Raw genomic sequence first — 72,089 nt, forward strand, 5'->3', positions numbered from 1 at the left:
TAAAAAAGGTCATGGAGAAGAATGTGGACTGCCCTTTCAAAATATCTAAGAGTAGAAGAAAAGAAAATGTGCTTAGCTCACCTATCTCATCTTTAGATGCAGCAACTCTGTCTTAAAGTTTTCTGCTGGCCCCCCAGATGGGACTTAGTAATTCCTGGTAGTAAGTACAATGTGAAATGGAGGAGTACATAAATTTGTCAGTGTATCTTGCGTTAAAAGAATTCAACAGACTTGTCACCAAAATCACACATGCTATTAGCTCTTTTTGTATGTTAAAATTTTTAACTGAAAACAGAAGATGAGTTCACAGTTGTTCCTTGTCTCAAAAAGGAACCCACTCACAAACAAAACTACAGGTATGTGTATGCTATGAAATTATAGCAGGAGCTAAAAATATTGGTGGGACTTTCTCTATGCTCTCTCTTAACAAAGAAAGCCCCCCTGGAAGTGTGTACTAAGACCTCTCTTATAGTCCGTTCTACACCCATGACTGCACAGCTAGAAACAAGTCCAACATCTTTTGTCAGATTTGCTGATGACACAATGGTGATGGGTCTTATTTTCAAGGACGATGAGACTAAAAACTGAGAGCTAATCAAAGCCCTGACAAACTGCTGCCAGGAAATCTGTCTTTCTCTCAATCTGGCTAAGACCATAGAGATAACAGAGGACTTCAGGAAGCAAGGAGGTATACACTCCCCCTTCAGCATCAAGGTTTCAAATTCCTCAGTGTGTGTATCACTGAGGATGTTACATTGTAGCGGTGCTACTAGAATTTGAAACTGCAACTCCCAGCAGTCCCTGCAGTGGCTCTGATTCATCTGCTGAGGGTGCAGGGGGTGTTGGGGTCAAAGGAGGTCAGTGCAGCTTTTAAAAAGGGGGCCTGTGACCAAAAGGAAGAGGAAGTTTGTAATTTGTGTTTCAAGTTCCTGTCTGCCTGCCTTCTGTTGGGTTACCTGTACTTATTCATTTTGTCCTGGATCATTTCGTGGTTGGAGTCTGGATTGTCTGCTGTCTGCATGTGTACATGAGGACTGTAAGTGGACTCATGGCCACCCTGCGAGGAAAGGAGTGCTCCTGAATCCGTCCACCCATCTTCACCCATTCAAGAACTACTGGTAGGACTATCTTTACATTCCCTTTCAACATGCAGATCTCTGGACTATCTATCTTCATCATTACATTTCATCCGTTGCCATTTTTCATGCCGTTTTTGCTGTGTGTGTTTTGTTTGTGCTTTGTGCATTTAATGTATAGTCACCATAAGGGGAACAGGGGTGGTATTGTTGTTTTCATTTATTTCATTTGTTTTCATTACATCCTTTAATTGTTGTTTGATTACCGGTTTTCTTTGTTTTTATCTCTGTTTGTGAGTGCGTGCAGGTAGGGCCAAGGCTGGGTGCGTCCCGGGAATCTCCACCATAAAAATAAATAAATCACCGTCCTCTCAACGGTGTGAATCTTAGCAGCACTGGACCGCTACAACATGAACTATTCACACTGGAAAAGGGGTGAAGAAGGTGCAACACCACCTTTGTTATCCCAGACAAATTAAGAGGTTGGGCTGCACCCTTGGATTATTTTACACCTGCACTACTGAAATCATCCTAACTGGATGTATCATTGCCTGGTAAGGGAACTGCACTGCCCTCAATCTGAATGTCTTTCAGAAAGCAGTACATTCTACTCAAACAACCATAAAAGATGAACTTCTTTACCTACAACACATTTATGTGAGGTGGTTTCCAGGGATAGCCAGAAAAATCATCAATGATCCCAGTCATCCAAGTCATGAACTGTTCACATTATTATCTTCAGATGATACAACAGCATCAGGTCCCAGGCCAGTAGGTTTTTCCATCCAGCTGTTAGAATGCTGAACTGTGTATAGTCCATGATGTAACTTCCTCCATCCTGTCCAGGAGGTGCTGTCTTGGAGCACTTTTAGCCACATACTCAGGCCACCACAGTGTGCTAACAAGTTCCTCTGGGGGTCTTTTATGCCTGCTGCTATCAGACAGTTCAATGCCTCCTCCAGAGGCCCCCAACTAAATGCTGGTACTATTTAAGTTAATTATACAAATTATGCACAATATACTTCTATTTTTTTTTATTGATTGATTGACCCATTTTATTATTTGTTCCGTGAGTCTGTGGCCTTGTTTTTTATGTTTCTGCTGGTGTACATATACTTCTAAATTTCCCCTTGGGATTAGTAAAGTTTATATAACCTAATCTAATTTAATATTGATTTGTATTAATCCTTACCTAACACACACTCACATCGATGCTGCCTTTCTTTCATCTCTACACTCCATTGTGCCTTAACTATATTGTGTTATTAATATGTATTGCTCAGAGTACAAACTGTCAGTATGTCTAAGAGTTTACTTATGTAATGAGTTTAATTGTGTGCAGTGTTTGATTGGTGAATTGATATTTGAATTTATTAATTATGTGTATATTCTATTGTGTACATTTACACTAAAACTGCTCTGGATCTTGCACACATTTTTTTCACTCCAACTTTGCATTAGTGACAATAAAGTGACTCGAATTGATTATAGTAACATAAAAGTATCACACTAGTTTTACTGTGTAAGCTTGTTAATTAGGCATGCAAAAGCATTGGATTAGTTATATTGGATTGGATTTACTATTAATGCAACTATCAATAAATTCATTCTGTAATCCACTTTGCCTAATTAAGGGTCACAATGTTAATGTAACTTTTAAGTTAAAACAATAACAGTTTTCCAGTTTTGTAATGCCCTTCCAGTATATTTTATACTGTTGTAATGAGTGTTATCTGTCTTATACAGATAAAATGAGAAATACTTAAATAAAATGATTAAATAAAAGCACTTCTTTTGTAGCCATTGCTGATCATTTTACTTCAGTACAGGCTCATTCCTCCATCTACATCACTGGTTATGAAAATCTACCTTTTTGATAAATATGGCTGTAAGTCACAAAACTCTTAAGTAGCTGAACTTTATACAGTAATTTATGAGTTTCTTTTTTTTTGTAACTGTATGTTTGAGTCAGATAAGCTAACCTCCCCTGATGATTAATGATTTACCAACGTCTTTTAGTTGCTGCACTGATTTTGCCATCTAAGGAAATAATGAGTGATGAAATTATGCCCTCACAAAAGCAGAACTGCTACAGCTTTTTGCCCTTTTACAATATGCACCTTTTAACAAAATCAATTTTGTACTGAAGGTACTCAGAATTTGAATCTAGGAATATTAACACATAGTTCTTTGTAGTCATTAAAAATAATATTTTTGATTCTTTTATCAGAATTTAAGCCCCAGGAATTCCTACCCAGGAGAAAAGAAGAAATGATGTTTGGTGTGTAACAGTAGGGGGTGCTCTCATTGATTTCATACTCAAGATGATGCAAAGGGGGCCAAATGACTAAAAATGGTGCATTTATTGAAAGCTAAACAGTAGAGGGATACTCAAAATAAAAGAATATAACATAAACTGCCAAAACTAACAGACCACTGTATGACGATGGAAACAAGTCATATTGAGGATTGTTTTAATAAATGTTCAGACTCACCATATTGAACTGCATGTTTAAAAAATCACTCAAAGTTAAAAGTATAACAAAGTCAAAAGAAGTGATGTGCTTTGCGGTGGGTTGGCATCCTGCCCGGGATTGGTCCCTGCCTTGTGCCCTGTGTTGGCTGGGATTGGCTCCAGCAGACCCCCGTGACCCTGTGTTCGGATTCAGCGGGTTGGAAAATGGATGGATGGATGGATGGATGGATTATTAAGCCAATGCAAAGACTGCAAATTTGAACTGCGAGCTGATTAACTACCATCAAGATACACTACACTGATGTTTTTCAAGCACGCCATATTGAACTGTTTAAAAAGTATTGAAGCAAACTCTTGTGTTGAAATCTTTAAATGATACTTTGGCTGTTTTAACTAATAGTAGTGCATCCTGCTAGGAATTTAATTAAACTGTGGATCTTGAATTGATTTAAACTTTATTCATTTGAATCTTCATCTTCATCATCTTTTACTTATTTCATTGGAATATTTAAAAACAACTTAATTATCAGCCTTAGGTAATTAGGGTTAGCACTGGGAATCAGCCTTGAGAAAAAAACACGATTTTGTAATATAAACATGATGAAAATTGATAGAAAAAAGACCCCTGTGGACTGAAGAAACTTTTTAAGCAACTATGCTCTGTATTGTTACTGAAAGTATCCTTAAAATACAATTTCCTACCTTTTGCTGCTATTGATTTTATTGTGTTTTATTAATTTTGCTTTATTGCAATAGCAGGTATATATTGTTTGGTTGAGTCAAGGAATAAAGATCACCTAGTGTGGGTGATTGCCGTATTCCCACAGGGGTTAGCAGCTGAGAATAGAACACCTTTAACAGGTGGCAGTGCAGTGAGTGGGCACCTGCTTTGGCAGGGGGTTGAGTGAGGCTCAAGTCTGAAGGCAACTGTTTGGTCAGCTCATGCCAATCTAGTAAGTTTCATTGCTTGAGGTAGCTGTTCATATGTGGGTAAAGCTGTACACATGGGGTGCTATAAAACAGCTATACTGGAGTCCCATTTTGCTTGAAGCAGCTGTCCATTTGTGGATAAAGTCATGCACATGGGGCAATATAAAGCAACTACCCAGAAGTCTCAGTTTGCTTAAGGCAAACAAAACCTGGGGGTCTTCACTTGAGGCTACTTTAAATTCCCAACCATAGTCACTTCTGGCTAAGTTCTGGTACCACATCCAATGTTGGGGCAGCCCTACTTTTGTTATATAGACACCAGGCTAGAACTCTCTTTAGCCTTTTTGGTATGTTGATACATCATCTTCTGTCATCTGTGTGCATATGCTTTCGCTTTCTGGTTAGCAGTGGCCAGATCTTCCTTACTACACTGCTGTTGTAATTATGGACATTGGAGTAGGTGCTCAGTTTTTTGCCAATTCCACATTTGCATGTTTCGGGTTATGGACAGGTCCAACTATTGCATGTTGACTTACAACCCGCCAACTCCAGTTTGTAATCTTCAAGGCCTTTCATGTTGCACAGTCAAGGTTGGAACCAGCAGGCAGTCTTTCAGCTGCAGCTCTCCATATGGTGGTGTTCATTGCAGTCAAAACAAGTCACAACAGCTGACTGCTCCAGTGGCTCAACTTACTATTCTGTGACTTTGTTATTGTCTTGGCTGTTTGTGTACATATAGCATGTGTTGTGGGTCCATGACTTGTATTTCCCTTATTATTATCTACCTGACATCCGATGCTGCAATTCCAGTGAGCAGGCATAGTGTTGGGTTGTGACAACTGTCATTTAGAACTGCATCAGTCTTCTTTCCATGGCTTGATCTTTTTCACACTGGGCAGGCAAACTCGACTGTTGTGTAGCAAAGGCCTAGTGTTGTTGATTGTAGGGTTGATGGATTTGCACCCCATTGGCTGTTCACCAGCTTGTGCTGGATGTTATTCTTTGCACTGACTGTTTCTCACAGTCTTTCAGTGTGTTGTTGAAGATCATCGTGCGGTCGAGCATTACCCCAAGATTGCTGGATTGTTGCAGTGTTTGAGTTGGACATATGATCCTCAATTTCTTATTTTTTTTGTGCTTGTGCAGGTGGAATCTCTCTCTCTCTCTCTAGTGACATAGTGAACTTTCAATCATTCTGAAAGAGCCTGATGCATTAGGTAGTCTCCATTTTCTGAATAGGACAACCTTATGTTGTGTAATAGCAGATGGGAGTGGAAGCAAGATCTCCTGTCAGCGCAAACTAGAATAAATTAGCCTGACCCTAGCTTCTCCACATGCTGCCACCTTTCATCCATTGCATGTTTGTACTTGTATGCTTTCCCTGTCCTCTCTCTCCTTCTCTCTCTCCACAGATTGTTGTGCATCCCTATCATCTGCTGGGTTGCCTAAACTCTAGTGTAGGAGAACATTGTATTTTCATATCCAGACCACATCTCTGTCTAACTTTCATTTGTACTGTTTCCTCTGCCTATCGCTTTTTTGGATCAATCATGTGCAGGGTGACCCCTCTCTACCAGTTCTTACATTTCCACTGGGAGTAAACTGGGGCTCTCCCAACACCAGTACCATCAATGAAGTTGTTTCTTTCTTCTCAATGTGATAGCTCTGTTCCATCCCAGTGGTGGTACTGACAAACTATTGTCAGTTAGGCACATCTTCAAGAGATATTTTTATATAAAAGATAAAACCATTTATGTTTTGGGAAGGAATGACTTCTCCTGAATCAAGCTTGCATGACCCAGTGCTTTTGAGAATGATAATGAATCACTATCCATGTGACATAAATAAAGCAACGGAATATTTCCACTCTGAAGAATATTTCATTCCAGTATTTTAACTCAAGACTGAAATTAGTCTTGTACAGAAAAATGACAATTTCCAAATTCAAGTTCATTGTTTTATATTTAATCAGAACAAAATCACATTTTATGGCATAATAGAAAAGCCTAATGTACTTAAGCAAACCTTGACCTTCTACTGGGTTCTCTTTGGTGAAATGATTTAAGACAAAAATGATCTGATGACCACAAGAGAATCTCATTTGGAAAAAGAATATTGGAATGAATCTACGCATTGATCCATTTTTGTGGGTGATATTGGTTAAGCAGTTGTTCTGCCAAAAATGAAGCTAGCAAATTTTAAATTGGAGAACAGAAACAAACCTGGTGAAAAATCAAAAGATCTAGAGCTAACCACATCTATATTACTAAACGACAGTTGTATAATTATATGCACGGACACTGGACGCAGGACGCACCGAGGTGCATGCGCACAGCGCCTCGGCGCCCCAGAGTCAAACCCAGCGGCTTCCCAGAGTCAGTAGGTGGCGCCCAAACAACACAACCTAAAACTAAACTTGTTCTAATCCACTGTGCCAGCAGTCAGTGTGGCATATTTGAATCACATAACGGTAATTCAGTATTAAAAGTAAGTTGAATTATGATTCCTAACAGTAAACGACTTCTACCTAACGACACAGCCACAGAACAACAAAGACGAGACCGCATGGATAGAAACAATAAATGGAGGCTCCTACAACGCGCTTCAGAAACACCAGAAGCAAAGAAGTCACAGCTCCCCAATGAAAGAGCTCAACTAACGGAAATACAAAAACGAGCCCGTATGGATAAACACAATGAACGAAGGTGCCCACAACGCGCTTCTGAAACAGCAGAGGCAAAGGAGTCACGGCTCCAAAAAGAAAGAGCTCAACGATTAGTAAAACAAAAATGAGTCCGTATGGCTATGACCTGTACACTAAACCTCAGGTAAAGCGTGCACACCAGGTTGTACAGTATATATGCACAGATGCCAGAGGCAACAGGCAAGTCGTACACACTACCACTGCTGCCAAAAGCGAGACTGCATGGATAAAAACAATAAACGAAGGCGCCTACAACGCGCTTCTGAAACACCAGAACCAGATGAGTCACAGCTCCAAAAGCAACTGCTTTAGTACAAATATGTTTATTTAATTAAATGAAAACTTTACCAGGATGCTCCCACCCTCCATCATTTTTTATTCCTCCACAGATCGGAGGGAATAGAAACTGATTGCCATTCTTGCATTTGCGATTCTTTAGAGAATCGGGGGTTTACTGGTTTCTCAGAATGTTAACAAAAATTGTAGTCAGAATGCCTACCTAAATTTCTAATAACCAAAAATGCTTTAAAGCAGGGGTCCCCAACCCCCGGTCCGCGGCCCACTACCGGTCCACAGCCATCTGACAGCCGGGCCGCGAGAGAACTGCCGGCAACGGCGACTCACTCAGACTTTTCAGAACGCTTGGCGGGCAGGGCTTTGCAGCGGTGCAGAGAGAGGAGAGAAACTGAGGTGAGAGACTATTACAACAAAGTATTTTTATGGTCCCAACAGTTTCCCCATATGACATGAGTCTATAGAAATCACGTTACTACGAAGTACATTCAACAGATGCTTTCATTACAACGAAGTGACCTTGAAATGCTTGAACGAATCATCCACAGAGCAATTAGATCTGTAGTCGCAGCTCAGTTGTGCACATTTGCACAGCGATCCCCAAACAGAAACATTGTAAAAAAATCTCTTTCTTCGAAATTTCCTCGTACAGTTTTTTTTTTTTTTGCTGTTTTTTTTGTCTGTGGTTTTCATTGATTCCTTTTGCTTATTGCTTGTGAACATTTGAAAAACATCCATTGGAATTTAACTCATTGTCACCCTCCTATAGAAATGGCAGACACGAAAAAAAGATTGCAGTGTTAATGTTTGTGATGTGCAATCTGTTGGATTGACAAATGTAAAGCATATGTCTTTGTTATATGCAAAAAAAGAAGAAAAATCTCAGATTGCAAACGTATGCGAACTGCTTAATAACTTTAATAATAATAGAAATGTTATGTAAATTGTGTATAAAACTGCCCCCCCCCAACCAACCCCCTCCCCCGACCGGTCCATGGAAAAATTTGCATCTAATAAAGTGGTCCTTGCTGTCAAAAAGGTTGGGGACCACTGCTTTAAAGAACACTAATTAACACACAAGAAAAGTTTTGGTTTTTATCCAGAAATGTTGCCAATGGGGAAGATATTTCTGCCATCTTTCTATGTTTGACACAATGGCATTAAGTACATGATGGCAACAGGGGACCAATTGCCAACAACAAACTTCTCAAAATGGCTGCACGGTATCACAAACTGTAAGCAAAAATATAGCTATTTTGGCATGATCTATGTTGACTGATCATTCTGAAAAAAATATGGTGAGCTTCTGTGAGGGTTCACAAGCCACAAAGCAAAGAGTCAGATGCATTGCCTTTTGGAGCATCAACAGGTTTGTTTTGAATGCAATGCAAAAAGAAAATAATAATTGACATCTTATTCAGACTGGAGCCTTCGTCAGACTGATCCAAGATGGCGGTGTGGTTGGCTATCCATGTTGTGACCCAAATAGGGCGCTTAGGAGGGTGGAATCTGGAAGTGACATCAGATGTGGAAGGACAGTCAATCTTCTATTCTGCTGATTGCAGGAGAGAAAAGGCATCAGGCAGCAACACCTTCTCAAAATGTGTGTGTGTGATGTATATATACATTTATCGTCTCCTTTTTGGTGTAGGCATCTGCTTTAAATGCACTGATGCCATACCCACCTACTTTACATAGAGAGTTACACATGTATGTATAAGTTTCCACATATCTTTGTTTCAGTTTTCAATGGTGGTCTTACAGTGAGATGGTGCACCATGAGGTAAGATGGTAACTATTTTAATGGTTAATGCACATGTTGCTTAAATAGCTATAAAAGTCTCACTATGGCAGTTGGTTTGAATTTGATTTTTAAAAATATTGATAAATACAATTATCAAAGAAATGATGTCTTTAGGTGGAATAAATCTCATTTTGAAAAATCTGTAGACTAAATTGGTTGTTCAAGAGTTATTCTAGTTAGCAAAAATCTGATAAGTAATTAACTGTGTTGTTTAATCATCTGCATCAGCTTTCTATCATAATGATCATGAAGGGGAATAAACATCATACTTGGCAACCAGGAAGCTAGTAAAAAGGAGCAACTGAAGCAAACCACATGGGCTAACCATTAACTTCCTTTATGTAATAGATTAGGATATTTCTAGATGAGAATGATTCACACAAACTTTTTACACTTAACATCTTTTTTCCCATTTTTTGCTTCCTCTTTTTAGGTTTGGCATAAACACTTAGCCTGTCGCATCTCCAGTTTTTTTTATAACAGTTCTGATAGTGTCAATTTTTTCCAGTGCATAAGAAACATGAAATATCAGTTATATTCATCTCATTTTAAATAAGAGAAGGCCAAACTCTTCATCTTAAAATTACGAAGGAAAGGTGATTGCCGCACAGAACACATTAAATTTATGATATTCCAGCTTTTTGCACATTTAGAATCCTTAGATTTATACTTGATATCACTTTCATGATGAAATGTGCTAAAAAATGTATGTTACAATTTACAGATAAACTATTAACTTCATTTAAATAATTAATACTGTTAATAATTACACATGTGGAGGTGGCTTGGTGGCGGAGTGGTAGCACTGCTGCCTCGTAGGGAGTCATGTCCCTGGTGTTCCCTGCCTGGAGTTTGCATATGTTCCTGGTGAGTTTCCACAGTGTGCTCCCGTTTCCTTCCAAGGATATGCAGGTATGGGAATTTGGTAATGCCAAAATGACACTAGTGTAAGTGTGTGCTTATATTTACCTTGCAATGAGATGGTGGCCTGTCCAGGCATTGTTTCAGCTTTTTGCCCAATGCAAGATGAAATGGGCACGTCTCTGGATTGATGGAAGTAATCATTAAACATCCATCCTTTGCAGAGATATTATGAAACGGTGTCCTGGGAATTTAATGGATGTTTCAGGCAATTCACAACACAGTAGAGCCGAAAGTTGTTTTCGCACCGTCATGATATCTCGCACTGTTACCCGGTGGAATCCTCCAGATTTACATAAAGTACATACACAAGTATAAACAGTACACTGCTTGCATAGCAGTAGGGTCCGCAGGCGCACAAGTCACATGAAGTATAAACCCGGCCTAAACTTGGCTTTATCATTAGCTCTGCTATTTTGTGTTACGGAGCACACTTCCAAAAACTTAAACACTTATCAAAGCCCCCTAGATTTTCTATCTCATCTACTTCATGTAAATGTCCACTTCACTTGTCATAATTGTCTATCACCTTTAGTCTCCTCATTCCTAAAAAAGTTTCTTCACCACACACTTTGCCCCCTTTTAAGATTTACCCCTGTCACTCTTCCCCTAGGAGGTGTGTCTGATCCTAACAATTAGAAACCTCTCCTTCCAGCCCTCCCAAACCCTCAGAGAAAGGATAGGAAGTGACACATCACAGTATTATCATTAGAACAAAATGAATATGAAATTATATTAACTGACAAATAGGAACTGATGAAAGCAAATGCCAGCAAGGTTAGCACTTGCTGCCTCACAGATCTTAAGTCCTGGGGTGAACTACATTGTAGGTCTTTGCTTGTGTAAATTTTGCAAATTCTCCCCTTGTCTGTATTGTTTTTTTCTGTGGTTAGTCCAATATTTCTCTGAAATCAGAAAATGATCTGGAAAGTAATGTGAACTTTTGTGTGCATTTTGGTAGTATGGTCTTGCTGTACAGGATGATCTCTATGTTATGCTGCCAGAATATATTGTGGCCTAAATTTCTCAGGTTTTATAATGAAGGAATGAATCTGAGAAACTTTATAAGAAAAGGAATGCTGTCTCATTGTTATTTTGTAGTGATTAATTTGTGCTTATAATTGCCATGGGTTCAAAGACCAGTAAACAAGGTTGGCTGGATATTCAAAATGAAAACTTTATATTTATTATTATTATTATTATGCTCTAGAGAGGAGAGGAATGAAGGTCAGTAGGAACAAGACAGAATACATGTGTGTGAATGAGAAGGAGGTCAGTGGAATGGTGAAGATGCAGGGAGTAGAGTTGACGAAGGTGAATGAGTTTACATACTTGGGATCAACAGTACAAAGTAACGGGGATTGTGGAATAGAGGTGAAAAAGAGAGTGCAGGCAGGGTGGAATGGGTGGAGAAGAGTGTCAGGAGTAACTTGTGACAGACAGGTATCAGCAAGAGTGAAAGGGAAGGTCTACAGGACAGTAGTGAGACCAGCTATGTTATATGGGTTAGAGACCATGGCACTGACCAGAAAGCAGGAGACAGAGCTGGAGGTGGCAGAGTTAAAGATGTTAATATTTGCACTGGGTGTGACGAGGATGGACAGGATTAGAAATGAGTACATTAGAGGGTCAGCTCAAGTTGGATGGTTGGGAGACAGAGAGGAGAGATTGTGTTGGTTTGGACATGTGCAGAGGAGAGATGCTGGGTATATTGGGAAAAGGATACTAAGGATAGAGCTGCCAGGCAAGAGGAAAAGAGGAAAGCCTAAGAGAAGGTTTATGGATGTGGTGAGCAAGGTTATTATAGTTAATGTAAACTAAAATTAAAACTGAAACTATTATTAAAAAACATTTTCATAAACTGAAACAACATAATTAACAAAACTGAAATGAAAAACTAAAACTAAACGTAACTGGAAAGACTAACTGAAATAAATTAATTATTTACTAAAAATATTTTTAGTTTTCATTTTTGAATGAATATTCTTGCCATTAGACTTTCAAATTGCCCGAATATACAGTATCTATCCAGTGAACGGCGGCTGGTGAAAGAGGACAGGTGTTCACACAGCATTTGCGGTGACAGAGCATGCTGAACATGGGCACGTAAAGTGTGTGCCGCCTTTCTTTGTGTTTATTGTATATCAAGATGTAATTCAAACGCCTGAAATCAGAATCTGCTGGTCAACAAAACCTTTACCATATGGACAGAAAAATCACAAGTTAGTAACATTTCAGTTTATTTCTCAGGTGCCTGCTTTTTGTTGACAATAATTCACCTGCCACTTCACACAGGAGAAGGTATAGAGAAAGTATAGTAATCATGAAAAAATTTGACCTTGAAATTTTGATGAATTCAAAAATACAGTTTTTTTGGAATTCTGTCTGTGTGTGTATGTGTGAAGACGATAACTCAAAAACACAATGAGATAGATGGATGACATTTAGCATGTGGTTGGTACACCAAAATTATACATCTGTATTAACGTTTGGGCCAAATCCATCAACCAGAAATGGTACTTCACCTGAACACATAATCAATTATTTTTTTATTCATGCAGCTGCAGAGTCCGCTTTTTTCAACTTTACTTTTATAATAATTGTTCAATATATTATTAATTTGATTTGATTTGTTGTTGATGGTTCTTTAATGTACATAATATAAAAATATAATCATTGTCTTGTGGTTTACTCCTCAAATATCCATCCCCATATCTGAGTATATAAGAAAGTCGAAGAGAGACCACCCATGATTTTTGAAAATAAACGGCACTGATCGAGAGACTGATGTTCATCATACAAGATCAGTATATTGTTGTTGACCAATCACTTTTGCTTTAAAAACATCGTTTAACAAACCTTGTAAAATTCCTGAGTTGGCAACGTCTCTGCTGAACTACAGGTAGGCAGGTGAAGAGAATCTGCCAAGTGAGGAAAAACAAAACATACTAATGTGTTTTTTGTATTTATTCTAAATTTATTAATTTATCTTTTTTAGTTCATATTCACAGCTCAAAATACCTGATATTGTGAAAATAATCCAGTAGCAGTATTATATTTTTAAATATTCATCACCCATTTTAAGGTTTAAAGTTTAAGGTTTCTTTATTTAGTCATGTTTACACAAGAAAAAATGAAATTTGCCTTCTCAGTTGCATCTAATAACAGACAGAATGAAAAAAAACAGACAAATAGAAACAAGAAAGGTTAAGGTAACGCAGTTAGATAATACATATTTATACCAAAAGAAAAAAAAAGTTACAGGATATATATCAAAACCTTAATCATTATCTCCAATATTTCTTATTGAAAAGTCATATGGCACTAGGAAGAAAGGAGTTTCTGGAGCGATTTGTGTGGGTTTTCAAAGCGACTATCCTTCCTGATTTACTGGACTTTAATTCTACATGTAATGGATGTCTGTCGTCAGTTGAGATGATTTCCAGTTTCTTTAACATTGCCCTCTGACACACACTAGACAAATCATCTACATCAGTCCCAGTAACTTTAGCTGCATACTTCGTAATCTACTGGAGCTTTTTTGAGTTTTGGTTTGTCAGACTATTAAACCAGGCAATGAAACTGAAAGTGATCACGGACTGGATCATACTGCGGTAAAAGGACAACATGAGGTCCTTGTCTACTTTAAATAGTTTGAGTTTATGGAGGAGAAATAAGCGCTGGTTGCATTTAGAGAATAATTTTTTTGTATTTGTATTCCAGTTAAGATTGCTATCTAGGTAAGTTCCTAAGTATTTATATTCAGTCACTATTTCTACCTCCTCTCCCAGAACTACAATAGGTGAACATACAGATTTCTGTCTCTTAAAATCAAATATCATTTCTTTGGTCTTTTTTACATTCAGAGAGAGAGTTTTTATTACACCAGTTTACCATACAATCCACTTGATTTAGATAGTGGCTTTTATCCTCCCCAGATATTTTTCAATGTTTCTCTCTCTCTCAAGTTGAAATATCATATTCTTTTTGATCTTAATTAATATCAGCCATATCATACATATTACATACCATGGATTTTTCCTGCCTTGCATGCAAACTTGCTGGGGTAGGCTCCAGGTTTCCTGTGATCCTACTCTGGATAAACAGGTTTAGATAATGTATATATTGTTCGCAGATGCTGTCTCTGTCATTTTGTGCCCATCCATACTCCTATTACCTGCTCTTACTCTGCTCATTATGGGTTTACTGTTCTTATGCATGGGCTATTCAAGTCTCACTACCCCTCATCTTGACACTACATGCTTGTTTTTCTTTGTTTCCCTCAATGCCTTTGTTTCCCTCAATTTTCTGATTTGTGATGTTTTTTCAGCCTGCAGGTGGCAAAATTCTGTCTATAAATTTTATGTCCCTGAGGTGGAATCAGAAATCAATATGGCTGGTAGAAAATAACAAAGCCCTGTATTTGAGGTTTTTGAATACAATATTGAAAGCATTCATTGTAAGCTCATTGTCTTGGAGCAGGATATGATGTGTGCTGTAGAAATTTAGAGTATAAAACCCTCATACCTTAAAATACACCTAAATTTCATTACAAATTGACCCATTCTGAGCAATAAAAGGAAAAGATGCCAACAGTCAGTGCAGATTTGTTCAGCACAAATGACACAGAAAATATTTTTAAAATTATAAAATTGTTCATATTCAGTATCTGGTTTTGATTATGCTGGTTTTTATCGGACAAAAACAAAACTAGATTGTAAACCATGTAGTGTAGTAAGCTTCCACTAACATTAAACTCATATCCAAATGACTCAAATCCAAATACACTTCATTAAGTGTACAGTTCTGTCTGATTGTGACACAAAACTAAACTCCGGAGGAGCTCCATGCCATAGTTATTAAGACTAAAACTGAAACTAATAGACAGAAATGTCTTTGTGAAATAAAAACTAAATTAAAACTAAAAATACAAGATGAAGGAAAACTTAAACTAAACTGAATTTCCAAGTAAGGTCAGAAAAAATATAGAAATAAAAACTAATATAAAAAGGCAAAACTATAATAACCTTGGTGGTGAGAGAGAACATGCAGGTGATGGGTGAGAGCAAGATGCAGAGGACAGGAAGATATGGAAAAAGATGATCTGCTGTGGCAACCCCTAATGGGAGCGGCCGAAAGAAGAAAATTATTATTATTATTAACATCAAATTGTGGAGTTTTTATGGACCTCTGACTTTTTGTCTGACCTCTGGCTATAAATTTGGTCTACTTCCTTTTTTCTTTGATTAAAGTTTTTTTTTTTTTTTCACTTGGAATTTGAACACACTTTACTGTATATTGTACTTAACTAATCAAATTTGTCTTTATGAGCTTGACATTAAAATTTCAGTTTTTATACACATTATTTGTAAAACAAGGTTGTCTTTTATTCTGTATCAAACCAGTACTACAGTTTGAAGTACAGTACACACCATCTTTGTTGAATACTATTTATTTTCATTACTTTTTCTTTATAATATTTGTGGACGCCAGGGGGTGGCTGAGACCACAAAGCCATATCACCATTACACGGCACAAGGCCTGGGTTCAAGACATTTTTTTCTTTATTCCTTTAAATAGACTTGTTTTCCACAGTATACTTCAATTAAATTCTTTATCTTTTCTCTCATTTTTCTTCACCTTAGTCTACTCTCTGTGAGCTTCGTCTTACACCTCTCTGTCTCTGACTCTCATAGGTGAGTGGAGGACTCATTTCCAGGCTGGATCCAGGAGTACTTCAGGTGCAACAATATTGTCTCTGAGTCAGGAGGGACCTCCACAGAACAAGTGGCCTGCCTGTGCTGGCATCTGAGGACCAGAATAAGGCTGCCCAATAAGAATACACCTCCTCTGTAGTTCTGCATGTCTTTAAATGGGGGGCCCTACCAGAGGAATGCTGTCACCCAGTGTTCTGGAAAAACGCATGGTCCCAGGAAGCAGTCTGCATCTGTCCATCCATTATATTGGACTGACGGTGGGAAAAAGAAGTCACTAGCCACCAGCCATGTACTCTGTCTATTAAGAGGGATTCCTGGCTGCGTAAGGGAACATAATCCAGTTTGACTGGGATGCCATCCAGTCTCTGTCCTCCTTTACACATTTGAGATATGAATTATGTGCTGGGTGTCCATGCAGTTTGTTGTGTTAAAATAAAAGTGTATAAAGAAAAATAGTTGTTCTGAATTTATTTTACATGTAGAGTAAAAGAAAAACTTCTGCCTAATGTTATGTTGTCTATCATCATCGCATTTCACTATTTCCTGCTATTCTCTGATGAGCAATAAAGTGCTCCTTTTTGCTTTTCATACTACTGAAACCACATTTTTAAAATCTTTTTGTAACATTTACTTAAATGAATCATTCAGCACATTCTTTGACCATCACATTTTTTCTTTGAGCTTTTCTTAGACATCTCTTTTTTCTTGTTTTGTAAGAAATTATTAATTACATTTTTAAATAAGAACTTAGAAATGACAGTTATTTGTATTTGTCTTTTCACTTTATATTATGATTTGTCTTAGCAAATGTTTACAAAGTTTGCATTCAACTTGCAAGTACAGTTTTATATTTGGTTCATATTTTCTGTTCTTTGGGACTTGCGTGTAAGTGCTTGACCCTATGTCATTTCTTCCACACTTCCTTGGTTTTCCAATCCATTACCGTTTTTAGGCTATGTCAGGCTTATTTTTTTATATTTTTAAATTTGTATGCAGCTGGATAAAATAGATATGTCAGCTTCAAAACCCATAAATAAATACTGGTACCTATCATGCTTAGACTAAAGGACTGACAATGGCTGGGCAGAGGTACGGGCACCCCTGTACATTTTAGCAAAGTATTTACTAACTTGAATATTGCCCAATCCACTTGTCTTTTACCAATACTGAAATACACTTACAAAAAAATTGGATTTTTATTTCCTATAGCACTTCAAGTAATGCAAAAAGCACTGCACTGAAGATTATGACTAAAAAGTACAACCAATACTGTGTATGCAGTAGTGTTTGTGACAATTCACCCATCCATTCATTCATGTATTTTTCAACTCACTTACACATTTAGAAAATATATGTTAATATTCTTTAAAAGAAAAAAGGAAAATCTATGAATTTGACCTGTGTTGATAAAAATGCCTAAGGCTATTCCTGAAAATATTATCTCCCTGCTAATGTAAATATTTTCTAAAAATCAGACATATAAATGTCTTTCAGTCATTTCCTGCTTATTTATGCTTTTTTCCAATGTATTGTGGTGGGGAGCATATCCTGATCTCACTATTTCCACTCACCATCAAGCTGGCCAGACAAATTTTAGGATTTGTAGTCTAGAAAGATCAAAACATTCACTTATTTTTAATGGATGTTCTATTGCTGCTGACCATAGATGAAGTCCAGCTTGTAGACTGAACAGAATCTTCCTTATTTTGTGCTAAATGTGGAATAATGACGTTCAACTTTCAGTGATGACATCTAATTTGAGCTTGGCCTAGATAAATGTACTGTTCTGTTTTCCAAAAGTACCAAGCTAATCAAAGTTATCTGAACATCAACATTGTGCACATCTACAGGTTTGAAATGTTCTTAAATATGAGCTGGTTGTCCAAAATAAAATTTTCACAACAAGTTGTTTACTCTCGACTGCACCTACAATTTTGAGATTATTGACTTTTTAAAAGGAAATCCAACAATGGAGTAGAATAAATAGAAAAGTTGAATATGATCACTGAACTAATAGAGCTTGAGTCAAGCAATGTCATAATTACTAAGTGACTTATGTATTAAAGGTGATAACTTAACTAAAATAGTGAAATGCCATCAAATCTGAAGAGATGAGTACTTACTCCTCGACAATTCCCAAGGAGATTTGGAAGAGACGGTAAGTAACAATAGCTGTAGTTTGGTTAAAACTGAAAACTAATATTGTCAGAAGGTGGTTAGAAGATACCACAATTTGGTTACAAGCTTCCAAGAGGTAATTAATGAATCCATTGGGAGCCTTGAGCTGTAGGAGGGAGGCAGGGAGCTGGATTATAACTTCACATGAATAAGAGTTTGATATTATGAGGATACAATCAAAAGAATACCCTCAAAAATAGCTTGGTGGGAAGTGAATAAAATGCAACTAAGCTGATGAGCACAACCATTATATCATCTATGGCTGCACATTGTATTCACCAATGGAGTACACTGTCTGGACCTGCAAATATATTATTCACTTACAAGCGCTAGGTGTGGAAAACAGGGAGACTTGGGAGAGGCCGCAAATTAAACATTTTGACACCCTGAAAGTCTGAAAATGAAAATTGTGGAAGGGGGTGGTTGTCTCTGGAAATAGATTTTAACACCATGTTATGGTGTGGTGACTCTCTCATGTCCATTACTGAATTTGCAAGAAAGTATTTTTAGCAGCTGATAGAACGCCCTTCACTGGCTGGATGGGAAGGCAGCTCTCAGCTAATGGTTCACATGCAGGGCTTCATAGTTCAATGGCAGCATCCTGTCTAGTCATGAAGGGAAGAACTTCCTTTGACAAGCCTTGAGAGCATTCAAGAAAAAGGACAAAGACTTTTAGATTAAGATGTATAATTAGGAGTTTCATTCATTATTAGTACTTGCTTTAATGTCAATAAAGCTGAAGAGTGTGATGATGGATAGTGACAGAGATTGCTAATATATATATATATATATATATATATACCCATCCATCCATTTTCCAACCCGCTGAATCCGGACACAGGGTCACGGGGGTCTGCTGGAGCCAATCCCAGCCAACACAGGGCACAAGGCAGGAAACAATCCCGGGCAGGGTGCCAACCCACCGCAGATATATATATATATATATATATATATATATATATATATATATATATATATACTAGCAAAATACCCGCGCTTCGCAGCGGAGAAGTAGTGTGTTAAAGAGGTTATGAAAAAGAAAAGGAAACATTTTAAAAATAATGTAACATGATTGTCAATGTAATTGTGTTGTCATTGTTATAAGTGTTGCTATACACACACACACACACATAAACATATATATACATACTGTATATACATATCTACATATACACATATCTATATATATATATATATATATACATATACACATCCACATATATATATATATATCAACATATATATATATATACACACAGACACATATATATACACATATATATACATATCTACATATATATCTAGACATACATACAAAAATACATTGACATATATATATAAACATATCTACATATATATATATATATATATATATATATATGTAATTGTGTTGTCACTGTTATGAGTGTTGCTGTCATATATATATATATATATATATATATATATATATATATATATATATAATATACACACACACACATAAACATATATATACATATATGTACATATACACATATATACATATATATATATATATATATATATATATATATATATACATATACACATCTACATATATATACAAATATATATATATATATATATACACACATATCACACATATATATATATATTTGTATATATATGTAGATGTGTATATTTATATATATATATATATGTATATATGTGTATATGTACATATATGTATATATATGTTTATGTGTGTGTTTGTATATTATATATATATATATATATATCTATATATATCTATATATATGACAGCAACACTCATAACAGTGACAACACAATTACATATATATATATATATATATATATATATATATATATATATATATGTAGATATGTTTATATATATATGTCAATGTATTTTTGTATGTATGTCTAGATATATATGTAGATATGTATATATATGTGTACATATCTAGACATACATATATACATGCATACATTGACATATATATATATATATATATATATATATATATATATATATATATATATATATATATATATACATATATATATATATATATATATATATATATATATATATATATATATATATATATATATATATATATATATATATATATATATCAAATGAATGTGAACCTTTTGTAGGGTCTGTCCCTGAGACTTATTAATTGTCATTGCGAAGCAGAGCCTTAGTGGAAATTGGAGGCGTTTGAATTGAAATGGGAGATCAGAGGGTATAACGGGGATGCGAGGAATAAAAACTCTCTCCCCTGAGCCACTGCCAGTAAAAATAGTTGCCTGAATGAGGTTCTTTTGCAGACACCGTGACCTGAAGTCTCGTGCCGTCACAAAGTTTCAGTGGCTGTACGCAAATCCACAATCGGTTTCATATTGTTTTCTTACGTTAGCAATTACGTAATGTGTTTTTTGAACAGGTTTGATTATTGAAGTGATCACTCCTGCTGCGTTCAGTCAGTTCACGTGAGCCGCTCTCTTGTGTGATGTTGCGATATCCACGGGTTTATTTAAAGTTAGCTAAGACCCGGCAGTTAAAAGTTTCTCGCTACAGCAATTCTAACTCAGTCACAAAGTGATCCAAACTGTCGTTTAAACCTCGTGTCTTCTCATTAAACTTGTATCTCGCGAATATGGCATTGCAAAGGGCAGCGGGTCAGTTCACGTGCTTACATGGGAGGCGTGATGACGCGATATATTTTGATATATATCAAAATACCCGCGCTTCGCAGTGGCGAAGTACTGCTTTAAAATTTTTATTAAGAAGAAAAGTAAACCTTTTTAAACTGAGGGAAAATGAATCAATAATTATTTGTTATGGATCTATTTGTATAGTACGTTGTCAGTTCTCCCCTCTGGTTGTAATATGACGAAGCTGTGTGCTGAGCTTACTGTTGAGCATGCAACGTACAGTTGGCCATGTGAAAAGCAGTCCTGCCTTAAATCAATGCCAACCTTTTGTAGGGTCTGTCCCTGAGACTTATTAATTGTCATTGCTAAGCAGAGCCTTAGTGGAAATTGGAGGCGTTTGAAATGAAATGGGAGATCAGAGGGTATAACGGGGATGCGAGGAATAAAAACTCTCTCCCCTGAGCCACTGCCAGTAAAAATAGTTGCCTGAATGAGGTTCTTTTGGAGACACGTGACCTGAAGTCTCGTGCCGTCACAAAGTTTCAGTTGCTGTACGGAAATCCACAATCGGTTTCATATTGTTTTCGTACCTTATCAATTGTGTAATATGTGTTTTTTGAACAGGTTTGATTCATCGAAGTAATCACACCTGCTGCGTTGAGTCACTTCACGTGAGCCGATCTCTTGTGTGATGTTGCGATGTCCAGGGGTTTATTTAATGTTAGCTAAGACCCGGCAGTTAAAAGTTTCTCGCTACAGCAATTTTAACTCTGTCACAAAGTGATCCAAACTGTCGTTTATACCTGGTCTCTTCTCATTAAACTTGTATCTCGCGAATATGGCATTGCAAACGGCAGCGGGTCAGTTCACGTGCTTACATGGGAGGCGTGATGACGCGATATATTTTGATATATATCAAAATACCCGCGCTTGGCAGCGGCGAAGTACTGCTTTAAAATTTTTATTAAGAAGAAAACTAAACCTTTTTAAACTGAGGGAAAATGAATCAATAATTATTTCTTAAGGATCTCTTTGTATACCATGTTGTCAGTTCGCCCTTCCAGTTCTAATATGACCAAGATGTGTGCTGAGCTTACTCTTGAGCATGAAATCTAACGTGGTTTGTGCCCTTCAGAGTGAAAACAGTTTGCATTCACCTTTTTAATAAAAGGCGAGCTTTTAAGCCTGAGAAATCACCCCGTAAATGCACACGTTTAATTGCACGTGTTAATATCTATGCTTACACAGTATTAAAAGACACTCAACAACGGAGACTTATTAATTGTCATTGCTAAGCAGAGCCTTAGTGTAAATTGGAGGCGTTTGAATTGAAATTGGAGATCAGAGGGTATAACGGGGATGCGAGGAATAAAACTCTCTCCCCCGAGCCACCACCAGTAAAAATAGTTGCCTGAATGAGGTTCTTTTGCAGACACGTGACTTGAAGTCTCGTGCCGTCACAAAGTTTCAGTGGCTGTACGGAAATCCACAATCGGTTTCATATTGTGAATTTCCCATTGGGATTAATAAAGTATCTATCTATCTATCTATCTATCTATCTATCTATCTATCTATCTATCTATCTATCTATCTATCTATCTATCTATCTATTGTTTTCGTACCTTATCAGTTGTGAAATGTGTTTTTAGAATAGGTTTGATTCATTGAAGTGATCACTCCTGCTGTGTTCAGTCAGTTTACGTGAGCCGCTGTCTTGTGTGATGTTGCGATGTCCACGGGTTTATTTAATGTTAGCTAAGATCCGGCAGTTAAAAGTTTCTGGCCACAGCAATTTTAACTCTGTCACAAAGTGATCCAAACTGTCGTTTATACCTCGTGTCTTGTCATTAAACTTGTATTTCGCGAATATGGCATTGCAAACGGCAGCGGGTCAGTTCATGTGCTTACATGGGAGGCGTGATGACGCGATATATTTTGATACATATCAAAATACCCGCGCTTCGCAGCGGCGAAGTACCGCTTTAAAATTTTTATTAAGAAGAAAAGTAAACCTTTTTAAACTGAGGGAAAATGAATCAATAATTATTTCTTAAGGATCTCTTTGTATATCATATTGTCAGTTCACCCTTCCGGCTGTAATATGACGAAGCTGTGTGCTGAGCTTACTGTTCAGCATGAAATCTTAACGTGGTTTGTGCCCTTCAGAATGAAAACAGCATTTACCTTTTTAATAAAAGGCGAGCTTTTAAGCCTGAGAAATCACCCCGTAAATGCAATCGTTTAATTGCACATCTGTTAATATGTATGCTTACACAGTATTAAAAGACACTCAACAATTAACGTTATTTACCTTCGTTCCCGCATTTGACTGGTGCTGTAAATCTCTTCCTTGTTTTCACTTCACGTGATTACGTAGGAGGCGTAATACGTGATGACGAGATACGTGACTCCGCCTCCTCCATTAGACTATATGGACAAAAAACAGGTTCCAGTTATGACCATTACGCGTAGAATTTCGAAATGAAACCTGCCTAACTTTTGTAAGTAAGCTGTAAGGAATGAGCCTGCCAAATTTCAGCCTTCTACCTACATGGGAAGTTGGAGAATTAGTGATGAGTGAATCAGTCAGTCAGTCAGTCAGTCAGTCAGTCAGTGAGTCAGTGAGGGCTTTTCCTTTTATTAGTATAGATATATATATATATATATATATATATATATATACACATTCATATTCGACTCAAACCACCTACACCTTTACACCAGCAAAACCAAGGAGCTGGTGGTGGGTTTTAGGAGTACCAGGCCCCTCATGGACCCCGTGATCATCAGAGGTGACTGTGTGCAGAGGATGCAGACCTATAAATTCCTGGGAGTGCAGCTGGATGATAAATTAGACTGGACTGCCAATACTGATGCTCTGTGTAAGAAAGGACAGAGCCGGTTATACTTCCTTAGAAGGCTGGCGTCCTTCAACATCTGCAATAAGATGCTGCAGATGTTCTATCAGACGGTTGTGGCGAGCACCCTCTTCTACACGGTGCTGTGCTGGGGAGGCAGCATTAAGAACAAACTGGTGAGGAATGCAGGCTCTATTGTTGGCATGGAGCTGGACAGCTTCACATCTGTGGCAGAGCGACGGGTGCTCAGCAGGCTCCTATCAATTATGGAAAATCCACTGCATCCACTTAACAGTATCATCTCCAGACAGAAGAGCAGTTTCAGCGACAGACTGCTGTCACTGTCCTGTGCCACTGATAGACTGAGAAGATCGTTCCTCCCCCAAACTATGCGACTCTTCAGTTCCACCCAGGGGGGTAAATGTTAACATTATACAAAGTTATTGTCTGTTTTTACCTGCATTTTTATTACTCTTTAATTTAATATTGTTTTTTTTTTTTTGTATCAGTATGCTGCTGCTGGAGTATGTGAATTTCCCCTTGGGATTAATAAAGTATCTATCTATCTATCTATCTATCTATCTATCTATCTATCTATCTATCTATCTATCTATCTATCTATCTATCTATCTATCTATCTATCTATCTATCTATCTATCTATCTATCTATCTATCTATCTACAAAACTGTCAGGTTCTTGCCAGGGCTTTGCTTTTGTTGATTTCTTACTTGGTTTCCTTTTCCTTTGTACATTTCTTCTTCCCTTTTGTTCACAAGTTTGCTTTTGTTAATTGTTCCTATTATTCGGTCAATGAATCAATTCTGTATTTTCCAATTTGCTTCCCTTTTTTAATTTAATTGAACCCAGTGGGGTGGTGTCTTCCAATTACTCAGAGTGTAGTTGTTAGAATAGTTGCTGGAGTGCTGCCTACTTAAGAGTTTTGAGCTTGGGCATTGAGTTTTGTTCTCTGATTCTCAGATGTTCCTTCTCTGAGGTTGGTCTACTCAGCCTTAGTGAGGTTCAATCTTTTATTCTTGTTCAGACCTTTCCTTACACAGGAAATTTTATGTTAGTATTAAGAGTTTGCATTTTGTCCTGGTTTTGACATTTTTCAATCTTGTGTATAACTCAGGGTCTTAAACCCTTTCTGTAAGCATATTAGCACATTTTCATTTTTGAGTAATTGAAGTTTCTTTGTTAAAATGTATATATACTGACTTGAGGAAGGGATATTAAAAGAGATGATAATGAACAGGAGACATGAAGTTAAAAAACAAGCCAAGGTCAGAACTGAAAGTAAGATCAGCCAAAGGTCAGAGCCATAATGGAAAGCAAGAATCAAAGTTAAGAGTCAGAGTAAGGACTGATAACCAGAAAAACAAAATTTATGTTTATTGAGGTTGCAGGGTGGGGGTGTTTTTGTTGCTATGTAGCCCAAAATTCAATCTTTTTAGTTCACTTCTACTGTACTCATTTTTCATTTTATCAATGACAATTTAAATAAAAAAGTAGACTTATAAATTAGCTAATTGCAGAGTTCTGTCTGGATATAAACTTGGATAACCCAGAACTATCTGGGTCACAATTTATACCATAGCAAATGATGATAGCATCAAGGAATTCTAGAATTTGCCATGGAAACGAATGACACTAAACTCTAACGTGGCAGCGGCTAGTAAAAAAAACGAAATGGTGCCGCAAAAAGATGTGAATACATTTTCAATGTATTAAACACAAGTTTTACTCCAAAATTTGTCATAATCTACTATGGAACAAACATAATCATTATTTTAAATCTTTGACCATAATAGTATCACTTTCACTTTTTTTTTTTTGCTTTTAATTTTGTTTGTTTTCTTTATATGTGCTCCTATACATAAGTAAATAGTTAGTTTAACAAATTTAATTATCAAACATTTGAAACCCAGCCACAGGGAATGCACAAACCAGTGTGTTTCTTCGTGCTGGTCCCAAGCCTGGATAAATGGGGAGGGTTACGTCAGGAAGGGCATCCGGTGTAAAATTTTGCCAAATCAATATGCAAATCTGCTGTGGCAACCCCTAATGGGAGCAGCCGAAAGAAGAAGAAGAATTATCAAACTTTTGAGAGGTTCAAGGTCATTGCTTTTTCACCCTGCTTCCCAGATATAACATTAATGAAAGAAGCTGCTGTTACTTTTACATAATTTTTTGTGCAGGTGATCAAGGAATGGTAGGCGGTCTGGAGCAGTCAGTCACAGGGCAGGCTGCTTGAAAAATATCCCACTAAAAAATATAGGTTATTAAAAAAATCGTATTTATAGTGACTATGAGAGTAGTAACCAGGCTAATGGTTGCATTTAAGAATCAGCAGAGATAAAGTAAAGTAAAGTAGAAAAAGTTAGAGAATCATTTTAAACAAACCCAAGGACATGCAATAGGAAATAGAGTTAATAAGAATATAGCAAGAGGAACAGAAGCCAGAACAGAGCATGTAACCAAACGAAAGATGTAAATCATAGTTAAGAACAAAATATGTATGGCCTCATTGCCAGGAAATCAAGACTGAAATATTCTTTAGCTATGCACTAAGTTTTTACAGAAAATCCATAAATTCTGACAACCAGGACAGCCAACCAAGGCATGACAACAATGGAATAAGACGATAGTGCCCATAAGAAAACAAAATTATGTCACAGTATCAATGTATTTCATGTTAAAATTGTTAAAAATGTGCCAAAACAAAAAAAATAAATGTGACCAATGAATTCTTTGGCCTCTAAAACCACCAAAATACTGTTTGAATTATTTTTAAAGGGCATAAAATACTGTAAACATGAAAAACCCCACCAGAGATCCCTTGCCCCACTCACCTCTTACTTCTAAGCTCAGTGTGCCTCTCTGGCTTGTAACCAATTTCAAATCTATGCAGATTTCACTTCTGGATTCCTAGGAAGCTTTTCTTTTATTTTAAAGACCCTATTTTAAACCCTATCTACTTTATATTCATTAAGAAGTCCAAAATAACTCTTCTCCTGTAAGTTCAGGCCTGTTTGCTTCTTTCCAGTAGTTAGAGAGGTCTAATCTTCCTTGATTGGACAACATGCTCTCACCTTGCATATCTAGTGTTCCTGACCTACCACCTGCTGACCAGCCTTCGCTGGCCTCATTCACTTTTTTGATCGAGGATCAGGCATCCATGACGCATGTAGAGGTTGCCTGCCTTCAAACATTTTGACACATTTCATTCTGGTTTGTAAACCCTCTCTTTCATGGACTGGTAACTCTGTCTTTCAACTTTCCCCCTTTTGTATATTGTCCCACTGCCAAGCTAAACCACATTACTTACATGTATGTTGTGTAGGACTTCCACCTCTTGTAACATCATAGTGGTGTCTTCCCAGGCAACCCCTTGCCATCTAGAGACTCTCTTAAATAAGTATACATTAATGCAATTAGTAACATGTCTCCTTCATTTTCATTACATATTTCTTTTTTTTCTGATTTGATTTTATTTTTAACAACTTTCACCATACTTATTAGCTAAGGTTGTTGTACACATTTACAAATACAATAAGTAAAAACTATTACTGCCATTGCAAAGTTATAGCTGCATATTTATTCTACAGTTTGAAATATTAACACCTTTACTTTTGTAATAAATTATTGATATTTGCTAAAGTTATATTGCTAATGTTAAAGTTGAAATATGGTTTTGGCTTGGACAAGATGAAGTATTTTTGGGAATGTCCCAAGATAGTGATTTTGGATTAGTGCCATAGAAAACAATGAAGAATACATACCCTGCAATTTAGAATTACAAAAATGTAATGACTAAAGAGCCAACGGTTGTTTGCTTTTTTCTAGTGTACTTTTTAATTATTGATTTTATACTAATACCCTGCTGAGTGATACTTAGAATAGTTTATCACTGGTTGAAGGACATTTTTGGGCAAAGTAGTCCATGCCCCTCCCACCTTCTCTGACTTTGCTGTAAATATTGTTTTCAACACAGTTTTTCTCCACAGAATCATGGTTATTCAGTTTTACATTTTCTTTTTAATTCAGAAGTTATCGTCATTGATCATTTTGGAAGGAACACTAAGTTCAAAGTATAGTACAGTAACACTACAGTTAACGAAGTATAGCAGATGAGTTCCAGGATATTAGACCTTTTTAAGAAACATTGTTATTGGAGGTAGACATACAATAGGAGGAATACAGAGATGTATTGCAATGACCTGGCAGATTTCTGGTAGGGGTTGTTTTTAATGCTGCTTGCCTCTGCCAATCCAATATTTGAAGGCTCCTTCCAAGGGGCTTCACATGGTCTTATCTACCTTATTCCATGCATGCACACTGATGATGCCAGCTGCACTTTACACCACTTACTTGATGTCAAAGACAATACCATCTGCCTCACTCTCCCCAATGCCATAACCCAAACCATGCTAGGATTCTTAATGGAGAATCAAGGAATATGGATTTAAGCAGAGAAGAAACACCTCCCAAATGCCTGCACATACTGTAAGGGTTTCTCACCTGTGTTCCATCTTCTATGCAATGCACTGGTTCCTTTCATGGCCATCTGCTAATCCCAATGATTTTGCTCCATGGCATTTGTTTTATCCAGATTCTTTCTTCTTTCATAATTTACACTTTCGTTTCTAAAGCTATTGCTGTACACTTTCATGATATACCGGGCAAGTTATATTTATTACGTTATAGAAATATCAAAATAGCTACTGTACACATGAAAATACCAAAGGACTTCCATATAATAACTTCATACAGGGAGGCAGTAGAATGACTTTCATGGTTCTCTAGATAACAGGTACTTAACACTTGTGCATACAGTATAGCGCATTTTATGCCAGCTTCATTATAAAGGAGGTTATCAACAATAGTATTACTGTGTAACATTATTTGACATAGGATGAAATAATGCCTATGGGCATCATGGGTCTCCATGGGCATCACACATTTTTACAGGAATTGAGCATAATGTTTCTTAACAAAATTCTGTCTAAACATCCATAAATCTGTAGGATTCAGTTCTGGCGATAAAGTCATAGATGATGAGGAAATTAATGCTGATTCACCTCTATTTTTTCTGTATGTTTATTGCTTGGAAATAGGCTCTTAGATGACCCTGCCACAATCCTTCACTGATTAGGTTAGCTGTTATTTTGGAAGGTATGGTATATTCATGAATCACACTATACACTTTTTGTATGGGGCTGTTATTTATTTTATGCCATAAGGCCCTTAACCTGCATTTGCTCCATCCTGGGCATGACATTAACTTGCATTCAGCCCTGCAAGCAGGTCCTCCAACTTGCAGGGAAAACACAGGGGTTGGTGGCAGGACTGGCACTCCAGCCACTGTAAAAAAATCTCACACTGTTCAGGGTGGTGTTGAGGTGTCACTCACTGCATGGCTGCACTCGGATCCCAATCTGGGTGTTTCATCGTGTGGTGGGCGCGGCAATGCGCAGTAGTCAGCACATGCTGTCTTGTCTGTAAATAGTTTTAAAGGATGTGCCATATTAGAAGCTGCAGCCCCCTATGCCAGAGAGATACTAGCCTGAAACACACACCATAAAACCATTTACCACATTTCAACACTCACAGCTGCAGATTACTTAGTAAGGATCACACTTTTATTAGTTATAGATGCATTTCTTTATATGGTTTGTTGTTTTCTGTTAGACTAATACTCATGACGAGAGTGGCAGCCTTTTCAGCAGCTCCGTGTATGATTGTGAATTTCCCCTTGGGATTAATAAAGTATCTATCTATCTATCTATCTATCTATCTATCTATCTATCTATCTATCTATCTATCTATCTATCTATCTATCTATCTATCTATCTATCTATCTATCTATCTATCTATCTATCTATCTATCTATCTATCTATCTATCTATCTATCTATCTAATGTTTTATAATGACAAGCTCACATTCTTCCTCAACGACTCTCCATTGCTTGTTCCACACCTGTACTTTACAGACACTTTCTCACAGATTGCACAATTGCACAGATCCAACATCAGTGAGGGAAGATATGTTCCATCAGTGGCATTGTTTTAAAGGGAGATGAAAGCTCAGGCTTACGCAAAAACATGAGCAAGGATCAGTGAACAACTGTGGAGTCATTTAATTGACTGTCAAGACAATAAAGCAAAAGCTTGATTAAGAAAAGCCAGAGTTGGCAATCACCTTTTGTTACCTGTCCTATTATACATCCTGAACAAACAGGCCCTAGCCTAATGTTACTTAATTGTTTACCTCTTTTGTAATTCACTTTGGATAAAAGAGTCTGCTAAGCAAATAAATGTAAATGTAAAAACAAAATGAAATCCAACACAAAGTAAATGTTCTGATGTATGACTCTAACAGCACTTAAAAAGTTAAAAACTTTTAAATCTTGACTATTTTTACCCAAAAATAATGCATGTTTGCGTACCTGAAAAGACAGGAGAAAAAAAAACTGTTGGCAGGAGCTTTTGAACATCATGGGGTGATCCAACACCATTTTATGTGAACTTTGTCCATTCCTATAAGTTAAGTAGCACACTTCATTGGTAAAGTAATAAGGGACAGCAGTGATAATGCTGTATATTATTAATTGTTTAAGAAAATATTGACTAATATTACTCTGCAAAGAAGTTAGTTGGATCCTACAATGAGCCTAATGCTGTTGATGCAGTATCTAGCTTCTTGCAACTCCCTACTGCACTGAGCGGGTTCAAAAAAACAATAGTTGGATGTCTTGAACTTCTGCGTTCTACTCTGCATGACCTAAACATACAGATGTACGTACAGTATTTTAAAAACCATCAATTATTTAATCCTTCATGAAAGCTTAAAAAAATAAATACGTTTTTTTCATCATGCAAAATAATTTGTATATTTTTTGTTTCTTAAAATAACTTTAGGGAAATTATTTTGAAAGTTAGGGTTAACTGCATGTAAGCTTAAAAATATAGATAACTGAGACTCCTTAAACATAGACCTCCATTGGTTGGATCAATAGTCTCAAGTGTGTGGTGTCTGAGTTGAAGAGTGGGTAAGGTTCTTTTAATGGAATGGGAATTATGGGCTAGAGAAGGAGTGCAAGAGATTGAAAAAGAAAAGAAAGGGACTAAAGCAGTGAATGGAGTTTATTTTATGTACCTGTCTCTGAGTTATATGTAATAAGTAAGATGTCATATAATGTTCAAGGAAAAGTTTGTATTGTGATGAGTGGATTAGTCAATCAGATTTTAATTTGTAATGGGTCGCACCTTTTCCAATTTCAGGGTCTAGCAAACACTATCTGTTGTCAGTATATTGTACAATTGAGAAAAAAATAAGTTTCAGAGTCTTGATGAGCATCAGCCACCTACAAGATGGTGGACTTTTTCCAAACTTGTTTCACTTTATGAGTTTTATATTATGGCACACTAGTTGCAAACTATCAGCTATTCCTTTATAAAAAAGGGTAACTTTATTGTTTCTTTGGTTTTATAGTGTACTGAATGTGAAATAATGTTTATGTCACAGAACAAGGACAAATTAATAATGAATTGGGTCTTTGGAGCCAGTAAAACCTCTTGACTCATCGGTGCAGCTATAGGAAAAAGAACACTTGAAAAGTTAGTATAAATAAATCAGATAGCTAATGGAAATTTTGGGAGAAATCTGTGTCTGGTAGGAAAATGTCATTTGTTAATGTATGACTACATGCTCCATGCATCCCTCCAGGCTATAAATTGTTTCTTAGCGTATATTATCAAGACAGATAGATCTGAAATATTTTATTTGGGTGTGCTGGTTTACTATTGAAGGTTAACTAAATTGCTCACTACTTAATATTTGTTTGATGTTGTGTAAAGCAGGCAATCACAGTTTTGAGCTGCCGAGTCACAGCGCCAGAGGCTTCAGTTTTATACCTGGCTGCATCACTGCATGTAGGAATTTTAAATGCCATATCTGGGTTAATGATAATTTTGTCTGGGCCTCAAACTCATGTAAGTTAGGAATAATTGTGGGCCGGTGTGAGTATATGAATGTGTTGTGCATTGTGTCCTGCTCAGGGCTGGTTCCTGCCATTAGACTGCTACTTCCAGTATGGTATCCAACTTTAATAACCATCTAATAGAAAAAAAACAGGTTCTTAAAATAACTGATGTTTCTAACAGATGTCATTACTAGTTTTATTAGATGTTTTGTGTCAGGTCCTTTAACAAACTTTTTAATCAATTAAATACCTTTAAAATATGACCTATAATGATTAAATAAACATCCATTAGCTAATTTTTGTAAATTTTTTCCAAGATATTCTTTTTCACCTAAAAGGTATACAGTAGCCCAGTTTGCACTTCTTAAGATATTAAGGGAACTTGTTAGGTATTGTAAATTGCCTATATGTAAGGATTATGTACAAGTTTAGGTAAACTTTAAAAATAACTTGTGATCCATAAAAGCACTCCAAATTTGAATCCATTCTCAGAGCTTCTAGATTCATGGGAGCAAGTTTATACTCTAAGATACTTTATGCTAGTGGGGCCGGCTAGAAACCCTACATAACCTGGCCTGTGGTCTGCAGAATTTACAGGTGGTAAACTAGTCTTCACATCTCACAAGAGAGTTCACAGTGAACATATTAAGAAAAGGAGGTATGGCTTAAAAGTGTTGGGCAGAGGAGTTTTTCTATCCCTTACCTGTAACCTTTGTCATACATGGATGTTCGAGAGACTCATCCAAGGTTAGTAATACCCCACTGGGGCAAGAGGGGGTACTGTCACTAACAGGCTTGTCTCTTTTCTCGTCCTCAGCATCAAGAATACACCCCCTGACAGCAAGACCATGCCACTTCTGGCAAGACTGCTATAAAAGGGAATGTCGGCGTCTCATTTGGACCTGAACACTAGTGAGGATAGAGCTCCCTAATTCTCACAAGAGCAATACTAAATTATTTAACTATTGAGGCCATTTATATTTATTACTGAATCTTTTAGCGCCTGTTTACTTTGCTTTCCAAATGATTAAAGGGGCGACCCAGCTGATACCGCAATACTTTGTATGTGCACTGAATGTTCATTCCACCCTTTGACACCTTATATTCAGGTATTTGTTTAAATTTGTGTCAGGCATCACCACATCACCTAAATCCAGTGATACAATACATGACTTCTACTCACGGCGCTGTCAGACTTGGTGATGAGGATGTCAAATTACATTAGTAGGATTCACAGAGTATAATAAATTACATGACTCGGAACACATTTATAAAATAACATCTTGTGTGAAAACACTGGTGCTTTTCAGGTATACTGTAAGGAGTTCAGCCACAATCTCAGACCTTTTACTTTTCTTTTATAATTTTGTTGTTGTACAACATACACAGAATATCAGACAGATGAGCCTCTCTTCTACTTGCGCAGTCCTGTAAACCTGTGTTTCTCTTTTTCTTGGGACTGTGTTGAATGAATTGTACTTCCAGGGGCCTCATGCATAATGCTGTGTGTAGAATTCACACCATAACATGACATAAACACAAAAGTGGAAATGTGCTTACACACAAAAAAATCCAGATGCATAAATCTGTGCGAAAGCCAACTTTCATGTTCTCCATAAATCCCTGTCAGCGTGAAAAGTAATGCCTTCTGTCCCGCCCCAACTCCGCTCAGAATTATGCCTCTTTAAATATGCAAATCAATATAAATAGCCCTTAAGCTCAGCCTTCTGTGAAAAGGCAATGACAAAAGCCAAAGGGAAAATTGAAGATTTTCAGCGAATACCAAGTGGAGGCAAGGAAAAACTTACTATTTGTTGGTTTAAACAGTGGTATAAACAACAAAAGGAAGTTGATTGAGTGACATAGCGTGTCGGAGAAACTCGAAAGCTCAAGTTCACAAAGTCGCACAGTGCCAAAATAAAAAAGAAGTTATCACATTTCAGAGTCACCATGAAAAGGCGAGTCGTAGCCCACCATCTGAGTGTCATATGAAAGCTTATCAGGGTACAGAGGAAAAAAAAGGCACACAGTGGGGAAAAAGCACGAAATGTCAACTTTAATCTTTAAATTTCCACTTTAATCACTTAGTTTATTTTGTCATTAAAGTAGAACATCATAAACTTAATCTTAAAATCATTTAATTTACTAGTTTCTCAATCCTATCATAACTAAAGTAGCACGTTAAATGCTTTGTTTTGTATTTGATCTTCTGTGTGCTGTATGTGTGTGAATCACTACGTGCTTTCGAGCTTTCTCTTCCTCCGACAGGACACAGAATCCATTATATTCGTGATATTACAGCTCTCTGAATAATTAAAATATTGAGATGTATACGTGATATCATTTTCATGATGATAGGAGTTAAAGCATGCTATTAAACATGGGAACACGGTGGCGCAGTGATTGTTCATGTCTCACGCAAGATGCTTGCTGCGCCATGCGCGACCTTCGATGAAATACTTTATTATAGCGGTACTGTCTCTTTCAAACGTACTAACCTCCAATTCCTGTCCTTACTTTTCTTTCTCCAAATACCCAATCGCCAACACAATCAGCTCTGTAATAGACGTTAAGCCATCTGTAAGCTTAGAACGCCGATTCTTCAAAACATTTAAGGAACATTGAAATATCTTCGTAGTACATGTTTAATTATTCTATCCATCTATCCTTCCAGTGTCGCGTCAGCACCAGCAAGAATACAGCGCAAGGCAGGAACAATCCGTGAACGGAGCGCCAGCAGCTCGCTAGCGCTGCCGCACCGTGTAGTTAAAGTTAAAGTTTTATCTGTATAATATAATAAATGTATTTTGCTGCATTTCATCTTAAAAATGATATCGTCATCATATGTAAATATGCGCTTTATAAAGTAGCTCAAGTTGTGCAATATTATAACTGTATTGCAAGTTTACAGTGAGGTAATTGTACTTATAAGTACAAACAGTTCTACAAGGAGCACTTGATGGACTGATTGAGTGTGTTTAGAGTTCTTGGGATGAAACTGTTTCTGAACTGCGAGGTCAGTACAGGAAAGACTCTGAAGCATTTGTCATATGAGAGCAGTTCAATAGACAGCATGGCTGAGGCAGCGTGTGCTTGATTCTGTATACCGATAATTCTCTTTCCGATCAGCTGCTGTACAGCTGTGATTCACACTGAGATGCGGTGATATAAATACTACGAGTGGTGCAGTGAGAGTAATGTGGAAAAAGATGATCCGATGTGGCAACACCTAACGGGAGCAACTGAAAGAAGAAGAAGAAGGTGTAGTGAGAGTAACAACACTAAAGCAGCTATGGTATTTAGAATAGTTTGACCATTCTGTGGACCATTATATTGTTACAGGTTAATTACAATCAGATGCATTAAACTAATAAACAATATGCGGTTAATTTCAGTGTATTTATAAAGCCACGTCAGGGATGTGGATCTAAAAAAGAAAGGATAACCACACAGGAACAGTAGCACTGCTTTGATGCTGGGTGCAGCCAGTCTGCAAAACCGAGCAGAGAACTTGCGTATGACAGGGTATGAGCTACTATGGAAATGTTGCTTGCTTTACGGCAAGTTTAGGTTTTATACATCGCGACTTGAACGTGGAAACGTTCTTACGCAACATTTTTGAGCGTATGCACCGTTTAGATAGATAGATAGATAGATAGATAGATAGATAGATAGATAGATAGATAGATAGATAGATAGATAGATAGATAGATAGATAGATAGATAGATAGATAGATAGATAGATAGATAGATAGATAGATAGATAGATAGATACTTTATTATACATGAGGCCCCAGGTGAGTGCTCATTGGTTGTCAGCTCTTACTCACACAAGCTGGCTCAGACGACTTAAAACAAAATCTAACTGCCTGACTGAGTCACTGGAGATGTCAAACAACAAGTCTGGTGGTCAGTGGAGTTTGCCATGACTTTCTACAGCTCACTAAGATTATGTAAATGAAGTTGTGTAGTGTGACGACAGCTTTATGATCTCCTTGTCAGGTTAATTGTGACTTTGTGTGGCTAAGTGTGGATGTGTGCATGATTGTGTCCTGTGATTGGTGTTGGTCGTTACGTAGTGCTGTTTTCCCCATGACCATTAAGTGGATTAAAGGGATAGAAAAAAAGTTTGCATGTCATATTTATATATGTTGATGAATTTCTCTTCCGCCACTGATGAACTGGTTTACAGATTTTGAATGACCCACTAAACAATAACACAGCTAGCTTTATGAAAACATGCAAAATCTTTACAAACAGTGCCTGAGTCATGAATTGAACCTGGGTATCTAAAATGGTGAGGCAGTAATGCAAAACACTGTGTCATCCTGCAGTCAGCTATATGTGAAATAAAAAATAAATTGTTGTTATTTCAGTGTTTTCCTCTTTTTGTTCTCTGTGGCTTACCTACTTAGAATATTTACAGTAGTATTAAAAAGGTAAATCAAACTTTACCAATTTTACAAATAAATAAATATTTGAAAAATCCTCAATCCCCACTGGAATTTTTTTTCTCTTCCATTTTAAAGACTGGAACAGAAGTGTCTGCTGTGTTTTATGTTCCTTTCAAATTTTAATGACGTGCTACATGTTTGCGTTAACTTACTGAAGGGAAGACAGGAAGAGTGGGAGAAGTGGGCAAGTGGTGGTAAACCTCATGACATCACAGTCTTTTGGGATGATTGGCTGCCTCTGGCTGAGACACAGCTTAAAAGCTGACATGCAGAAGCACACCAACAGCGAGAAAGAATCCAAGTTTTTTTTTTTATGTGTGGAACATAGTTTATATTTCATTTTTTTAAGGTAGAATCTTTGAACAATTCAAGACATCAAGGAAAAAGAAAAGGTAATGTTTCTAAGTAGTTTATTTGATATTTCAAGATTTTGAGCTTAAAGTTGCTATTGAAAATTTGCATTTCTAAAGGCACTTCTAAAGGTTATATTAGGTATTTTAGTACTTCTAGAAATATATTATTGACTTGTTTTGAAGTCTATATGGGTTGAAATCTTCAGCATTGTCCTATAATGAAGCATACATTCCTCATTGTTTTATTTATGTTTTATAGTGCAGAGATTTATGCCAGCTTGCCTACATCTCATTTTTTTCCTAAGGCTAACAAAGACAAATTGTTATTCATGTATGTGAAAGAAAACAACAGCAAGTGTCACCTTTCTGGCTGAAATTCTAACTACAAAACCATGTCGACAAGAAGTATCAACACGTGTCATTTATATTGAGGTTAATTTTAGTAAATGAATAAAAAGTAAAGCTGATATGTTGCAAGAGGAAACCACTAATACTATGTCTGGCTGACATTTTCCATGTTCAAAAAGAAAAGTTCTCCTAGCAGTCTGTAATACTTCAGTACTGAAGCTAAACTGGGTTTTGTGGCTTTCATTTTTTTTAAATGATAGGGTTAAAAGCAGTACCATTGTGTAAACAAAAGTGCAAGAATACAAGCTACTGACAGATGTAAAAGTTCTCAGATTATTTTTAACTAGAAGTCTAGAAACTAGAAGAAAAGGGAGCAAGAATATAAAAGTATATTTTGCTACAAAGTAAAAAATGCAGCCGATTGAGTGTCAAATTTCAATTAATGTTATTGATGGTTACTGATTTGGTCATCCTATGAAAATCATTAACCTTCATTGTTTGCATAAAGTTTAAATTCATTTTTCAAGTATTTTTGTTAGTGGTATGGGGTGGATTAGAATTTTTATTTTTAATGTTAGTGTGAGGATTAAAGGGCTGTATTGGGTGATGTGCATTTCCTCTTTCGTGTCCACATGGGTTTTCTATGACTAAATTGTCCCTAATGATTAGTTATGAATATGCCCAGTAATAGACTGACATTCCATCTTGCAATGGTTCCTGCCCTTTGCTAATGTTTCCAGTATAGATGGTAGATCCCCTTTAACTCTATACTGGAAAAAAAGCTGACTCAGATAATATTTTCCATCATAAGTGATAGTGTAGTATATATATTTTTTTCTGTTAGCAGTGTCCTCTGTATTGTTCTTTGATAAATGTTTGTGTAGTTTGTTTTAGATATAAAATGTCATTTAGATGGGTTTCACTGTAGTTTGTACAATACCAGGGTTAAAAAGAGACACAGCCTACTGCAGGAGTAGTGGCACAAGAGAGGTACCAAACCTAAATGGGGTGCCAGCCTCTGCCTGGTAGCGTACTGTAAATATACACAACTTGGGGGAGCTACTTATAAACATTTAGACTATTTCTACAATAGTATTTCTAACCAATTATGATTAAATTATCTTTGATATAGAAGTAAAAATATATATTTATTTTTTTTACTTAACTCATTTTTTGATAGGTATAAATTTAAACTAACAACAAAAAAAACAATGAAGCTAGCTTTGGTGGTGATCTTCATGCTGGGAACAGCGTACACTCTCCCGGTAAGAATCTTTTGAATTTTTATAATGTTAGCATTTATTTGGAAAATTGAAGTTTATATCTGATTGATTATTGCATGACTTTATCTTACTATGCATAGTAATGTAATGTTTTAAGGCATTGCTTCCCAAACTTGGTCCTGGGGACCCACTGTGGCTGCAGGTTTTTGTTCCGACGAGCTTCTGGGCTATTTAAGTGAACTGATATTTCCCAAGTTCTGTGTTTTGGGAACAATCTAGAAATTAGAAAACTAAGTTTGGTAAAAAAAAAAAAAAAAAAAAAGTATATTAAAATGTACCAAGCAGTTATATGAGAATAATGTATTCTTTTTCTTTTTAACAATATTTTCATCTTGATTTTCATTCTATTTTTCTGGGAGTTCTAAATGTTTAATTAATCCATTATTTACTAATTAGTGGGTCTGACGCTAAAGTAGTTGCAGCCTTTGATTATTCAGTGTTGTTTGGCTGGGTGTCTGTACTGCTCGTTTTTAATTGTCATTAATAAGTTACAACGAAGAGGGAAAACTTCACAGAGAAAGAGCAAAATATTATGAAATCAACAAAAGAGAGTTAAGCATTTAAATCTATAGCAAAAGCAGAAATATTTCTAAATGTCTTATAAATTTAAAAATCATGCTGCTGTGCTTTTCTGAATGTAGAATAAAAGAAAAATAATACCAGCTAATTAAATGAGATCAGCGTTATCAGATGTTGTCACTGATTATGAATCTGGTTGGAACAAAAACCTGCAGCCACAGTGGGTCCCCAGGGCCGAGTTTGGGGAGCAATTTTTTAAGGCCTTGAGAATGCGCTGAGTGAAAAATAAGATCCAACATTTAAAAGCAACAAATGTTGTAACAGACCTTCAGAATGTAATATCAGCTATTTATATTATCATGGAACATAAAGCAATAAGGCAGAATGTGATGATTTTTATTTTATCATCTACAGGTATCGCAGTCTAATAGTAACGAGTCAGGGGAGAGCTCTGAAGAAGTACAGGTATCAGTATTATCATTTAAATCAGGTTGAGTGGTGTCTGGATTTGGAATATATATATATATATATATATATATATATATATATATATATATATATATATATACTGTATATATATACTGTATGGGTGGCACGGTGGCGCAGTGGGTAGCGCTGCTGCCTCACAGTTAGGAGACCTGTCTGCGTGGATTTCCTCCGGGGGCTCTGGTTTCCTTCCACAGTCCAAAGACATGCAGGTTAGGTGTATTGGCAATTCTAAATTGTCCCTAGTGTGTGTTTGGTTTGTGGGTGTGTGTGTGCCCTGCGGTGGGCTGGCGCCCTGCCCAGGGTTTGTTTCCTGCCTTGTGCCCTATGTTGACTGGGATTGGCTCCAGCAGACCCCCATGACCCTGTGTTAGGATATAGCAGGTTGGATAATGGATGAATGGATATATACTGTATATTGCAAATGTTAAAGGTTATTTCAGTGTTGAAAAGGAAAGAAGGTAAAAAACACAACATTTCATCTGTAAAGCCTTCATCATTTGTCATCATATTTATATACACTGCATTTTCCAAAACAGAATTGCAGGGCAACTAGAGCCAGACCCAGCAAGCATGAAGCAGAAGGCAGGAACAATCTCTGCCAGGTGCATCAGCCCTTTTGCTGAGTGAATGCACACCCACACACACACACACTAGAGTCAGGTTAGCATAATTAATTTACCTAACCTGCACATGGGAGAAAACTAGAACATCTGGAGGAAACTCACAGTGGACACAGGGAGAATATGCAATCTCCAAACAGGGAGTGCCAGGGATATAAACCCTGGTCTCCTTACAGAAAGGTAGCAGTGCTACCACTGTGCCACTCTATACTGTACCTACTTTCTTGTATATATTAATGGAAAAAAGAGCAGAAGTTATTCATGTCTTCACAACTGATGATGGGATAGCCAAAGCTTTGTCTCTAGTCTTTCCTCCTGTTTTTTCAGTGTAGGAACAATCTTTACCTTGTTTTCCTTTTTTCAGATGCATGATCACTTAGCCTGCGGTGGGCTGGCGCCCTGCCCGGGGTTTGTTTCTTGCCTTGCGCCCTGTGTTGGCTGGGATTGGCTCCAGCAGACCCCTGTGACCCTATAGTTAGGATATAGGTAGGATATACGTAGTATAGGATATAGGTTGGATAATGGACGGATGGGTGGATGATCACTTAGCCATTCATGTGTAGCTCTGTGTCAAATGCTTCTCTTTGTGTCTGATGTCATGTCTCAAGAAATAGTAAAAACATCTGATTTCTTGACATCTATAATACCCTACTTTTTCTAAAGCTGTAGCACTGGTGTATCAATAAACATACTGTATTTCCATTTTTAGGTGGTCTGCAATTACTATGAAACTGATCAGTTCTATTATCAATGCTGAGGTGGCCCATGAAAGTATAATCGGAAAAGGGTGTATCCCATAAAGTTAAAACATACCATACGTTTGTAAAAGCATGAGGAGATGGAAACTAAACATATTATGTGACTGACAATATATATTACTTTATTGATTTGCTTTCCAAGAAACTCAATAAAAGGGGTATTATAATAAAAGCTTTACAGATCATGATGTAGTGATTAGGGTTGCTGCTTAATCAATCCAGTACCATGGTTTTGAATTCTGTGCCTCGTTGTTTGTGTAGAGCTTTCACATTCTCTCCATGGCTGTGTAGGCTGATATTTGCGGTAGTTTAACTAGTGATTCCAAAGTCAGCCCTGTGATAGACTTGTGCCCTCATTGATGTTGTAGGGATAGGCTGGCTGACCAACTTTTGGATTACATGTGTTTCTGAATATTATTTGTTGTCAGAAGTATAACACAGTACACTATACAACATTTTGCTTCATTTTACTTAATCCTATTTTTAACATTTTCTTTTACAGGCCAGACCAAACATAAACACAGATGGCGCTATGAGGCAAAATAAACAGACTCAAGTACAAGCTGCACCTCAACAGGTATTCCTTCTGAATATCATACTTCATTTATTTATACCTTTTTCTTACTATCACCAGCAACCAGAACATGGTTGATAGTGTGATTTTAGGCCTGTTTCCATTAGAACCAATAACTCTGTAGTTGGTATTACTTAAATGATTAAGTCAAACACATGAGGTGGATGTTAGGGTCCTTATTTCATGATTTTTCTACTGATTATGTATTTTTTAGTTAGCAATCTTTTACACTATATGATTCTTCTGCAAGCCTATTTGATATTTAATGCCATGCACAGTGCTTTCCAGGTCACAAATGAATACCAATATCATTTGCAGTTTGTCATTCACTTAGTAGTCTTGCTACTCTCTTCTGCATAAACAGCAAGTTTTCAGTTTAAGCAAAAGGAGATTAAGAGGAGACATGACTGAAGGGCTTAAAATTATGAAGGGAATTAATGCAATGGATTGAGACAATTATTTTATGATTTCAGCAAGAACACGGGGACACAGTTGGAAACTTGTTACGGTTAAATTTCACACAAGCATTAGGATGTTTTTCTTCACACAGAGAACCATAGGCACATGGAATAGGTTACCAAGTAGTGTGGTGAACAATAGAACATTAAGGACCTTCAACACTAGACTTGAGGTTATTTTGGTGGAACTAAGTGGATTGGACAGGTGAACTTTGTTGGATCCAATTAGCTGTTCTTATCTTGATTGTTCTAAGTATTGTGACAAGGGAATACAAGTCCAAAGGAGGCTAACTGAGGCTTTCCTATATCATCATAGGCTCTACAAGCTCTTCAGAGCAGTAAGATGTGATTTTTTTATGCAAATGCTAGCTGGACAGAGTTGTACTTTCATCAAATAGAAGCTTTACGTAATCACTTCTGTGAAATGTAAAATATTTAAACATTTGATTAGTGAAAACTGTAAAGAGAAATCCCAATCAAAAGACAATGAATTCTCAATCCAAAGCTTCAAATCCATTAATTACCTTAAACAAAAGGTGCTATGCCTGAGCATTGCTATACTTGAAAAAGTAAAAATCTTCAGTTTATATTGTAATTTTGACAGCATTAATTGTTTATGTAATTTTAATTTCAGAATGCTAATCTGGGAAGTGATGAAAGTACAAGCTCAGCTGAGTCACAGGTAAGCAAGGTCTCCCCCCTCCCAGTTTACCTAATCAAAAATGTGGGGGTCTCTGAAAATAAATGATCAGAACATGTCATGTTGCTATAAATTACTCAGTCCCCCTTACTAGATTTGTGGGAAAGTATTGAGGTAGCTGGCAGACAACACTTTACAGTCAGGATGTGAAGGTAGCATGCTGCCTGGAAGGTTGTGACAGCTTGTCCTGGGGTGGATACCTGTCTAGCATGGAAGTGCATCCTTTGACAAGCCTTGGGAGAATTTGAGAAAGAAGAGATGGCGGCTTTCAGAGAAAAAAAATAAACTGGAGCCCCAAGCAGCAGAAAATAGCAGAAAGTGAGTGAGATTACTAATACTGTGTTACCAACAGTGATCCTATTGTAGGCGAGCATTGTTTTACCTTCAAAATGACCAGCTTCTGCTTTCTTTGCCCTTAATGAACCTGAGCTGATCCTACGTCTGTATGTGTCATGAAAAGGATGGTTTGCATGATGCTTGTCAGAAACAAAGTGGCATGGCTCCTTTTTACAGATTGTGTATCAGTCTAGGATGCATTTCACTTCTTATGATAGCATTCTCCATAGCTAACTTTTTTGTCCATTTCACTGAATGACACAAAGATTTCAGTGTTCAGGTAACAATGGAGTGTTAACAGGAGTATTTAGCACACTGCAGTAATTTTATGGCATAGTAATACAAATAAAAATATTTATTTGATTGTATTTTCAGCCTAATGTACTGCATGTCTTTAAGATTAAATACAAAAAATAAGGATTTTCACTAAATAAAAATATTTAGTTTTACTTTATATCCCAGTAGTTGAAAAAATGCTTATATTTGCCTTTTTTATTCATTTGGCTCATGTCCTTCTTCAGGGAATACCAAGTATTTTTTTTACATTACTAATTATGACAACGACTGAAAACACTCAGTAATTACTAATTACCACTTAGTTCTTTGTAACACACCACATTCCTAAAGCTGCTCGATCCAAATCAGGGATGCCAGGAGCCAGAGCCAATACTGAAAGCTTTAGACACTTGAAAGGAAGCAGCCTTGCACAAGGTGTCAAATTATCAACAGGGCCTCAATTTATTTATTAACTTCTTTGTTCAGTTAGCCTGTGACCTGTCACATAATCTATGACTAAAAATGTATTTATTTATTAAATGCAAAGAAATGTTCACCTAGACCTATATTATTTCTTATGGAACTGCTCAAGATGAGGAACAGCATTTTTTTGCATGGTGTTAAATCCATGTCCAACATGAATTTTCTGCAGTTTCCCCTCATATCTAAGAAATACTATTTTAGGTACACTGGTGTCTCTAAATTCACCTAGTATGAATGAATGAAGGTGTGAACATGAATGGGTTTTATCCATCCCTTTTCCCGAAGGATGCTGAGGTTGGGTCTAGCTAGATAAGATCTTGTGCTGGAAAAACTGGGTTTAGAAGACAGACGGTTACATTAATTATTTATCACAGTTTTCACACTACCTAGTGAAAAGCTGAAAAATATTTACAAAAAAATTAAGAACAAATAAGACTCCCCATGACTCAATACATATGTGTAAATAAGTGTATGTGTAAGTTATCAGCAGTTCTAAGATGGCACATTGTGAGTGAGACGGATATTTGCACGATTGGCACAGGATGAATGGGCGAGAAGAATCACTCATTCTCTGTGAAACAGTGCCACTTTCGACTATGTCACATCGTAATATAAAAATGACAATAAGCAAGACTCCCCAAAACTAAGCTCTATAAATACAGTATATTGGTTCAATTACACACTTTCTGTTTGGTTAGATAGATAGATCACCTGTTGATTTAAGTTAATGTTAGTTTCATTGCTTGAGCATACAAAAAATGTTAATTTTGTTTTATCAGGAAAGTCAAACTGTATCAAGCGAAGAGCAAGACAATGATGACAATGATGACAACGATGACAATGATGAGGTGGGTTCTTCATAAATCACAGGAAACTGCATTCTGAGCAAAAGCCTTCACTTTAATTCCAGCTCATATCTATAAATATAACAATGTAGTAACTCTCCTTGTTTAACAGGTTTGTGCTTTAAATGGGGTTGGAGTCCAATTAAAAAGACCATCACATAAAAATGTTTTTTTATGGCATATTGAAGTTAAGGAAAATAGAAATATAGGGTTGTATAGTTTTTTTAAGACATTCAATGTAAACAGGGGAGTTTTTTAACTTGTTTTGTCTCTTTGTAATGTCTAATTTTGTTGTAGAGTGATTCCGATGAAAACGATGAGTCCGATGATAGCGATGAGTCCCCTGTAGTAACAACAGCATCAATAACCACTGAGTCTCCCATTGATTCCACCACAATGTCAATCATTATCATCACTCCTGAAATCCGTGGTGACAATATTCAGCAAAAAAAAGTGATGTTCAAAGGTGTACCAAGATCACTGACAAGCAAAAAGACGTACAAAACTCAACATAAAGAAGAAATGAATCAAATCAATAAGCATGGAGATAATTTTGAAGAGTCAGTCAAAGGAATCGTAGACACACTGAAAAAGACAAAAAGTGTTGTTCAAAACAAAGCAAAGCCTGTCAAGGTATGTTTTTGAAGACTATTATGCAATCTCCAGATATATTTATATACTGTATCTCTCTGGTTATTTCTCACATTTCAGATACAGCTGGTATGAAAAATCAATGTAAGTGCTTAGAGATTTTTCAGATGCTTTAAATTCATGAGCTGAATAGTTCACTCAATTCTTAAAATTGGTGGTCGGGAAATTAGATATATGAAAATTTTGAAAAAAAAAATATGATGAGTTAGTGTAGGACTGTGTCAGCATGCATCTGCAAAGAAAAAAAATGCAAGATTAAAGGTGATTTTTTTCACTGAAAAAGAAAGAAAGTAAAAGACACAACAATTTAGCCATGTAGCCTTCATCGGGTGTGAACACATAATGAAGGCTATACAGTTGAAATGTTGTCATTTATGTTCTTTCCTTTTCAGCATGGTAAAACCTTAAATCAACTTTAACCTTTTGAAAAAATAATTTACTTTTAAAAATATGGTGCTGAAATAAATATGATTTAAATGTTTATATAAATTTGATATACATTTTTAAATTCATTGAATACAATATGTATGCCCTGTGTCCCTGTCTGTAGGATATGTTCATGTTCTCCCAGTGTTTTCTCCCACTTCCCAAAGACATGTGTGTGTTATGTTAAATTGGCTTCATGTGCTTTAAGTGAATGTTTGAGCCTGTGAATGACTGGGCACAGAGATGGACTGGCATTCTATCCACAGTGATTCCCACCCTCTGCCTGATGCTTCTGGGATATTACTAAATAGTAATAAGCTGGACCACACATTTTAGGTTATGTCTTTTATATTAGATTTCATCGCAGTGAATTGGGGTTAATTAGTTCAAAATGGATAGATGAGTGCATTCATGATACTCTTTCCTTGCTCTGTAAATCTCTTCTCCGTGTATCTACAGATACTCTAACTTTAGTTTCCGCTCACATTCCAAGGATATGTATGTTGAGTTGTCTTGACCGTGTGAGTAGGTAATGGGTGTATGTCAATGTATCCATTGATGGATTTGCATACTGTATTTTTAAGGTAGATGCATTATGCTAAAACTGATAAGAATGACTCTGATTCCCCACATTCTTATGTTGAAATAACCTATTTGAGTAATAGGGGTAGGGTAGGGGATGACGCCATTACTGGCATGCTCTGGCAAACTTAATTCCAAAAATAAAACCTTATTTAAAGAGATATACACCCTCTACTTCTAAGTGAATAAAAACACTCTAAAACCCTATACAAATTGTCCTAACATTGTTCACTCCTCAATATTTAAACACTCCTATAAAACCCAATCAATTTTGCAGTAAAAACAGTGACTATTTGAGTAATAGGGGTTACATTTATTGTATAAGGACAACATTTACTCAGATATAAACAATCAAAGGAAAATATTGATGGCCCTGAAATGAAAAAAGAATGGGAACATCATTTATTATTTATGACATAAATTAAAAAAGGACATTCTAGGGTCAATGCAAAGTCCTATTACATGGAAAATAATAAGTAAATGGCATTGCTAATCTTCATTTCTCAATTGTTATATGTCTTTCCCTGCATACATACAGATTACCTAGAGGTAGTTACCTGGGAGAGTGTAGGTCAGTGCGTGAATGTGCCTTAAATCCCAATTATGTTATTTCTGTCAGGATATAAGTGCTTCATGAACCTGTATTGGAAAAGGTGTGTCCAGAAAATGGGCTGATGGATACATGAAAAATTCCATTGTCTTTCCGTTACCTTTTGTGGTGTTAATTTCATGAACATGCGTCTTTTTGGTGTTTCGTTTTCAGTTCTTTGACATTTCTTATTATAGGGTAAATTTCTACAGTACATGCGTAACTACATTTGTACCAAACAAAACATACAATAACATATATTCTATACAATAGTTATAATATTCATTACATTTTTTGATGTAAAAGTTTTTTTTTCAATAGACTTCTGTAGTAAATGGTGATTTCTGTGTGTTTTAGGCTGCACAAGGAGGCAACCAAGATAACAACAGCAGTTCACAAAGTGTCAGCGAGGAACAAAATTCTGCTTCAATCTCTTCAGAAAACAGCGCTCAGAGCAACAGTAGCCAGCAGAGCAGTGAACAACAAATGGCTGCTGCTGGCCCTTCAGAAGACAACAGTAGTAACCAAACATTTGAGAACGAGGAAAGCAGTTCAGAGTATTAGGAGGTCAATGGTGACAATGAGACGGCCTTGGTCATTTTTTTAAATAATCCCTTAAAAATGTCGTCTCTATATGCCTATTGTAGCACACATGCCTCTTGGCCCTATAACTGCAAATATTCATAAAAAGGACCCAAGAGCGAGCTGTAACAGAGAGTATATTTTATGAATGGCACAGAAATAAAGTACTGATTAAATACATTCTGGTATATATAATCCTGTTTTGCTTTAAAAAAGATAAGTTTTATAATGTGTATTTCTGACATTCAATAATTTTTATTATAGAATAAAAAAAATACTTTGAATTTGTTACAGCCTTTAATGAAAATATTTCTATATACTTGTATCCTCCTGGATATCATTTTTTTTTATCTTAATTTATAACATAAATGAAACAAAACGTTGTTTTCATACTTCAAAATAAAACCAAAATTGAAAACTAAGTTGTGAGTGGCTCATCAATTTCTGCAAAAGTACTATAAAATGTTTTCTGTTTTATATCACATTCACTGTGAAAGGACAAAACAAAGGACATCTAAGGTTTGGGGTTCAAAATTGGGAAGAACCCATTTTATTGCTGTCAAGCTGCGAGGTCCTTAAGAAAATAATAAAGAGTTTGTGTCAGGTCGACAGCATTGCTGATTTCAACATATTCTCTGTGATGATCCATAAACAAAGTTGCCAAGATGGTGTATCTTTTAATTCTTTGAAACTGGAAGAGGCAGGACCTGAGATTGAAGAATGCAGGAGTTACTGCTGTTCTCCAGAGTCATTGTCTTCCTGACTAAAAATGAAAAAGACAGAGCAGTCTCTACATCTTGCCACTGTGTCCTCTTGCAATTGGTCCCTGTAAGGCTTACAGCAGGGCTGCACCAATGACACCACCCGTATTTTGAAATTATTCAAGCTTAAGTTCAAGGCCTCCTATTTACAAGTATAGTGTGAAAGGAAGGAGTCCTTGGAGCAGCTCAGCACAACCAGAAAAAACAACAAAGGAGACACAAGATTTAAAAATATCCTGATAGTTACAAAAATATCTAATAAGAAGAATACACAAAAAGCAGAACTCAAAGTACAAAAAAACAAAAAGAAAACCAAAAACTCTAATATCTTTTTGGTCATTCCCAAGTAGTTCATTTACTCCTATCTGTTCACTGGAATGGCCAAGGTCAGATTAAGACCCCCACAGGCCCCTGGGTGTCAACTCATTTCATCTCAATACTCTACTAGGCACGCAAATATACTGAAACATCATGAACACCAAAAAATAAATTGGGGATGCAGGTCAACTTCACCTTTCTTTTTTGTTCATTAATGTGTTTCAATGAAACTAATGTATGACTGCAGCATGACATCTTCAAGGAAATCAACTTTCTTCTAATGGTGCAGTTAATAAACAGTTAACATTTTTCAAAGAAAAAAGATGATGTGTAACTGAACATTTTGGGTTTGCAAATTTGCACAACATAAAATAAAAGATCACTCATTTAGGTTTGTTTTTGTTTGCTGCATCTTATTTTCTGCAGTGGTCTCATTGTTCTCTACATTGTTGCTGATGTCTATGTAGGTGTTACGAGATGCCACAGAACTGGATTTCACAATTTCTATTAGAAGCAGTGATATTATTAAAGTTGTTTTTATTATGAGGTTCTGTGCCAAGGTAAGGAAGTAACCTGACCAAAATAGCAGTAGTGGCAGAACAGAGGTATTAAGATAGCACAAAAAAGAGAAATATTATGATAAACTATTGAATAGTCATGTCAGGACTGAGTCATGTTGCTTTGTCAGCTAGATTAAAAACTGACGTGTAATTTCTCCCAGAGCCTTATAAATAATGCAGCATGATATTCTCCAGATGGCTCTTTTGTATTCTTGGATAAAACAGGATCTGAGATCAAAGATGTCTCATGTGAGCTCCACTTCCCTAAGAGCAATGTCAATATAAATACTGAATAACTATAGAATAATGTACATATAATGTGTTAAGTTAAACACTTAGATATACTGTTTGTGTTGCTATAATTTATTGTGGATTTATTGCAATATTTTTTGCAATGACGGCAATGTTATTATGGCCATGTTGTTTTTAAATACAGGACTATTTTGTTAGGCAAATGAACATCATCTTTAGTACCTTTGATAAGATGAATTAAAATGCATGCAGGGTAAATAAGGGGTGCCAATCAGGAAGAACCGTGTTTAATTCCATCAAAAATAAAACGTTTAAACAAAACACGCATTGAGCTGTATCAGGGGGACAGTTCCTCTGTTATAGTTGTCTGTTCAACAACATACACTTAATCTATCTCTCTCTCTCTCTCTCTCTCTCTCTCTCCAGAAGTCAAGTCCAAAATGAGAAGCCACCTTCTGCAAGTGTCTCCCTTTTATACTGGGTGGACTGGAAGGAATGGGGCTCCCTTGGCTTCTCTCCTTGACTTTATTTATCACTAGCACCTAATGACCCTGATGCTCTTGGCTCTCTGATCCAATGTCTTAGCAATTTTTCTGAATGGATAAGTAATAACTTTCTCAGACATATAAGGGTAAAACAGAATTTTTAGTGATTGGCAAATGGATACAGAGAGGATAATGGAAACAAACTTGATCCCTTAGGTTTAAAAATTAGATCGGAAGTAAAGAATTTAGGGGTAATCATTGACTCTGATCTAATCTTTAAATCACCCATTAACCAGATTACTAGGACTGTTTTCTTTCATTTAAGGAACTTATGAAAATTACACCTCTAATAACTTTACAAGATGCTGAAAAGTTAGCTAATACTTTTGTTTTTAGTTGATTAGATTATTGTAATGCTCTCCTAACAGGATTACCCAAGAAAGGCATTAATTGGTTGCAATTAGTGCAGAATGCAGCACTCAGAATCTTAACTAGAAAAACAAAAATCTGAGCACATCTCATCAGTTTTAGCGTTGTTACATTGGTTGCCTGTGTCATTCAGAATTGACTTTAAAATATTACTAATGGTTTCTTAAGCCTTAAATTATCTTGCTCTGTCCTATATTTTGGAATGCCTGTTTCCCTACACTCCAAGTCGTAATCTCAGATCCTCAAATCGTGGCCTTCTTATTATTCCTAGAATCAAGCTTAAAAGAAGTGGTGAGGCAGCCTTTTGCTGTTATGCACCTACAATCTGGAATACTTTACCTATAAAAATTCACCAAGCTCACTCAGTGGAACATTTTAAAAAACTGCTAAAACTCATTATTTTAATATGGCTTTAATGGATTCCCAATACAATATATGAACAAAGAATTTTCATATTCTTCAGGGATCTGCTATACCTTTACTCACCTCCACTTTGCTCTTTTACGGTTCTTCTGTAGTGGCGATCTGGGCCACCACCACCTCATCAAGGTATCATGCATCCCCCTGTGATCATGGAATGAATGCGGGTGTCTCAGCTGTCCACGAGACCAACTCCATCAAATCCCATCATGTGAATCACAAAATCTATGAGGTTTGATTTAAGATTAATTATATCCCGTAAACGTTAGAAGTGATTCCACTCTGTTGGGCCCATGAGCAAGGCCATTAAACTGCAATTGGTTCATTCTGTGTGTGATGTTAACCTGCATCCAGTACTGCAAGCAGTTCCTCTAACTTGCAGGGAAAACTTGGGGGTTTGTGGCAGGATTGGCACTCTAGCCACCATAAAAAACCTCACACTGTTCCATTCCATTTGAAGTAATTTAGTGATGTGGTGTCACACGTTGTATGGCTGCACTCGGGTACTAATTTGGGATCGTTAGGTAGGTTGTCATGTGGTGGGTGTGGCAATGCGCTGTATCAGTGCATGCTCCTAACCTCTCTCTCTCTCTTTCTCTCTATGTTAGATAGAATGCCCAATGGGGGCTGGGAGGACTATTGACCTTGGACTCCCTGCAGATTAATTTTTTTTTCTCCAGCCTAACTGGAGTTAAATTTTTTTTTGTTTTTCTGTCCCCCTGGCTATCTGACCTAACATTATTGTGTTGTTAATTATTCTTTAATATTATTGTTTATTTTGAATTGTTTTCTCTTCTTGTAAATGTGCTATATAAATAAATGTTGCTCGCTGTTGTTGCTCTCAAGGAACAGTTTCTTGAGGCTGTGAGAATAAAAGACCATTAGTGAAAGCGCACCCTCTTGTCCCACATACCTTAGGTGAGTCTGGAAAGCCATCCTCTGGCACGCATGCATGACAATATAAAGAAATATATTTTGAAATATCTGGAAACAGGTTTCAGGTGTCTTAAAATAGAAGCTGCTGTTTAAGATGTCTGATATTCATTTTAGGATATCTCAATATACTGTATTTCATGATATCTTAACTTAGCTTTCTGCCCATTTTCATATAACTCAAATTCATTTCAAGATATCTTAAAAACAACTTCTTGCTCATTTAGATATAGCTAAAATGTAATTCAAAATATCTTTAATTTGAGAGGAAGTTCCATTGCAAACATTTATAAGGAGTAATTTTCAGATATCTTGAATTGCATATTGTATATCTCAAAATCCCTGCAGACATGTTCTTCAAATGTATGTAAGATATCTCAAAATGTTTAGGAACTTATTTCAGAAATTCTTGGATTACATTTTAGATATCTCTAAATGTTAATTTGACTTACCAATGTACTCATTAACATCCTAAAGATGGCAGCATGTGTTTATGGCCTTCCACCTGTCGGATTCACAAAAATAAGAACACAAACTGCAAGTTAAATTTAGGTTAAGGACTGAAAATGTTGATACTTAGGCACGGTCCTTAAACTCCGTTTCCTACAGTAGTCTTATTTATTCTGGGAATTTTAAAAGGATCAGCACCATGTAACCTTAATATATTGTCTAGACATTATTAAGTGTGTAAATAATGGAGAAGCCAAGTCGTTAAAAACGTAATACATATGAGACAATTTTAAAATTAATGTGAAGCCAATGCAGACATTTAAGAATTAAGAGTTATATGGTCATACTTTTACTTACAGTTATGATCTTTGCTATGTTTAGAATTAACTGTAAACAATTTACACATTCGTTTTTCTGTATGTAGTACAATATATTACAAAACTACTTACATTTCATAAATATTTGTAAGCTGTAGACTGCACAACTGAAATAGCAACCAAATGTGACAAATAAAGTTTACATTGTGGACGAAGACTCAGACAAGACAGCATGTGTGGTTATATAGCAGCTTTACTCTTCAGCGTCACAATGAGCAGAGTTTCAGAAAGCAGACAATCAATATTACTTGACAGCGTCAGGGCTCTTCTGAACCCCGTCTGTCGGGTGGGGCAAAGTTTTATACCCCTAGAACACGTGATTTAATATCATTATGGAATGCAACAGTCGACACTTTTATTTTACACAATCATTGAGCCAAGTATTATCTCTGACCCCAGAGTTCCTTCTTCTATCTTCACCACAAGTTCAACACCCCTTATGCGACGTTACTTCTTGGCCCTTTTGTTATGGCGTTCAGATGTAAATAAAGGAAACGGGATAAGGCAGACTCATGTGTGGAATGCTTAGACCTTGAGTCCCTTGGACAAATATTTTTCTGTTTGCTCATCAAAGCATGCTTTTACATAATGTATGGTTTCGTAAAGCTTACTTCTGCTTAACTTCTCAGACATGGCTTAGTACGTGGGAACGAAGAGAACATTCATATTCCACATTCCCCCCTTTTGAACAAACAAAAAATACTTAATCAGGGGAGAGTTAAGCGGGAAAGGGTAGGAGAGGGGGATGGAGTGGAGTGGGCGGAGGAGTGTTGGGTGGCTGTGGTGATCTGAAGCATTTTTTCTTCGTGTAATAAGTAAGCCTTTGCCATAAAGGCAGTAAAATACTTGGATACAATGTATCTTATCAAGGGAACAAAACAGCAAGCTACAAGCAGGAGAACGATAAAAACAACTGTAAGAGAAATGAAAACTGACTTAAGCCATTGGCCCCAGGACCCAAAAGTGGACATAAACCATTGGTCCCAAGGATTAGAAATGCCAGAATTAATAGCTAGTTCATTAGAGAGAGCACTCAAACCTGCTAAAGCACGGGTGATTGATCCATCGGGAGCTGTATTATTAGGGATATAGGTGCAGCATGCATCACCAAACATAGCACAAACGCCTCCTTTCTCAGCCAGGAGCATATCTAATGCCAATCGATTTTGCCAGGTCATAAGGGATGTTTTATCAAGTTGCTCATGGATACCTTCAACAGCTTCTTTAGTAAAATTTAAGAATCGTTGTTGATTGTAATATAGGTAATTAATCCAATCTACATTTTTGTTTATAGTAACCTGAGGAAAAATAGACTCAAATCTGGCAGCAACTTGGTCCCTTGCCTTGAACTTATCAGGGACTCCACGAGGGACTCCAATGGAATCAAAATACACCCCAGGGCCATGTAGAGAAAACTGGGAAGGGTCCACAGAACGGGGTCGACGACGTTGGCCAGAATTGGTCGAAACACGGGAGGCAGTTAAAGGGAGAAGTCGGAAAGGCATAACAAGTTGTATTAAAGCACAAGTGCCAGTCCAGTCAGGCGGAAGAATGTCAACCAATTTAGACCTACGGCACATCCACCAAATATCGGCTCGTGGAGTATTCTGAGTAATCAGAAAAGTTGATAATTTGGAAGCTAAAGAGGAAGAATTAACCTGAAAAGTTTGGAAACAGAATGAGGACAGGATATTACCAACATTAGTGCCACGGGAGGAAGTGAGGTTTCTAAAAAAACAGGTATAATTACCTTCATGAGGCTGGAACATCGGGGGAGTCATATGAAGAGTGGGGGGAAAGAGAAGGGAAAGTATAATGCAATTAGAGTCGGTTGGAATAGAGGAAGAGATAAAAAGGGCAAGTAGGCAAGGAAGGCCAGTAGGATCAGATATGTTAGAAAGGAGAAAAGGGACAGTGGCCAAATGTGGCCTAGTAGTAGCACATGCATAACAATCAGATTGATTTACTTGTCTAGCCGAATACAATACCCATTGCAGCCAACGGTTCTGATCACCATACCCAGTTTCAATCGAGAAAGTGGTAGAAAGGGTGGAAATATTCATGACCTTGACAGGGGGCGGGTCTGAAACGGGGTAGGGGAGATGGGTGTGTGTGTGGGGAAATGGGAGGTGTTAGTAACAGGGTTTTCAACCTTAATTTGAAATCTCCCTAGAGGATCTGTTCCAGATACATATGCCCCTAAGATATAGGTTCCTGAATCATGTAAAGAGGGGTTCTTCAGAGTAATGATCAAGGGGTTACAATGGTTTTCGGCACATTCATGAGGGGCATGTCCTTTTATAATAGAAAAACGATATTTCAGACCATACTTTTGGGCCTTATAGGGTTGAAAACCCCAGTCATCAGTTCCAGTATTAGCAAAAACCCATTTCCACTCGTCACAGTTACTTCCGAATCCAGAGTTTGTAACAGTTACACACACATATTTGTCAGACCAGGTCCACTGGACTTGTCGACCAGTCCCACAGTTGATAATAGAACAGAAATCAACCTGAACTGATGTGGTGATTCCTAAAGGGAAAGTCAAGGTGACCAGGGCAGTCGACAAGGGAAAGGAAAGACATAGTAGTACAACAATCAAGGGTGCCATCTTTTTCAATGTGAGGCGTGAATCCAGGCAGGCAGTCCCTCAACTTTAACAGCATGTGGTGTCGACAGCAGAACTTGGAACGGTCCTCTCCACCGAGGTTGGTGCCAATGTTTCCTTCGAGTATCTCTAACCAGGTTCCCAACGGAATCGGGGAGTCCTTTGATGGAGGACTAGTTCTCCAGGCCTGATTAACCTGCTCGTGGACTTCCTTCGGTGAAGCTCAGAGACCTGTAAGACTAGAAAGAAGATCATTGTCCACAGTATGCAGATTAACATTACCTATGACCATGCCGACTGGCATGGGCCATCCGGTCAGAATTTCGAATGGCGACAGCCCTAACTGCCGATGTGTTCTTCCCCTTAATCCCATCAAGGCCAGGGGTAGAGCATCAGGCCAAGCTAAATTTGTTTGCTCACAGATTTTAGCCAATTTAGATTTCAAGGTACCATTGCATCTCTCTACTATACCCCCACTTTGAGGATGGTATTTGCAATAATGATGTACATTTATCTGGAGCCAAGTAGTCAATTCATTAATTACAGAATTGACAAAATGACTACCATTATCAGTCTGCAATTTCTGTGGTATTCCCCATCTTGGAATGATTTCCTTTATCAAAGCTTTTTCCACAGTTTTGGCGTCTGCATGTTTGGAAGGGAAAGCTTCCACCCATCGGGAGAACACGTCAACAATTACTAAACAGTATCGGTACCCCTTTGATGGTGTTAATTCAATGAAGTCCATTTGAAGGTATTCGAATGGACCCATTGGGTTAGGTGTAACGGCGGGACTTACCTGAATACCCTTTCCTACATTAAATTTCTGACATACTGCACAGCGTTTGCAGAATTGCTCTACGTATCTAGAGAAGCCTACTGCTTCCCAATGTCTCTCAACCTCTTGAACCATTGCATCCTTTCCAGCGTGATCCAGGCCATGTGCAATTTTTGCCATACCTGGAAAAGAAGCTTTAGGAAGGAAAGGTTTATTAGTTTGCTTATGGGTCCAGATCTCGTCGACCAATGATCCTTCCTTAGACCAGTTTCTTTTTTCTTTTTCTGAAGCTGAACTCTGTAAAGAAATGACTAAATTACCGGAATCTCTGTCATCTGTCTGTTGGAATAAAGAAATTGGGGTATTATCATAAGCAGCTTGTTTAGCGAAGTGATCGGCCAGTTCGTTTCCTTTACTAATGGGATCTTGTTTTCCAGTATGGGCTTGGCATTTAACTATAGCCAATTTTGATGGCTTGGTTATAGCTTCTAGGAGGGAGTCTATTAGTTTTTGATGCTGAATGGGCTTGCCAGTACTGGTCTTGAATCCCCTGAGTTTCCATAATGCCCCATGATCATGGCAGACTCCAAAAGCATATCTAGAATCAGTATAGATAGTTAGTTTTCCCTCTGACAACTGACAAGCTCGGGTGAGAGCTATCAACTCAGCTGCCTGCGCGCTTAAACTTGAAGAAATTCGGTTTGCTTCCAGCAGGTGGTCACCTTTGACCACTGCATAGCTGGTTGAAACTGTTCCATTTTCCAATCGTAAGGAACATCCATCCACAAAAATTATCTCCCCTGTTCCTAAGGGTGTTTCCTGTAGGTCTGGTCTAGGTTTTATAACCTTAGTTATTTCATCATGACAGTTGTGGGGCTCCCCTTCCTCTTCAGTTGGAAGAAGAGTAGCTGGATTTGAGGTGGAGCACCTTTCTATGGTAACGTTTGACAACATACAGAGTACATTTTGATAATGTATTGCCCTAGCAGCAGTCAGATGTGAGGTTTTAGCCTGTACTAAAATGGAGTGTACGGCGCAAGGCACTTTTACCGCTAGGGGGCTCATGAGCACTATATCTGTACTGACTAGCACGGCCTCTGTTGTGGCTGCTACTGCTCTGAGACAGGTTGGAAGTCCCGCAGCCACTGGATCCAATTTTTTTGAAAAATAGGCTATTGGCCTTTGTTTTTCTCCATGGAGCTGTGTTAGTACTGCATTCATATATCCCCCCTTTTCGTCCACGAACAGAGTGAATGGACGAGAATAGTCAGGGAGTCCTAAAGCTGGCGCAGAAAGTAGTGCACTTTTTAAGTCACACAGAGCCTTCTCAGCCTGTTCATTCCATTGTACCTGACCAGAAAGGGGGAGGCCAGGGGTGTTCGCTAAAGTTTGCAAAGGCTGTGCTCTTTCAGTGAAGTTTAAAATCCATTGCCGGCAGTATCCTAGAATGCCTAATACAGACATAACCTGTTGCTTTGTAACAGGTCTAGGAAGATTTTGGATGGTGTTTATACGGTCTTTAGAGAGAGCTCTTGTTCCACAAGTAATGTCATGACTTAAATATTTAACGGTAGTTTGGACTAACTGCAGTTTTGCTTTCGACACTTTATGGCCATTTTCAGCTAAAAACAATAGCAATTTCTGAGTATCATGTTGTAACGGCCGACCCCTTTTACCCAGCCGGCAGCTACACCTCCAAGACCAGTGGCCTGGATAATTTACTGAGAAATAATCTACTATCAAGCCGTACTTCTTACCATTTGAACTTTTCCCCACAATCGACGGTGAAAAATATAAGCACACAAACAGGATGTAAAATTAAACAGATTATATGTATTAAATGAAATGAAATATAAAAATAGAAACATATAAATATCCCTCCACCCCAGCAATAACAAGACACCACCAACCATGTATAAATATATACAACAAAAACCCTCCCTTGTCCCTGTAACAAATAAACACACAACACGAATAACGACAATGAAAGACAAACTGAAAATGAATGAGTACTTGATTCCGGTAAAAAAGAAAAATGTCCTGAAAGCGGATGACTGAATTAGTGATAGAGTTGTTTGATTCTCCCCAGAAAAAAATGGAACAGCCTCACCGTGAATCCTCGTGTGTGTGGTGGATGATTAAGTCCTACCCCGGGGTATCTCGTGGTGAGGTCCTTGAAATAAATCCAGCAGATGGAAAACAAACTGGATGGATAAGCGCAATATGGAAAACAGGTACAGGTTGCTCGTGGTCGTAATGTTGAAACAAAATCTCCTTCTCTCCTCTCTCCCTTTCCTTCTCCTCCTGATGGCTTATATAGTCCTGTGACGGCTGGGATTGATTGATTGAAAACAGGTGTTTTTCCAGGTTGGCGGCTGTGGTCTCCTTCCATCATCCGTCCCCGTTTTTCGGGGACGGCATTAACTGATGCACATAAACAGTAAACGGGACAATGAAACGAGACGCACTCAGTACTGACATTTAACACTATGTGGCCCCGCTACATTCCCCTCCCCCCCCAACCTTGGACAAGGGAGGGCCGAAGTACGGCTTGAGATTGGCCACATGGATTGTGTCTATCTTGGAGTCAGTGCCGATACCCCTTTGAAACTGGAAATTAACGGGACCTGTTTGAGAAATGATTTTGGCCGGACCTAACCATTTAGGCGCTAGCTTGGCGGAAAACCTTTTGCTGGCATCCGAGAGATGGTGAGCTCTAATCCAGACCAAATCACCCGGCTGAAAGTGCGCTTCCTTACGCCGGGCATTATATAACTTGGCATGTCTGGATGTCGAACTCACCAACCTCTGTTGGATTCTCCGCCGTAATTCCTCAATTTTGAATAGGTTATTGTAACTGGTGGTTTCTGGATTAGGGGCTCTGGGAAGGAGTCGGTCAAGCGGGCCCTTTAGCTGTCTGCCCAGCGCAACCAAAGCAGGCGTCTCACCTGTGGCTTCGTGCACAGCGGTGTTCAGGGAAAACCGGAGCTCGGGGAGCCATTTATCCCAGTCCTGATGGCGTTCACCCACATAGGAGGCGATCATGTTCTTCAGGGTCCGGTTCACTCGCTCTGTCATGTTAGCCTGGGGATGGTAAGCTGTTGTCAGGTTTTTTTCACTCCCCAGGCTGTATAAAGTTCATCTAAGAGAGAGCTCGTGAACTGCGGACCCCGGTCTGAGATGATGTTCTTCGGCACCCCCCAGCGGGTGAAGATTTCGTTCTTTAGGGTGGAGCAGATCTTATTAGTTTTTGCGTCTGTTAATGCAAACAGCTCCACCCACTTTGAAAAATAATCAATCACCACCATCAGGACGGTCTTCCTCGAGCTGGTAACAGGAAATGGCCCCATCAGGTCGACTCCCAAAGTCTCCCCCGGTCCATCCGCGATTGTCGATTGCAGCAATCCTGCCGGTTTACCAGGTGGGTTTTTGTGCTGCTGGCAGGTGATGCACTTCTTCACGTGGTGGCAAACGTCTTTCTGGACAGACGGCCACCACGCAACCCCCAGGATCTTTAATAAAGTCTTTGTCCTTCCAAGGTGACCACCTAAAGGACTGTCGTGATAGTAATTTAAAAAGTCGGGGATGAGCCCTTCCGGGACGACTAGTTGGTGTTGCAGACCCCCAAGGGAGGATGGAGTGGTCCTGTACAGAACCCCCTAGAGGTCCACGAAGTGTACCCGGTCGGTACGCTGCTGCTCCAGTCCCTCCCTGATGCTCTGGCAGAATGGACTGGTGGCTTGTGTTTGAGCCAGGTCTTCAAGGCTTCTTGGCAGAGGGAGGATCATCTTCTTTGCCTCTGCCAAACACACCATCCCCGGTGGTTCGGACACCCTGGACAGAGCATCAGGCACAATATTGCCACAGCCCTTCTGATAGGTCACCTTGAAAGTGAAGTTCTGGAGGCGGAGTACCCACCTGGTTAGATGGGAGGAGGTCTTCGGGTGATTAAATACCCAGGTCAGAGCGTGATGGTCGGTGTACACTTCAAATTCAACCCCCTCCAGATAGTGTCTCCATTTTTCCACAGCCCACACGACAGCCAAACACTCTTTTTCAGCTGTCGAATAATTGAGCTCGGCGCCGTGCAAGGCTCGAGAGGCATAAGCGATGACGTGTTCAGCCTGGTGGATTTTCTGAGTGAGCACGGCGCCAAGCCCCAGGTTGCTGGCATCGGTTTGTACCTGGAAAGTGAGCTGTGGATCTGGCTGGGCCAGAACGGGCGGCTCTTGCAGGTGGCTCTTTAGTTGCTCGACCGCGTCCTGGCACTCTGTTGTCCACTCCCACGGGACATCTTTTTTTCTTAGTTTGTTCAAGGGAGCCGCTATATCAGCCATCCGGGGAATGAACTTGTGATACCACCCCACTAACCCAAGGAAATGTTGCAAAGATTTCAAATCCGTGGGCGTGGGGTAGTCTCGGATGGCTAAGGTCTTCTCGGGGTCTACAGCGACCCCCTCCGATGAAAGAATGTGCCCGAGGAAGCGTATGTGGGGTTGAATGAAGGTACACTTCTTCGTGTTCAGCGTAAGGTGCGCTTGATGTAATCGTTGGAAGATGGTGTCCAGGTCCTGGAGATGTTGTTTAATAGAAGGGGAGTAAATAATGACATCATCGATGTATACAAAGCAGATCTTGCCTATCAACCCCCTCAGGACTTGCTCCATGAGCCGCTGGAAGGTGGCCCCAGCATTTTTAAGCCCAAAAGGCATGACTGTGAACTGGAACAAGCCTTCAGGGGAGATGACTGCCGTCTTCTTCCTACTCCCCTCGTCCATCGGCACCTGCCAATAGCCACTGCGGAGGTCTAGTGTGCTGAAAACTGCAGCTCCATGCAGCGACTCCAGAATCTCATGAACCAGGGGCATGGGATATGCGTCCAGGCTCGTCTTCCCGTTAACCCCCCTGTAGTCCACGCAGAAACGATAGGTGTCATCGGTCTTCTTTACGAGGACCACAGGGGACGCCCAGGAGGAGGAAGATGGTTCAATTATTCTCTCGGCGAGCATTTGATCAAGGTGTTCTTTAATTATGCCCTTCTTTAGTGGAGAAACGCGGTAGGCTCGGTGCCTTATTGGAACTTCGTCCGAGGTGTGGATCACGTGGGTAACTCCACGGGCGACTCCTAATTTCTCAGTCCACACCTCGGCCCACTTCTCCAGCACCGGCCTTACCTCTTCGGGCTGTTCCTCCACAGGGGCTGCCGCCGAGGTGCTTGCGTCACTCCTCACTGCTGCGTAGAAGCCAATGAATTCCGAGCCCAGATCTTCTTTGGATTTATGAATGAAGTCGCATACCCCTTCCCCTGGCACCGTATACCCCCTGGGACTGAGATGGATGGTCATCCTCATGGTGGTTAAAGAGTCCAGCCCAAGGAGTAACGGGACGGACAGGTGCCGGTCATCCAGGACATACGTATCCATCTCCCAGGTGGTGGAAAGTACACTGTACCTCAAGGGGACTTTGCCCAGGGCTCTGTGTTCACTCCCATCTGCCAATACAAATCGGACAGACGGGGCAGATGTTAAGTTGTCTGTCGGTCGGCTAATCCTCTTCCACATGCTTGAGCGGATTAAGGTGTGATGGCTCCCTGTATCCACCACCGCATCTACCTGCCACCCCCGCAGCTTCACTGGGACGATCAGGAGGGACGTACTCACTTGCATGATGGCGAGATCGGCTTCCGACCGGCAAGGTTTGGCTCGCTGGGGTTTTAGGGGCTGGGTTTCTCGTGTACTGGCTTGTACCTTGTTCCAGTACGTTTTTGAGTTTCCCCAGTCCCGTTCCACTTGTGAGCCCACCTTCACCAGGTCTTCCACCGACCCCACAACCCCCCTGAGACCCCCAGCTAACCGCGGGTTACAGGCATTAAGAATGCGGCGGACCACCTCTTCTTCAGACATAGCCGGCCGCCACTTCAAACACAAAGCCCGATATTCATAGGCGAAGTCCCGGATGGATTGCGAAGGCAGTTGCACCATGGATCGCAGCTTGTCCTCCAGTTCAGATTCATAATCTTCCGGAAGAAAAGCCGCGAGGAAAGATCGACGAAAGGATCCCCAGTCTTTAATATTCTTCTTGGCCGTCAGCCACCAGCTCCGCACCGGCCCCGAGAGGGATGCCCCTATCACCCCCATAAGCTCTTCTGGGGTTAAAGGGTTAACAGCCAGGTACGCCTCCCCTTCTTCCACAAAGTTGAGGACATCATCGATGTTATAAGGGGCCCCCAACTTGGGAAAGGAAAGGCGCACCCCAGGAACAGAGGGCCGATTGATGTATTCACCCCCCCCCCCCACGAGACCCGTACGGCGTTGAATGACAGGGTGACTGACGTAACGTCTGGAGACTCCTTCGGACCTCCCCCTGAAGAGTTTCTTGCCAGCGTTGATCCCGCCTCTGGAGGCACAACACGATTTCCCGCCCCAGGAGTTGAACTTGCTCATTGAGGTATTCTTTTAATTCCTCCTGGGAGCTGCTGATGTGAGCCCGCAAGGCATCTTCGCGCCCGAGCGCACTTTCAGCAACCTCGCGGACTTTCTCATCCAGCCGGGTCAGTTGTTGCGCCAGATCTTCCCACGGAGGCGAGACATCCTCCAGGCATTCCTCCTCAGGTCCATGGTGATCTTCGAGGTACAGCGACTGCAACGAATCCACCACCTCCCGCACCGCTGAACACGCTCTGACCGTGACGTGCCGCGCCCCGGCTACTCTATCATCACACCGCGGTGAAGCAATGGTGTCGTCCTGCTCGGCACGCACTATAGACATATTAATAGGGGAATTGTTTAAAGGCAGACAGCGATAGATATTTATTTAGATTCCTCAGAGAGGGCACCACTTTATGTAACGGCCGACCCCTTTTACCCAGCCGGCAGCTACACCTCCAAGACCAGTGGCCAATCTCAAGCCGTACTTCGGCCCTCCCTTGTCCAAGGTTGGGGGGGGGGGAATGTAGCGGGGCCACATAGTGTTAAATGTCAGTACTGAGTGCGTCTCGTTTCATTGTCCCGTTTACTGTTTGTGCATCAGTTTATGCCGTCCCCGTAAAAACGGGGACGGATGATGGAAGGAGACCACAGCCGCCAACCTGGAAAAACACCTGTTTTCAATCAATCAATCCCAGCCGTCACAGGACTATATAAGCCATCAGGAGGAGAAGGAAAGAGGGAGGAGAGAAGGAGATTTTGTTTCAACATTACGACCACGAGCAACCTGTACCTGTTTTCCATATTGCGCTTATCCATCCAGTTTGTTTTCCATCTGCCGGATTTATTTCAAGGACCTCACCACGAGATACCCCGGGGTAGGACTTAATCATCCACCACATACACGAGGATTCACGTACTCATTCATTTTCAGTTTGTCTTTCATTGTCGTTATTCGTGTTGTGTGTTTATTTGTTACAGGGACAAGGGAGGGTTTTTGTTGTATATATTTATATATGGTTGGTAGTGTCTTGTTATTGCTGGGGTGGAGGGATATTTATATGTTTCTATTTTTATATTTCATTTCATTTAATACATATAATCTGTTTAATTTTACATCCTGTTTGTGTGCTTATATTTTTCACCGTCGATTGTGGGGAAAAGTTCAAATGGTAAGAAGTACGGCTTGATAGTAGATTATTTCTCAGTAAATTATCCAGGCCACTGGTCTTGGAGGTGTAGCTGCCGGCTGGGTAAAAGGGGTCGGCCGTTACAATGTGCACAAGCTTCTTCAGTAGTGCTACACACCATTATATCATCCACATACTGTATCATTATACTATCTTGATCTGGCCAGAATTCTTCTAGATTTTGAGCAAGTGCTTGAACATACATGCAAGGAGCCTCTGTATATCCCTGAGGCATAACGGTCCATGTCCAACGACGGTTTTGGAAAGTAAAGGCAAACCAGAATTGAGAGTCGGGGTGCACAGGAATAGAAAAGAAAGCGTTAGCAAGGTCAATAACAGAGAAATAACGGGCGGATGGGGGTATCGTAGAAAGAATAGTGGAAGGATTAGGAACAATAGGTGCCCTGGGAAAAATTGCAGAATTAACTTGTCGAAGATCTTGGACAAATCGCCATGAACCGTCAGCCTTTTTAACAGGTAAAATGGGAGAGTTCACTGGAGAGTATTTAATTGGGATAATTGCTCCCCGTTTTACGAGATCGGAATGTACGGCGGAGATCCCAGCCTCTGCCTCAGGAGACAGAGGATACTGGGTGCGATGCGGGCGGAAGGAGGATTTTGGGTAAATCACCAGTGGCTCACAGTGTGCTATCCTTCCATAATCATTTTTCCCCTGGGACCACAGTGCATCGGGAAGTGAGGAAAGCCAAGAGGGATATGTAGTCTGTAATGAAAATGTGGAGAGGATGGGATGGCATAATGAACGGATCACTGGAAGGTCATCTCGAAGTAAAACCTTAGCTATCAAATGATCTGAAGTATCAAAAATACCCGGAGCAACGTGCAGCCAGTCTGTCCTATTGAGACATTGTTCCACCCATTCCCCAATTTCGACCCAGCGAACGGTGCTAGATTTGGCTAAGGAAACATGGGGAACCGAACCTCCTAAATCGAAAACGCTTTGTGAATATGTGAGGTGAACTGAAGCAGCGGCTTTGGTGGATGAGAAAAAAATGCAAGGGACATGGAGGGTCTCTGGGCTAGTACCTGAAGAGAGAAAAGATTCTAACCAAGGTGTGTCCACTTCAGCAGGGAAGTATGGGCAATACAGTGGAGGGTGTTGGGGACCTGCAAGTGGGGAAAAAGACATGAAGGAAAAGAGTGTAGGGCTTTAAGGAGAATGGTGTGTGGGGAGATGTTTAGGGTCCAGGCTGCAAAAGAGGGTTTAGGGTGGGGGGAGGTTTGGCACAGGAGTTTAGGAATAGAACAGTAAAACCCTTGTTCGGTTAGAGAAAGAGAGAGGGAGAGCTTACTCATCAGATCCCTTCCTAACAGATTAACAGGGCAGAGCTGATTTAACAAAAACCGGTGCGTCAAAGTGGAACCACTGGAATGAAGCTGAACCTGAAGAGGTTTAGACACCAGCAAAACATGTGGTCGTCCGGAAGCAGTAAGCACAGTCACTGTATTTTTCGAGGCAGGGGCTTCCTTCAGCGAAAGGGTAGAACGAGTAGCTCCAGTATCAACGAGAAAAGCAGTTTCAGTGCCATTCACTAGCAAAGTCAATAAAGGGTCTGTGTCCGCATGGCGAGTGAGCAAAGACCACTGAAGAGAGTGGCTGGGGGTCCCTGCGAATTCCTAGGACCAAGGAATATCCTCAGGTTCAGGTAAGGGAGGCGGGGGAGGACGCTTATGTGGGCAATTACGGCGGAAGTGTCCCGTCTCACCGCACCCGTAGCAGGCATAAGATGTAGGTGCTTGATCTGAGGGGAGAGGCGGCTGAGCAGACGAAGAATTCGGATTAGGAAGCAAAAATCCGCGACCTCTCCCCCGGCCTCGCCCCAGTCCTCGGAAAAATCCTCCACGTCCTCGACCCCTGCCTGAGGCGGCTCCACCTGCATAATAATTCATTTGTGCCGCGATTAACTTGGTCTGAGTATCTGACTCTTTTTGCTTAGTCTGTCGTTCAGCATGTTCCGCATGTCGTTTAACTTCATCAAAAGTGGCACTTTCCCATCCAATACAGGAAGTGCGTACCTTATTTTGGATATCACTTCTGAGTCCTGACACAAAAGGAGGAACTGCTGCCTTGGTACGGTCATGTGAGTTGTCTAAGCCAGAATGGTTTGTCATCAAGTCCTGAATTCGGTGTGCCCATTCGTCTACCGCTTCATCTTTCTTTTGTTTGGCAGCCGAAATAAGGGACCAGTCGGTGACCTTTTTATATTTTGCGGCTATTGCAGTTTTCACGGGTTCCCATTGGGCAAGGAAAGGACCCTCATTATTTTATCCACGAGGCAGTGCCTTATTCCACTGCCACTGTGCTCCATTATGCTGCCCATTTTTGACAGTAGCCCAAGTGGTGCCCAACTTTCTGCGTAGCACCTGGGTCCACTCGGCCGCACTGGGCTTGTACATGTCGTCCAGTTGCTGCAATTGTTCCACAAACTTCAACCCACCGATTACCTTAGGATCAGGCAATTCGGACGCTACGTCTTTCAGCTCTTGAATATCCCAGTTACGATGTATCATTACAGTAGTGGGTTATCATTTCCTGGGGGTTGTGTGGGATCGTGTCGGAGGTTAGGGACCTCAATTAAAGGGCATGAAAATGTGGGTCCTAAAGGTTTTGGGGACTCAAACGGGGTAAAGTTTTCAGGGAACTTATTTCGGAGGGTCTTGCTTCTAGTACGTTGTGAAATGGAGGGCTTTTTGTGTGAGTTAGAAGAGCCTCCCGCAGCCCCTAACAAGTGGCCGTCAGTCTCATCATCCGGATCCGTATGTGAGAAGGGGTCGTAATGATATTGTTCATCAAAGAAATCATCAGTAGCTGGGGCATTGGTTAACACAGAAGCCGTTGGGGCAAGGGTGAAGGAGGCGGTGGAAGGGGTTGTGGGTAAAGTGGTGGGGAAGAGAGCACGGGATATAAAGGGTCTTTTTTATCACTTCTCTTCCTCCTTCCTTCAGACTGGGGTCCCGAATCAGCCCGCACTTTCTGTAAAGCTATAAGCAGCTCTTCCTTTTCCTTTCTAGTCTTAACTTCGGCAGCTAAAAGCTCATTCCGTTTCTGTGCTGCTTCCAACGTACGGTCTTTAATAACCAATTCCTATCTGTCAAACATATCCATCCAATAAGGACCTCCATTACAACAACCCTGTGTATTTCTGCACAGTATTTTTCTAATTTCCTGTATCTCACTCATTTCTCCAGTTCCTTCCACTGGCCATCTATCCCCACTCTGCTTATTCCACTTCCTACATGCCTTTTTAAAATCTAACCCAGTCTTCTTCTCTATTAACTTCCTAGGGGAACTGCCTTTCGATCCCGAGGGTGTACTAGGAGCCTGGTGATTCTCTGAAAATAATCCCTCCAACAGAGGCTTTTGGTGTCCTAGGGGGATAGGTTTGACCGGTTTGCTGACTTGTTTCCCCATAGTGGGTGGCAGGATATCACAGAAAACAGCTCAGCCCCCCTTTTTCTCCTTGTCCCACTTGTCGTCCGCTCCTGCTCCCGGATTTCAGCTCAGGTGACTTCGTGTCCGTTTATTGGGTTCAGCAGAATCCTACATCAATACTCAACGTGGGGTCCGGGATATGGAGGTTTTTACCCCGATCCCTTCATCAAATGCCTTATATGCGTCAAACTGCTTAGGTATAGTCTCCGTCACCTGAGCAACCCGTCGGAACAAGATTATGACCAGACGCCAAATGAGAAACACGACCTCCCCCTTTATATTCAGACACACATTTTCCGGCTTTTCCACTTTCACCCCTATTCCTCTATTTATTTATAGGAGCGTGCCACTCGCCCCTTTCTATTCCACTTCACAAGGGATGACTCACTAACCTTCAAACTTGTGCCTGTTTTCCGGAGGGTCCCAAGAACTGTGTTCCGCGAGTCCCGAGAACACCCCTACATTAATGATACAGTATTCTCTTTTACTCTTTTTAAACTTCTATTATTTTCGGCACACCAATCAAACCATCGGAAATTCCATGATCTACTCACTATGACTCCGTCCACCTGCCTGGAAATTCCCGTCAAGTCGTGTCTCGTATCGGCTAGGAGGAGGTCAGGGACTCCCCACGCAGGAAACGCCCAAGGCAGGCCAGTCCTAACTTTTACCGGAGCTGGTCCTCCCGATCCGGCCGGAATCGGTCCTCTACTACGGTCCTCCGGACGATCCCGCTCGAGGAGTCGTCTGCCTGTCTCCTGCCCCACATTTGGGCGCCAGAAAACTGTGGACGAAGACTCAGACAAGACAGCAGGTGTGGTTATATAGCAGCTTTATTCTTCAGCGTCACAATGAGCAGAGTTTCAGAAAGCAGACAATCAATATTACTTGACAGCGTCGGGGCTCTTCTAAACCCAATCTGTTGGGTGGGGCAAAGTTTTATACCCCTAGAACGCGTGATTTAATATCATTATGGAATGCAACAGTCGACACTTTTATTTTACACAATCCTTGAGCCAAGTATTATCTCAGACCCCAGAGTTCCTTCTTCTATCTTCACCACAAGTTCAACGCCCCTTATGCGACGTTACTTCTTGGCCCTTTTGTTATGGCGTTCAGATGTAAATAAAGGAAACGGGATAAGGCAGACTCATGTGTGGAATGCTTAGACCTTGAGTCCCTTGGACAAATATTTTTCTGTTTGCTCATCAAAGCATGCTTTTACATAATGTATGGTTTCGTAAAGCTTACTTCTGCTTAACTTCTCAGACAATGAGAAGTTAGTACGTGGGAACGAAGAGAACATTCATCTTCCACAACATTAATATTAAATATTCATTCTTTCATTTTCATGGATTTATTGTAGATCCATAGCCTATTTCAAGACAGTAATTTCCTTATGTGAGGGGGACACATGCAAGTACTCCTGCCAGCAAAGATTTACAGTAGTCCAGATGTGACAAGTAACCAAAGCCTGTTCCAGTAGTTGTGTTGCATACTCTTTCAGATACAGTCTGATCTTGCTGATGTAGTTTGGAGTGAATCTGTAAGACCAACACAGCATAGCAGCCTGATGCTTGACGGACGTCATAGCACTGATATGAAAAACAATGGGACATAAAGATAGGGGGACAGTAAGGTGGTGTAAACTCAGAAAAGGAGACAGCTCAGCATTGATCCTTGGATCACCCTTCAGCTTGCATGGTTTACCCTTGACGTTACTCCTCACCAGTACATAGAGCTCAAACCACCTGAGGGCACTCTCAGTGATGCAAAAGTCAGAGAGGGTGGCGGGGAATATCTGGTGGATAACTGTGTCAAAGGCAGAGGAGAGATCTAAGCGGTATTAGATTATGATAATAAAGGACAGTTTATTGTTTTTAATTAATGTTTGCTTTCAGCCTTTCCCTTTTAGTAATATTCATGTAAGAAATATATAATTGAATGAAAACAAAATTTTACTGTTTTCATTATTTGGCCATTGTCATTTGCTTATGTATTTTTCTGCAGTCATTATGACAGTAATACTGTTTTTGGGTTCCGGTATCATGACAATTTCCTTATCTGAGTCTTTACATTTAAAAAGTGTAAGAACCACTGCTTTGGTCTTACAAATTGTGGAAGTATCATTCTGTTTTATTGATAAATATAGTTGAGTGTGAAAAACATATACAGTGATCCCTCGCTATATCGCGCTTCGCCTTTCGCGGCTTCACTCCATCGCGGATTTTATATGTAAGCATATTTAAATATATATCGCGGATTTTTCGCTGCTTCGCGGGTTTCTGCGGACAATAGGTCTTTTAATTTCTGGTACATGCTTCCTCAGTTGGTTTGCCCAGTTGATTTCATACAAGGGACGCTATTGGCAGATGGCTGAAAAGCTATCCAGCTAACTTTCTCTCTCTCTCTCTCTCTCTCTCTCTTGCGCTGACGTAGGGGGGTGTGAGCAGGGGGGCTGTGTGCAGCTGCTTCCTGAAGGACAGGCTGCACGGAGCTTCGCATACTTAAAAGCTCAAAGGGCACGTATTGATTTTTTTTATCTGTCTCTCGCTATCTCTCTCTCTCTCTCTCTCTCTCTCTTCCTGCTCCTGACAGAGGGGGTGTGAGCTGCCGCCTTCAACAGCTTTGTACCGGCGGTGCTTCGCATACTTAAAAGCCGTATTGATTTTTTTTTTGACTGCTTGCTTTGCACTCCTTTGAAAAGGAAGATATGTTTGCATTCTTTTAATTGTGAGACAGAACTGTCATCTCTGTCTTGTCATGGAGCACAGTTTAAACTTTTGAAAAAGAGACAAATGTTTGTTTGCAGTGTTTGAATAACGTTCCTGTCTCTCTACAACCTCCTGTGTTTCTGCGCAAATCTGTGACCCAAGCATGACATTCTAAAAATAACCATATAAACGTATGGTTTCTACTTCGCGGATTTTCCTACTTCGCGGGTGGCTCTGGAACGCAACCCCCGCGATGGAGGAGGGATTACTGTATTGCAAAGTAAATATTGTGTTTTCTATAATTTATGCATACAGTATATATATATATATATATATATATATATATATATATATATATATATATATATATATATATATATATATATATATATTTGTAAAGAATATCACATTTCAGTGCAAATGTTATAGTACAGAATAAACTCCATGGCACTCTGCATGGAATACAGTATGGAAATTCTGGCACCTTCATTCAATGCACTTTATGAAATTTCAGTGGAGCAATTGCTTAATTAACCCCTTCACCGCCCTCTGCCGGATATATCCGGCACCGCTGTTTTAATGCTAACGCCATACTGCCGGAATTATCCGGCACATTTGCCTGTGGTTATATGAATGCCTGGCAAGTAGTATAACTGACGGTTTGGCGTGGGTATTATTACTACGTTGTATTTCGACAAGTCTGTGATTGTTTTGGCCGGTCATGTGACGTGATTCGCATGTAACAGCTGTGAATATGGCGAAACGTAAACTGACTTCAAGTGAGGCTTTGCAGGCGATTTTGGACAGTTCTGATCATGATTGTAGCAGTTCTGAAGAAGATTTTAGTGACAGTGATGAGCAGCAACGTGCGCTGCATGATATTGTGAATGAAGACGCATCGGATGACGGCGCTGAGTGGGTGTATCCCCAGCATCTCAGCTGGGCTGCTGCCCGTGGTGAACTACCTTTTCTGCATTCGTTTGAGGGAACGTGTGGCTTTATTGTTGATGTAAACAATTACACTGCTGAGCAGTTTTATGAGCTGTTTGTGTCACCTGATTTGATTAGACATTTTGTTCATCAGACAAATCTGTATGCAGCACAGTTTATTGAGAAAAATCCCAATTTACCTCCACATTCCCGTGTTCGTGCTTGGTTTGACACTGATGAAAACGAAATGAAAAAATTCATTGGGATTTTGATGTTGATGGGAATAATCAGAAAACCAGATATTGAGATGTACTGGTCTACAGATCCTATGTATGCAACACCTATTTTTGCAGCTGTCATGACACGTAACCGATTCTCTTTGCTGCTGAAATTCTTTCATTTGAATGACAACAGAAATGAGCCAGATAAGAAAGATCCAAACCGCGACCACTTGTTCAAGCTACGTCCTTTGATTGATCATTTATTTGAAGCATTTCAGTTGCCCTACATGCCAGGACCGTCAGTTGCAGTTGATGAAAGTTTATTGTCGTGGAAGGGCCGCTTACAGTTTCGACAGTATCTACCATTGAAAAGGGCACGGTTTGGTATCAATATGTTTTGCTTAGCTGAGAATTCAGGTTACATTTATAGATTTCGTGTATACACTGGCAACTTGCACAACATTTAGTGGTCAATACTGCTTGAATAAATGTAAAAAATGTAAAAAAAATGTAAAAAAGTAAAAAAACAAAAATTGTTCAGATTTCGCCTGGCTTGGGGAATATTTAGGGAGTTGGCGGTTAAAGGGTTAAGGACACTGATTTTGTGTTTTTTTACTGAAGATGGTTAAATGTATATTGATCCATATTTTTCTGTTTGTTAAAATATATTATGCAATGTGAATATTACTATGCATCACTTGCCTTTTTCTGTGGCATTGAGTTAAATATATTTCATTAGTATCACACTCTACTTCAGTTCAAATATGAATATAAAATATAATTTCCATATTTTTTAACAGTATATTTGTGCTTTTCATGTCCACAACATTCTGTCTGACACATATGGAATTAATTTTGTAACATTACCTGTCATGTTAATCCTGCTCATTAGGTGGTCTGAGTTTGTATGCAACTCCCAGAAGCACACTGCAAATGCACTTAGTCTTGGTCTTAGTCTTGGTCTGCTGCTAGTCCACAGCTCTGAGGCACACTGAAACAGAGCAAAACCCCAAAGTTATTCCTATTACCATAAATAAGTACTAAGACCAGATCAGCATAGGATTAGCACACTGATAGCACACTATAAATGACCCCAAAAATGCAAATAGTCAAACCAACCTCAGTGATCAACAAAGTGGCAACAGATAATATAAAATATTTTAGACAAATCTAAAAAAAGTTTGGAAAAGGTTTGCATTTAGATAATTACTTATTTGTCTGAAACCTTTATCTAAGGAAACTTACAACACACTGTGGTGGGTTGGCACCTTGCCCAGGATTGTTTCCTGCCTTGTGCCCTGTGTTGGCTGGGATTAGCTCCAGCAGACCCCCGTGACCCTGTGTTTGGATTCAGCGGGTTAGAAAATGGATGGATGGATGGAACTTACAACACAATTGGTTACATTTCACCTTCCAATTTTAACATGGGTAGGTCAAGTGACTTGCTCATGGTCACACAATGTCAATAGCAGGATTTGACCCCACAACCTCAGGATTTGAAGTCTAAAGCCTTATCTGCTACCCCACACTACCTATCTTTGGTGGTAGGTTTCATTTTAGAAAAGAATCATAGAATTTCCTAATTGGTAGTAAAATAAAAAAGTATTAAGGTGGAATAAAGAAGAGAGAGCATGTTGTGATTCTATAGTAGACCAATTTGCAGTATTATTAAACATAATAATAAAGTTATTATCTATACATATTAATAAAAGGCAAAGCCCTCACTGACTCACTGACTCACTGACTGACTGACTGACTGATTGACTGACTGACTGACTGACTCACTCATCACTAATTCTCGAACTTCCCGTGTAGGTGGAAGGCTGAAATTTGGCAGGCTCATTCCTTACAGCTTACTTACAAAAGTTAGG

At 39.0% G+C, this 72,089-nt stretch overlaps 1 protein-coding gene across 1 annotated transcript; it reads left to right on the forward strand.

Moving 5' to 3' along the window:
* The first annotated feature begins 36,290 nt into the window (after nt 1-36,290).
* LOC114652085 (osteopontin-like) lies at nt 36,291-47,335 on the forward strand. Its single transcript, XM_028802273.2, has 8 exons — nt 36,291-36,433; nt 37,923-38,007; nt 38,959-39,009; nt 40,914-40,988; nt 42,078-42,125; nt 44,018-44,086; nt 44,381-44,716; nt 46,689-47,335. Exons 2-8 carry the CDS (start codon nt 37,954-37,956, stop codon nt 46,893-46,895), a joined length of 840 nt encoding a protein of 279 aa, XP_028658106.1. The 5' UTR covers nt 36,291-36,433; nt 37,923-37,953; the 3' UTR covers nt 46,896-47,335.
* Nucleotides 47,336-72,089: the final 24,754 nt, after the last annotated feature.

This window comes from Erpetoichthys calabaricus, chromosome 5 (assembly GCF_900747795.2).
Source record: "Erpetoichthys calabaricus chromosome 5, fErpCal1.3, whole genome shotgun sequence".
NCBI lineage: Eukaryota > Metazoa > Chordata > Cladistia > Polypteriformes > Polypteridae > Erpetoichthys > Erpetoichthys calabaricus.

Excerpts from the sequence above, each read along its gene's own strand:
- LOC114652085 (XM_028802273.2), top strand. The coding sequence starts at position 37,954 with ATGAAGCTAGCTTTGGTGGTGATCTTCATGCTGGGAACAGCGTACACT. Across the intron at positions 38,008-38,958 it reads GAACAGCGTACACTCTCCCG|GTATCGCAGTCTAATAGTAA; the intron begins GTAAGAATCTTT and ends TATCATCTACAG. Across the intron at positions 40,989-42,077 it reads TACAAGCTGCACCTCAACAG|AATGCTAATCTGGGAAGTGA; the intron begins GTATTCCTTCTG and ends TTTTAATTTCAG.